This window comes from Loxodonta africana, chromosome 3, assembly GCF_030014295.1.
Source record: "Loxodonta africana isolate mLoxAfr1 chromosome 3, mLoxAfr1.hap2, whole genome shotgun sequence".
NCBI classification, from domain to species: Eukaryota; Metazoa; Chordata; class Mammalia; order Proboscidea; family Elephantidae; genus Loxodonta; species Loxodonta africana.
In genome coordinates this window covers 192,067,789-192,139,877 of record NC_087344.1, presented here as the reverse complement: position 1 = coordinate 192,139,877, position 72,089 = coordinate 192,067,789, and positions in this window count along the sequence as shown.

The window sequence follows — 72,089 nt, the reverse complement described above, 5'->3', positions numbered from 1 at the left end:
TTAAGCACCTGGGATACAAAGATGAATAAAGTACACCCCTGGTTCTCCAGGAACTCATTGTCTAGTGGCAAAGGCTGCCAGATAATTCCAAGAGTTGAGAAGTGCAGAGGTAGAAAAATGCCCATGCCTTTTAAGAATACAGAGTGGGGGTTACTTAACTCAGCTTGGAAGCACCAAAGAAACTTTGTCGAGAGTTGAGTATTGAGAATTAGGATCTCCGGCCAACGCTGGAAGTATGGTTTTAGATAAGACAGTTCCCTTCTTTGAACCTCGGTTTCCTGCCAACTCTGATACCATGGTATTGTGACACTCTGCCTCCAATATGAAGTCAGGGACCATTTCCTAGATATACTACCGTAGGGTCCCATACATAGGGGTGTTCTGTAAATGCTTCCTGTTTGAGAACTGCTTCTTGAAACTCTAGAGCCCATTTCCAGCCAGGATTTCTTCCAAGGCCTAGGGTCGAAGACCTATCTACTAACTCCCATTCCCTACACATGTCATGGTGGCCCTTATTTCACGTGACAACCATGCTCCAAGCCAGTGACACTCCTCCCTGCTCCCACTGGCTTTCCAGCCTCTGTGCCAGGGAATAAGCCTAGCAGCACCTGCCAGGCAGGGCCTGACTGCTGGCTCCAGAGGCATTTCCTAAATGGACAGATGGAGAATGTTGGTTTGATGTCCCTCCAGTGCCTCTGTTCCAACATCCCAGACACAGACAGCAATGAGGCCCTGGCACCCAGTCCCCGCCTTTCAGGCAATGGCAACTTCCCCTCCTCTACCAGCCCCATTCCTAGGTCCTCCAATGTGGAGCCCTAGGGTAAGCTTTGGGAACAGATCCAGGGAAAAGCGAATCTAGAGGAAAAAGTTATCCCTTGCAAAAAAAAAAAAAAAAAAAATCCCAGATCCTTCTTCAGCGACCTACTTTCAAGAATGGCATCACCCACCATCCTGTTGATCAAACCAGACACATCTGGGAGTTTGTACTTGACTGCCCACTCTTCCATTGGCTTCCATTGCCCTTAGGATCAGACACAGAACTCTCCCTTGGCCAGCAGAGCTTGCCTGACAGACTGGCCTTGCCTCCCAGACTCACCGTTCCCTCTTGTCCGTTCTACTCCACCTCTACCAGGCTTCTCTGAGTTCTTGGACCTGGCCACATTTCTCTCATCGTTGGGCTTTGGCACGTGTTGTTCCCTTGCCTGGAAAGTTCTTTTCCACCCCAGGCCCTACCCCTGCCCACCCCTAGACTAAGTCCTACTCATCCCTCAGATCTTATACTAAATACCATTTCTCCCTGAAGCCTTCTATAATTCCTTCAAGTAGGTTACATCACCTGTTATTGCCCTCAAGCACTGTTTCCATCGGCAACATTAATCACACTTGCAATGAGGTATTCACTGCCTGTTTTCCCTGCTGGGTCATAAGCCCTACACAGGCAGAGACTGTGCCAGTGTTGTTCACTGTTGTAACCATGGTGTTTGGCACCCAGTAGGCTCTCAGGACTGAAAAAAGGAGGGAGATGTCCCCAGTTCTGAGTTCTAAAAAAGATTTCTTCAAATAAAGAGGGGCTAGGCTCCATTTTATGGAACCCTGGTGGTGCTTAAGAGCTCGGCTGCTAACCGAAAGTCGGCAGTTCGAATCCATCAGCCACTCCTTAGAAACCCTACACGGCAGTTCTACTCTGTCCTATAGGGCGGCTATGAGTCAGAATCAACTCATCTGCAATGGCTACGGTTTTCTTCTTCTTTTTTTTTTTTTGGTTAGGCTCCATTTTACAGGGTGCAGAGCCAGAGGGCTAGCAATTAGGTTGTAGGAGGAGCTTCTCTGCTAAGTAGGCATTTGATAAGTCCCAGAAAATCATGCTCCAGAGAGACTGGGAAGAACAGAAGTCTTAGGGAAGTTTATTTTTTCTTGTTCAGGGTGAGCGTGTGGGGGGACACACATATTACCTCAAATGTGAAAAAAAAAAAAAAAAACCCAGGGAACAGTGAGCAAGGCTATAAATACAGTCGAGCGTCGGGTGACATCACCTGAGCACAGTGCGGCGATTTATGGCCAAGTCACACGGCCTTAAAGTGTATTTATAACGGTGTAACTCACCAGTACTTCTCCCTGCCCGCCTGCCCTCCCTCATTCCCCTGTTCAGTTGTGGCCACCGTTCCTGTTCTTCTGAGGAAACATTATGGCCGTACGGGCCCCTGCCCTGGATGCCTGAAGAGTGAAGCTGTCACTCCAAAACTATGGGTTCAGAAACCTGCAGTGGTTCCCCGTTTTCTAGTGAATCATGAACACTGAAGCCAGGCATTCAATATGAGCAAGCCTATCCCCTCTAAGGCCTTAGTTTACCTTCCACGTCATGGCCAGCTTTACTGCCTTCAGCTTTATTCACATACCAGACTTGTACCCTGATCTCCAACCTACTAATGTTTGCCCAGATGTTGTTGTTAGATGCCATCAAGTTGTCTCCGACTCATGGCAACCTTATGCATAAGAGAACAAAACGTTGCCCAGTCCTGTGCCATCCTCATGATTGTTGGTATGTTGGAGTCCATTGCCCAAATAGTCCCTAGGATTCTACCCCTTTGCTCATGCTTTTCTCTCCACATAGTGTCTTTCTCGATCATAAATCTCCCACTCAAAATTTCTCTTTCAAGCCCCAACTCAGATGCAATACTTTTCCTAAGATGCCCACCCAGATGACTTGTCTTTTGGTTGCCTTTTTCCAATGCCACTGGCTCTCCATTCTCCACTCATTTGCTTCAAATAACATTAGGGTCCAACTGTTTACTATTTTAGTCACTTGTTTACATGTCTTAGAGTCCCTGGGGGTGCAAACGGTTAAGACATTTGGCTGCTACCCAAGAGGCTGGTGGTGTGAGTTTGCCCAGTGGTGCCTCAGAAGAAAGGCCTGGCAATCTACTTCTGAAAAATCAGCCATTGAAAACACCACGGAGCAAAGTTCTACTCTGACACAAACGGGATTGCCACGAGTAGAAGTCAACTTGATGGCAACTGGCTTTTGGAACATGCCTTGTCTTCTCCTCAAACTGTGAGTGCCTTCCTCACACATCTTTGTTCCTCCCTCAGGGTCTGCTCAGGACCTATCATGTGGAAAAATGTTCGTTGCCCTATCTGTCCCTCTGTGAACCCGCCCCTGTTGAGCACCTGCATGTCCAGCATTATGCTGGATATTTTATAGGCATTACTGTCAGTCAGTCTTCACAACTGCAAGGTAGGCGGTTCCATTCTCATTTCTGTGTAGGGAAACTGAGGAAAAGAGAGGTTAAGTAGCTTTTCCAAAGTCACACAGCATTCAGATTTGAACATAGAAGTCTCACCCAGTATGTCAAACTCTACCATGTATTTCGTATTCTCGGAGACCTTGGGCTGTGTGTTCCACAGCCAAGTTTCTATCTAATATCCTAGGATTTGCATTCTCTTCTCAAAGACCACACAACAGCATATAGCATGCCTCTTCACAGCTGGTTCCAATGTGACTTTTTCAGTCACAGGGGTTATCAAAGTAGAGTTTTCTGAGGAAGAAACTGCTGTCAGAGAACTGCTGCTTGAAAGGAGAAGCCCCAGGCCCTGTCTGCATTCTGGGGGTCTTCTCCTCTCCTGCCTCATTTACACAGTGAAAAAATAGCTCAGAGCCATCAAAAGGAGAGAGACTGTGGGATGAACAGTTACCAGCAACCATCCACTCCTTACACCATTGGCTCTCCTCTTCACTCTCTGCTCCTCTGCTTCTGAATTTCCTTGGGTGATTTTTTTTTTTTTTTTTTCTGTTTAGAGTCTAAAGGGAAAAAGAAGAAAAGGTGAACAGAGGTTCTCCCTCTCACAAACAAACCATCAAATGCTTCCTTCAGGGAAAGTGTGAACCAGAAATACCCAAGACAGGTGGGAGTTGGTACAGTTCAGGTAGGCCAGGACCTGGGCCATGGTCTCCTTCTGTAAGCTGAAGTGGAGGCAGGTGATGAAGGGGAAAGCAATTCAAAGTAAGTTAGAAAAAATGATGTGTCTTGTCAGTTCTTCCTGAGTTAAGTCACCAGCATGTGGCTAAAAGCACCAAATAAAATCCAAAATATTTACCAAGCAAAGTGATTTTCTTGATAATTTGCTATTAATATTATTCATAGTTCTCAGCTCTTCTGTCATTTCCCAGAATTGAAAAGTGACTAACAGATGATGATGGAAAACTACAGGGATTCTCCCCAACTCTGCCTCCCCACATAGTCTACTTGCAACCTAAAATCTGGCTGTAGAACCAGCAACGTCTATTCCCCAAGCAAGTTTGCCTTTTGTGATAAGGTCTTTCCATCTTATATCTTTATTCCACAACCTGAGAGTTCTGTTGCTGCTCTAAACCTTCCCTGAGTTCATACTAAACACACATCCCCCTACCCTCAAAGTATATTTTGAAAGAGGGTTAGGGCCTGGGCTTGGGGCAATGCTTTGTTCAAAAGGTATACATTTCTAACAGTTTAATTACAGACATCTTGATACTTGATGAGGAGGGCTCTTGGGGTGTTTTAGAAAGGGCTTTCAGAACCCCTGAAATAATACCTAGCCAATAGTCCACAACCAGAGGTAGACTTACCATAAAGTTAATGAAATATACTTGCTTAGGGTCCTTCTAAAGCCCTGTGAGGGACCCTGCCAGTGTATCCATGTGGTTATAAGTAAAAGATGCCAGAGTAAGTTACGTTAACCACAACTGTCTTTTCATTATGACTTCCATCTGTGGTGTGACAGACTGCTTTGACATGGCCTTTCTCACCATGGTCTTTTAACTTCCACCAAATAATTGGGTGGAACTATGCAAATACAGTGCTTGTAGCCCACCAAAGGGATTGGACAGCTTGCTAATAATGCAAATAAGGTGCTTGGCAAACTTGTGGGGATAGGGCCATGCAAATAAGGTACATGGAACCCTAAGGAGGGAATTGGTCAGTTTTTCCATCTCTTTCGGCTTAAAATGAGCCATCCCATAGGTGGGAAGGGGGAAACCTCACCATCACCAAGAAGAGATGGGAGCGAAGAAGAGATGGGAGGGGAGCATGTCCTTTGGACTGGGGAATCCCTGCACTAGGAGTCTCTTGGACCCAGGAGACAGAGAGAGAGAGCTGTAACACTGGAGATGGCAAAAGACTGTGAAAAGCAGCAGCAGAGAAACAGCAGCAGCAGAGGCAGAGCTAGGAGACCATCAGGAGACATCGCGGTGGGCTTCCTGATTCATGGATCGGGAGAGTTAAATGCCTTCAGTCAGGAGGTTTACTGGTGGAGCGGGGTGCCTCCAGGCATTTGGTTGAGCTAGGCTTGCCAATCCATGGAGCAGACAAGAGAACTTCAGGCCGAGGCTAGCTGGCAGAGTGGGGTGCCTCTGGGCACTTATTGGTGGAGCTAAAGAGCTTTGTAACACTTGCCAGAGCAGGGCAGAGGCCAAGCTGAGGGGCTGAGGGGCTGAGAGTTCCAGGACCAGAGAGAGGCCTGTCTGTGAGCACGGCTGAGAAGAAGCTGTCCTGACCAAAGAACTGTATCCTGAGTGGTTCCTGATCCTGAATTGTAACCTGTTACTTCCCTAAGAAACCCCATAATCATGAGTATTGTCTGTGAGTTCTGTGTGGCCATTGCAACAAATTATCAAACTGAGCAGAGAAGTAGAGAGTGCTGTGGGAGGGACAGCTGGTGTTAGAATTGGTAAAAAAAAAAAAAAAAAATTGGTGAGAAAAGGTATGTTTGACCTCCATCTCATGTCTCATATGAAGCACCATTGGCCTGTTGATCTTGATTCTCCTTCCCCCTTATGAAGTTAGAGGAAGTCAGAGGCCGCCACCACACCATTTTATACCATCCATCTCACCTCCCCTCATGTCAGGTAGTAGAGAATCTGGCTGAATAGAAATTGAGTGGAGAATATACTTAGTTTGGATGAAAGGGGTATGTTATGTGTTTCACAATTGCTTGCATGTATGGTTGCCGTTCCCTTGGTGTGGGAACAGCTTCCAGGAATACTTCTACGGCTGACTCATGTAGCATCTTGGCATGTAGATGCAAGACCAGAGGGCATGATGATAAGAACATGTCCTCTAGTGCCTGGACCCGGGATTTTGTGGGTCTTGGAGGACAAATGGTTTTTGAAATATATGGAGCCAGAAGCCAGTCAGTGGAAAATTCTAATCACTGGGCACGTAATATTGCAAGTGGTGGATTTGGTTCTCGGTGATGTTTTGTCAAAATAAAAGTTCTTTCCTGTTGGGAATTTGCTCCATAATATAATGTATACAACTATAAAGATGCTATCTAGCAATTCTTGTCATGTATTTTTATATGAAATTATTAGAAAATATTCTTACTTGGAGAAATGAATTGTCACACAAAACTCAGATTACCCCCAAGGTAATATTTCATTAAGAGGAAGAAATAGATTTCAAATAGGCTCTTGGACTGCTTAATAATCCAAGTAATGGGGAGGAGTGACTCATATGAATACTAGTTTTAAATTTCTTAGTAGTTTGATAAAGATAACATAAAACTCACAAGAGGCCATTACAACTAGGATAAACTGGTTAATGAGTGTTGTCTTTTAAAATTATTTACAACAAATATTTAAGGTTAGTTACTACATAAGAAAACTTGAACTATTTCAAGTCTTATAGCTCAGTTATGAAACAAACTTGTATAGTTGGTATTTCCAATAACAATTTTAAAGTTTGAAGTTGAAAGAAACTTTTCTAAACTATCAATAACGAAAAAAACAAATTTTGACCAACCATGCCAGAGGAAAACTGAAAGTGGAAAACTGAATTATCACCGTGCTTTCTCTGTTAAAAAAAAACTGCAAAATCATTATGAAGAATCAATCAAAGAGTGTGCAGTGAAAAAAGAAGAAAAACATTACATAGACATTTTAGGCAGTTAATTAGCAGAAATTATGTAATTTTCCTGGATTTTTTAATGATTGTTGATTTGTCCGGTTTTTAAAATTTTTAACTTGTTAAAATTTTTCTCATTTTTAAAGAAATTTTCACTTCTGAACTTAATTTTGCATTTATAATTTTGTATTTTTTCCTTGAAGGGGCCCACACCCCAAAACTGTATATAAGCTTCAGGTCTATAAAACTGGATTCACCTCTGCTCACTGCATTGGTGTTTTATTAATACCGAATAATAATAACGGCAGCACTTTCCCTCAGAGTTTGCTATGTGAAGTGCTTGAGGTGCGTTTTCTCATTTACACCTCTGGACAACTACGTGAAATAAAACCAGAAAAGCAAACCCATTACCCTCGAGTCCATTCTGACTCATAGCGGCCCTATAGGATTGAGTAGAACTACCCCATAGAGTTTCCAAGGAGCGCCTGGTGGATTCGAACTGCCGACCTTTTGGTCAGCAGCCGTAGCACTTAACCACTAAGCCACCAGGTCTCCCACTACGTGAAATAAGTACCATTATTTCCTCTATTTGCAAATGAAGGAACTAAAGTCTCAGAGATGTTAGGTAACCTAACCAGTTTATTCATCTGGGAGGCAACGAAGCCTGGATACAACACAAAAGCTTGTTTCCTCCCTCTGTTTCTCAGGTTATGTTTGCCCTTTCCCCCACCCTCTCCACTCCCACCCTCCAGAGAGAAGAGCAAAGCCCCCTGACTCCCTACAGCTTGTCTTGCAGAGGGCACAGCAAGATCTCAGAGGAGTTGAGTGGCTGGCTGGAAGACACTCAGCTGGCACACGGCAGACGCAGGGTTAGACTTCCAGGCCACAGGGTTTTTCCTCCCACACACCAAACACTGGCCTGGGCCCAGGCCCCTTCACAGTTGCCCCAGCGGGGTGAGGCCCCGGGGCGGAGGGGACGCTCAGCAGGTGTAAGCCAACGGCCGCCTGGAGGGGGGCGAGGGAAGGGCACCGAAGCGCAGGCTGCAGCCCCAGGGAGGAGATGCCTTCAGAACTCCAGCGTCTCCAGGGGCAGCAGCAATGAGTCAGCCGCCCCCCATTTCATTAACTGGAAAATAAACTGGAGCCACAAAGGGCCGGGGAAAGGGGAGGGCCGGGCCCAGCTGCCACGGGGCGGGGGCGGCGGGAGGAGGCGGCCAGCTGCGGCCGCAGTAAATCCCGGCTGCCCAGCCCCCTGACTCCCGGCCCCCTCCCCACCGTGAAGCCTGGCCCTCTGCTCCCTGTGGCACCGGGGAGGGGGGCCGGGGGAGCCGACTGCCCGGAGCGAGGAGGGAATTTTCCCCTCAGAATCACCCCACCAAGCTCTGTGGGCACAATGGGCCGTCAGATGGTGGGGAGGGGCGGGGACAGCTCCTCACAGTCCCCTCCTCGGAGCCAAACCTTCTGCTCCCCGAGCAGAACAGAGAAACATTTGAGAGTGCGACCCTGGGGAAGGGCTGGCCCGGGGGAAAATGGGATTTTAAAAGAGAAATGAGAGACTTGCTGCCTTCTGCCTCCTGCAGTCCCCCCTCCCCCCAACAGTTCTTCACTTCAATGTCCTAGCTCTTCCCTTTCATCCCAGGATTCCCCAGAGCTGTGCCGCCCCCAGTGCCAGCCCCACCTTGCCCCTGCCCCTGCCCCTTTTCTCCACACTCACCCTTTCCTAGCAAAGCTGTCCTCTCTGCCCTCCAGTCCCCCTTTACATCCAAACCAGCTGGCTACCAAATCCTGCAGATAACAAGGTTACTCTAGGCTTACACTGTGTCACCCACACGGCCCAGCAAACATCCTAATGCCTCCCTCACCCTTCCCTCACACACTGAGGGTGGCTCAGAAGGATCTGACCACACAGGCCCTAATTGCATGACAAATAAAGCCTAACACACAGGGCTACCATCCTCTAGGTTGCAGAAGTAAAGAGGGCCTCTGGCTTCTTTTTCTGTGATTGGAGGGGCTGGCTTTTTGTAGAATCTGGTTGTTCTGTTCCCTTGGTCCTTTAGGAAGCCCCCAACCCTAAATGTTTCACTGCCTTTAAATAATTTATTTTGAATAGGTTCAAAGGTTCAAAAATCAAAATGATATAAAAAAGGAATACATTGAAGAGTCTTGATCCTGTTATTCTCATCAACCCTGTTCCCCCCCCGCCCCGCCGCCCTTTGTAAGGAACTGGTTTAATTAGCTTCTTCTCTATCCTCCCAGTCCTTCTTCATGCAAATACAACAAACCTTAAACCAAACCCATTGTCATCCAGTCTGTTCCCACTCATAGGGACCCTAGAGGACAGAGTAGAACTGCCCCATAGGGCTTCCAAGGCTGTAATCTTTACAGAAGTAGACTGTCACACCTTTGTCTTGACGAGTGGCTGGTAGATTCCAACCACCAAACTTTAGGTGAGCAGCTGAGCCCTTAACCACTGTGCTACCAGGGCTCCTTTATGCAAATACAGGCACATAAAATTCATGTTCTTATAGCCCTCCTTTCCTATACAAAAGATTGTATATTCACTGTTTTATTCGTTGCTTTTCCACTTAACAATATATCCCGGTGACTTTCCCATAGCTATAAAATCATCTCTTTTTTTTTTTAAACAGCTGCGTCATTATGTGGCTATAACATGATTTATTAAACCAATACCCCATAGAGAGACACTTGGGTTGTTTACAAGTACCAGTACCATTCAAGCCTCTTCTCCAAACCCCTTTCCCTGACACAAGCCCTGTACCCAGACCCCATCCCCCTCTCCCTGAACGAAAAGTCTCAGAATACCACTGCCTGGTCAGACCCACATTCTACCATCTCTTAGGAGATCAGATCCAGCCTTCTCAGCCTGTCATTCATGACCTCCATACAACAGCCATTCCAGGCCTCCCAGGCCCACTTCTCAGTCATCCCCTACAGCATAGGCTTTGGACTCACCTTATCACCATATTCCAGCTTCTGTGCCTTTCTGCTGGCCCCACTGCCTGGAATGTCTTTTCGTTTCTCTCCACCAATTCCACTCTTCCATTGCTTACTCTCTCATTTAGCAATTTTTTTTTTTTTTTTTAGAAACACCCATGTGCACTGGGGATGCAAAGATGGAAGGCACTGTCCAGGTCTTCAAGAAGCTTACAGACCAGAGGGAGGGACAGATGAGTAGGCAATTATAAAAACAAAACAAAACCAGTTGCCCTCAAATTGATTCCAACTCATGGTGAGCCCATGTGTGTCAGAGTAGATCTGTGCTCCCTAGGGTTTTCAGTGAGTGATTTTTAGGAAGTAGATCACCGGGCCTTTCTTCTAAGTTTCTCTGTGTGGATTTGAACCATCAGCCTTTGGGTTAGCAGCTAGCACCACCCAGGGACTTCAGGCAATAACAAAGGGTGGTGCTGAGTGCTGTGCTAGAGGCCAGTGAAGAGCATAGTGGGATAATAGAGGGAAAGCAGGAAGCCCAACGTGGGGCTCAGGGAAGGCTTCCTGGAAGAGGTGGCTCTTGAGCCATGTCTTGAAGATTCACTAGCTGTCAGTATAGGTAAGAAGAGGGGTTGGGTGTGCTCTGGAGACAAAAGCATGTGCAGACGCAGATGTGTGAGCATGGAGAACCTCGAGGAAGTTGGCAGGGCTAGAATGCAGCATGAGAAGGGTCTTGACAGGAACTGAGATTAGAGAGGATCTCAGCACCACAGACAGTCATGTCAAGGTGTTTGGATTTTATCTTGAAAGTGAAAACGAGATTGAAAGATAGGAATCAGGTGAATGATCTGTGTGTAATAAGGATATTAAACAGCAGTGTTCCGGACAGTTCACTGGCTGCAGTGGTCAGAGATGAGGCGTAGACAGGAATGGTTAGGATGAAGCCGTAACATCCTTGGCTCCAAGTCTTATCTCCCCCATGAAGACCTCCTGGGTCAGCCCACACTCAAAACAATAGCAATTTAAATTATGTCTATAGATACCCATTGCTGTCCATTGGATTCCAACTCATAGTGACCCTATAGGACGCAGTAGAACTGCCCCATAGGGTTTCCGAGGAGCTGTTGGTGGACTAGAATTGCCAATCTTTTGGTTAGCAGCCTGAGCTCCTAACCACTGCACCACCAGAGATCCATATATATATTATACATATATATATGTATAATAAAAACCCAGTGCCTTAGAGTCGATTCCCACTCATAGTGACCCTATAGGACACAGCAGAACTGCCCCACAGAGTTTCCAAGGAGCTCCTGGCAGATTCAAACTGCTGACCCTTTGGTTAGCAGCTGTAGCACTTAACCACTACGCCACCAGGGTTTCCATGTATGTATAATAATACATATGTAATAGTTCTTTTATATATATATATATATATATATATATATAATGTGTTGTCTGCTTACCTGCACACAGTACCTGGCTCAGTGCCTGCACTCAATAAATGTGAGCTGAATGAGAACTGTGAAGAATATGATCCTTGAGGGATCCTAGATCTTCTCCAGTTCTAATGAATGAATGATGAGGAGTCCACTCCTACCTTCCCCCAGTACCCTGCATGGTGCAGGGCAAAAAACCAAACATTTAGCAAACATTTGTGGAACGTTAGTGGCCTGTGAGGAGCAGAAGAGAAGGCAGGACTCTGTGTAGAGATTCCAGAAAGGGGGAGGAGCTGGGGCCGGGCTGGGGCTGGGCCCAGGGGGAAGGGCCAGCAGGACAGAGAGCCACCCACCATCAGTACCCCAGGCTGAGCAGACTTGGCAGCCAAGTTGAGTCTAAGTAGCACTTTCTGTTAAGTGCTCTTTGGGGAGGTGTAATGTGTCTCTATTTAAAATTAATTTTTTCAGAATTGGAAGCCCCACTCTGAAAGGCAGTGCTCCCCTGGTGGCTTCTGGCAGGATTGGAAAGCTATAACTTTGGAGAGAAACACAATAAACTAGAAATTTCCTCCCAGGTGAGCAAGAAACTGCCTCTCTCCTTCTGAAGAGAGCATTTTCCAGAACTTTGCTCATCAAGTAGCTGGCTTTCAAGTTGTTTCTCCTATTTGTAAGTGAGCCACATTCCAGTCACCTGTCTGTTTTCCTCGCTGATGGATGGGACAGCAGCATAGGCATTCAACACGTAGGGGAGAACACAAAAGTCATTTCTCTTTGGCTCCAGGCTGTGTTTCTGTATTTACATGTGAATCCTGGGACCTAGGATACTTTGAAAATTTGTAGTGCTTCTTGCAACAAGGGAATACCAGTGAATAGTGGACTTTGCAGGGCTTGTTCATTTCAACAAATGTGTACTGAATATCTAGATGCTAAAGGTACAAAGATTCATTCATTCAACCAATGGTTATTGAGCATCTACTATGTGTTAAGTATTATACTAGACACTGGAAACAACAGTGATAAAAGCAGATAAAAAATTCCCTGCATTTATGTAGGGGAAATAGACATATGATATTATGTAAAGTATGTATTAGGTAATGATAAGCAGTAAGAAGATAAATAAAGCAGAAAGGGGGAATAGAAAATAGTGGTGGTTGGATGTTTTATCAGGGAACGAGAAATAGTCAAACCAGTTGCAGTTCAAGTATAGGGTTTTCAGTGACTTTATAGGGTTTTGCTCTATAAGGTTTTCAATGGTTTTTGGAAGTAGATTACCAAGCCTTTTTTCCAAGGTGTCTCTGGGTGGATTCAAACCCCCAACTTTTCAGTTAACAGCCAAGCACATTAATCATTTGTACCACCCAGGAACTCCTGGTGTCTTAGGCAAATCAGTAAAGCATATATATATATATAAACCCTGGGGGCCTAGTGGTTAAGTGCTACGGCTGCTAACCAAAAGGTCGGCAGTTCGAATCCACCAGGCACTCCTTGGAAACTCTATGGGACAGTTCTACTCTGTCCTATAGGGTTGCTCTCTCTCTATACATATATATATATACATGTCCCCCACGTGTCTGTCAGTTTGTTGTACCATGGGGGCTTGTGTGTTGCTGTGATGCCGGAAGCCATGCCACCAGTATTCAGATACCAGCAGGTTCACTCATGGAGGACACGTTTCAGCTGAGCTTCCAGACTAGGACAGACTAGGAAGAAGGACCTGGCAGTCTACTTCTGAAAAGAATTAACCACTGAAAACCTAATGAATAGCAGCGGGACATTGTCTGATATAGTGCTGGAAGATGAGCCCCCCAGGTTGGAAGATACTCAAAAGATGACTGGGGAAGAGCTGCCTCCTCAAAGTAGAGTCAACCTTAATGACGTGGATGGAATAAAGCTTTCGGGACCTTCATTTGCTGATGTGGCACGACTCAAAATGAGAAGAAATAGCTGCAAACATCCATTAATAATTGGAACCTGGAATGTACAAAGTATGAATCCAGGAAAATTGGAAATCGTCAAAAATGAAATGGAACGCATAAACATCGATATCCTAGGCATTAATGAGCCGAAATGGACTGGTATTGGCCATTTTGAATTGGACAATCATATAGTCTACTATGCTGGGAATGACAACTCGAAGAGGAATGGTGTCACATTCATCATGAAAAAGAACGTTTCAAGATCTATCCTGAAGTACAACGGTGTCAATGATAGGATAATATCCATACGCCTACAATTTTACAAGGAAGACCAGTTAATACGACTATTATTCAAATTTATGCACCAACCACTAGGGCCAAAGATGAAGAAATAGAAGATTTTTATCAGCTGCTACAGTCTGAAATTGATCAAACATGCAATCAAGATGCATTGATAACTACTGGCGATTGGAATGCAAAAGTTGGAAACAAAGAAGAATGATCAGTAGTTGGAAAGTACGGCCTTGGTGATAGAAACAATGCTGGAGATGGAATGATAGAATTGTGCAAGAACAACAACTTCTTCATTGCAAATACCTTCTTTCACCAACATAAATGGCGACTATACACATGGACCTCGCCAGATGGAACACACAGAAATCAAACTGACTACATCTGTGGAAAGAGACGATGGAAAGGCTCAATATTATCAGTCAGAACAAGGCCAGGGGCCGACTGTGGAACAGACCATCAATTGCTCATCTGCAAGTTCAAGCTGAAACTGAAGAAAATCAGAGCAAGTCCACGAGAGCCAAAATATGACCTTGAGTATATCCCACCTGAATTTAGAGACCATCTCAAGAATAGATTTGATGCATTGAACGCTAGTGACCGAAGACCAGACAAGTTGTGGAATGACATCAAGGACATCATCCATGAAGAAAGCAAGAGGTCACTGAAAAGACAGGAAAGAAAGAAAAGACCAAGATGGATGTCAGAGGAGACTCTGAAACTTGCTCTTGAAAGTCGAGCAGCTAAAGCAGAAGGAAGAATTGATGAAATAAAAGAACTGAACAGAAGATTTCAAAGGGTGTCTCTAGAAGATGAAGCAAAGTATTATAATGGCATGTGCAAAGAGCTGGAGATGGAAAACCAAAAGGGAAGAACACGCTCAGTGTTTCTCAAGCTGAAAGAACTGAAGAAAAAATTCAAGCCTCGAGTTGCAATAGTAAAGGATTCCATGGGGAAAATATTAAACGACGCAGGAAGCATCAAAAGAAGATGGAAGGAATACACAGAGTCATTATACCAAAAGGAATTAGTCGATATTCAACCATTTCAAGAGGTGGCATATGATCAGGAACCGATGGTGCTGAAGGAAGAAGTCTAAGCTGTTCCGAAGGCATTGGTGAAAAACAAGGCTCCAGGAATTGATGGAATATCAATTGAGATGTTTCAACAAACAAATGCAGCTCTGGAGGTGCTCACTTGTCTATGCCAAGAAATATGGAAGACAGCTTCCTGGCCAATTGAGTGCAAGAGATCCATATTTATGCCTATTCCCGGGAAAGGTGATCCAACCAAATCTGGAAATTATAGAACAATATCATTAATATCACACACAAGCAAAATTTTGCTGAAGATCATTCAAAAATGGCTGCAGCAGTATATTGACAGGGAACTGCCAGAAATTCAGGCCGGTTTCAGAAGAGGACATAGAACCAGGGATATCATTGCTGATGTCAGATGGATCCTGGCTGAAAGCAGAGAATACCAGAAGGTTGTTTACCTGTGTTTTATTGACTATGCAAAGGCATTCGACTGTGTGGATCATAACAAACTATGGATAACACTGTGAAGAATGGGAATTCCAGAACACTTAATTGTGCTCATGAGGAACCTTTACATAGATCAAGAGGCAGTTGTTCGGACAGAACAAGTGGATACTGATTGCTTTAAAGTCAGGAAAGGTGTGCGTCAGGGTTGTATTCTTTCACCACACCTATTTAATCTGTACGCTGAACAAATAATACGAGAAGCTGGACTATATGAAGAAGAACGGGGCATCAGGATTGGAGGAAGACTCATTAACAACCTGTGTTATGCAGATGACACAACCTTGCTTGCTGAAAGTGAAGAGGACTTGAAGCACTTACTAATGAAGATCAAAGACCACAGCCTTCAGTATGGATTGCACCTCAACATAAACAAAACAAAAATCCTCACAACTGGACCAACAAGCAACATCATGATAAACGGAAAAAAGATTGAAGTTGTCAAGGATTTCATTTTACTTGGATCCACAATCAACAGCCATGGAAGCAGCAGTCAAGAAATCAAAAGACGCATTGCATTGGGCAAATCTGCTGTAAAGGATCTCTTTAAAGTGTTGAAGAGCAAAGATGTCACCCTGAGGACTAAGGTGCGTCTGACCCAAGCCATGGTATTTTCAATTGCATCATATGCATGTGAAAGCTGGACAATGAAAAGGAAGACCGAAGAAGAGTTGATGCCTTTGAATTGTGATGTTGGAGAAGAATATTGAATATAGCATGGACTGCCAAAAGAACAAACAAATCTGTCTTGGAAGAAGTGCGGCCAGAATGCTCCTTAGAGGCAAGGATGGCAAGACTGCATCTTACATGCTTTGGACATGTTGTCAGGAGGGATCAGTCCCTGGAGAAGGATGTCATGCTTGGCAGAGTACAGGGTCAGCAGAAAAGAGGAAGACCCTCAAGGAGGTGGATTGACACAGTGGCGGCAACAATGACCTCAAGCATAACAAGGATGGTAAGGATGCCTCAGGACCGGCCAGAGTTTTGTTCTGTTGTGCACAGGGTCACTATGAGTCGGAACTGACTTGGCAGCACCTAACAACAACAACATATAATACGTATATATACATACATATAAAACCCAGTGCCGTCGAGTAGATTCCGACTCATAGTGAACTTATTGGACAGAGTAGAACTGCCCTGTAGAGTTTCCAAGGAACGCCTGGCGGATTCAAACTGCCGACCTTTTGGTTAGCAGCCGCAGCACTTAACCACTATGCCACCAGGGTTTCCATATCTATATATCTATATCTCGAGGAAATGGCTCAGGAAATTATAGAGGCCGGAATGTCCCAAGTCCCTGGGTCAGGCTGAAGGCTTGTCCTGATTCATGCAGCCGCAGGGGCTGGCAAACGCAAGATTGGCAGGTCAGAAAGCAGGGCTCCTGCTCACGGGTTGTGAAGATCAATGAATCCCAAGATTTGCAGGTAAACTGCTAGCTCATGTCCCAAAAACCGAAGGTCAGACAAACAGGAGCCAGTTGCAGGATCCAGAATAAGCGAAAACCCAAGTGTCTTGCCAGAAAGTCTGCTTGTGTTCAATGCAGACCACTCCCCCAAGGAAACTCCCTTTTGACTGCTTGGCTACTCACAGCAGATCCCATCATGGAGGTGATCACATTATATCAAATCTCAGGATGGAAGTGATGGCATCATCACACAACTGCCAAACAGCATCATAACTGCCATATCACTGAGAATCATGGCCCAGCCAAAATGACACACAATCTTGATGATCAAGCCTAGACATGTAGTAATTTTTGAGGAGGGAACATTCTAGATTGGGGGGGGCAACAAGTGCACAGGCTACAAGGTGAGAGTGTGCTCTATGTGCTTTGAGGAACGGCAAAGAGGAGAGTGTAATGCTATCAGAGAGAGTCAGGAGAAGAATAGTAAAAGATTGGAAAGGCTGAGTCAGAAAGGTAACTGGGGGCCTTGGAGGCCATTGTAAAGACTCTGGGCTTTAATACCAATAAGACATGATGCCAAATGAAGGGCTTTGAGCAGAGGAATGAAGGTAATATGGACCGGCTTTTGTTTCAACAGGGACATTTTGGCTGCCACGCTAAGAACAGGCTATAAAAGGAAACCAGAAGAAGAAGAGAGGCCAGCTAGGAGGTTATTCAAAAGTCAGGTAAGAGATGATGGTGACTTGGACCAAGGTGAGATCTATGAAGGTGTTGAGGTAGATTTACTTTGAAGGTAAAATGGGAATATTTGATGATAGATTAAATGTGAGTTGTAAAAGAAAGAGCAGAGTCGAGGATGACCCCCAGGGTTTTGGCCTGAGTCCCTGAAAGGATGAAAGAAAGTACTGCCATTTCCTGAGACAGAAAAGAAAGTAGAAGGAGCAGGTCTTGGTGGGTAGGGGAGGCATAAGGGAAGGTCAGGAGCCTGGTTTGGATATGTTTGAGATGTCTACTAGATACCCAAGTGCAGATGTCCAGCAAATAGCTGGCTAAGGCAATTTGGAATTCAGGAAAGAATATTCTGAGCATGAGATATAAATTTGGGAGTCATTAGCATATAGATGATATTTAAAGCCCTGAGACTGGATGAGATCATCTAAGATGTGAGTGAGTGTAGACAAGAAAAGAAAAGAATCCAAGGGTTGAAATTGGGGGGCACTCTAATGCTTAGAGATCAGGGAGACAAGAAGGGACCAGCAAAGGAAACTGAGAAGGAGAGTGAAGAGGAAAACCAGCAGTGGTGTCCTGGAGCCAAGTATGGAGAGAATTTTGAGGAGGAACGAGTGGTTACCTGTGGCAAAGGCGAGAACAAGAGGAGAACAGAATGAGGAGGTCACGGGTGGCCCTTGACATAAACCATTTTGGTGGCTTGGAGAGGTGGGGGCTAAAGCCTGGCTGAAGTGAGTTCAAGAAAGAATGGGAGGAAAGAGATTAGGGACAGTGAATATAGACAATTGTCTGAGAAGTTATGCTGTAACGAGAAGGAAAGACATGGGAGATAGCTGAGGGGGGAGCCGGGTCAAGCTTTTTTCTTTAAGATTGGAGAAATACAAATGATATAAAGGTGTGGTCTGTCCTCAAGTTGCTTTAAGTCTAGGAGGGGAGGTAGACACAGAAGCAGAAGTGATGACCTAGAACTGTTCCACAGCAATCCTCTAGCAAAATTTCTATACTCTAGAAAACCCTAATCTAATTTAGGACACAAAATATTTTGAAAGATAATTCCTGAACCAGGTCTTAAAAGATAAGTGATTTTTATCCAGGGGAAGAAAGAAGTTAGAAGAACGAGCATAAATCTAATCATGGAAGCCTGGAACAGTTTGTGGTATATGTGGTGATCATTAACAGCTCAACATTTCCATTTTAGAGCTGGACTGCCTGGGTGTGAATGAATCCCAGGCTCTGCATGACATGTGACCTTGGGCAAGTTACTAAACCACTCTGTGCATCAGTTTTCTCTGCCATAAGGTGGGGATGCAATAGTATCTACCTCATGGTGTTGTCATGAGGACCAAACAAGTCAATACATGTGACGTGCTTGTAACAGTGTCTGGCACATAGAAGATGCTCAATAAATGTTGACTCTTGTAACTACTGAATGTAGACAATGAGGCAAGAATCAATGATGGAAGATGAGCTTGAAGACATACTTAGCCAGACATAGAAGGACTACTATGTCATAAGAAAGGAGAAGAATCCAAGGGTTGAAATTGGGGCCACTCTAATGTTTAGAGATCAGGGAGACAAGAAGGGGCCAGCAAAGGAGACTGAGAAGGAGAGTGAAGAGGAAAACCAGCAGAGTATGGTGTCCTGGAGCCAAGTAAGGAGAGAATTTTGAGGAGGAATGAGGAGGGTTTTGACTCATTCTGTGGGTGGTATTGTTAGTTGTTGTTAAGCACCATTAAGTTGATTCAGATTCACAGCGACCACATTTGACAGAGTAGAACTGCCCCATAGGGTTTTCTAGGCTGTAATCTTTACAGGAGTAGGTCATCAGGTCTTTTCTCCCAAGGAGCTGCAGGGTGGGTTGGAACTGCTGTTCTTTCGGTTAGTAGCGAAGTGCTCGCGTCACCAGAGCTCCTTCGTTCTGTGGATACTGGGAGCCATTGAAGGGTTTTAGGCTGAGGAAGAACATGGTCTGATTAGTGCTTTAAGAGGCTCCCTATGGCTGCCTAGTGGAGGAGGGCTGTTGGGAGAAAGATTGGAGGTGGGATTCCGAAGACCTGGTTGTGTATTGTCTCAACACTCATCGATGTGTACATCAGTTCCTTTTTTGAGCCTTACTTTGTTCATTCGGACAATAGGGATAATGAAACACTTCCAAAGGCTTACTGTGAGGATTAAATTAAATAACATAATTGAAAGTTCCTAACCCTGTGCCTGGCACATGGTACATATGCAACAAATAATTTGGTTTGATTTTAATAGTAGAAGTATTATGTGGGAAGAGCAAAAAGTTGCTCAGTTTTTCCATCTTTATGCCCTGTCCCAGGTCCTTGGGGGTGCAAATGATTTGTGCTTGACTACTAACCTAAAGGTTGGCTGTTTAAATCCACCCAGGCAGCAGCACTGTGGAAGAAAGGCTTGGCGATCTGTTTCTGTAAAGATTGCAGCCAAGAAGACCCTATGGGGGCAGTTCCACTCTGTAACACCTGGGGTCGCCATGAGTTGGAGTTGACTCAGTGGCAACAGGTTTGTTTTTTTGATGTATACCTGTCCCACTCAGCCCAGCTTGTTCCTGCTTCTGGAAACCCGCAGAGGGACTTGCCTCTCAGACCTACCCGGTGTCGTTCTCGCTTTCTCCTACCCTACTCTTCTTACCTCCATAGCTGTCTGTAGGCCCGCAAAGTGGGTAAGGAAAGCTTCTGATGTCCCAAGCCTTTCCTTTATCTGCTCCTTGTCATCAGAGTGCTGCCATTCTTCCGCTGACCCGTGTGCTCAGCCCATGACACATTTAACATCTTCTGTTCTACATCATCATATCACAACACCTATGTCTTATCTCCCCTAATGGTCTAAAATTTCCGGAAGGCACACACTGCACCGGAGCTACCTCTGAGCACCTGCCTCCGCCTAGCACACAGCCCCTTGCTCCTGGTAGGGATTTGCTGTTGAATGAATTGAACGAAGGGTTGACTGATGTTCATGCGGTGCTGAAAGCCTGCCAAGCTGTGAGTAAGTGTGAGTTGGTTTGATTAGGAAAGATGGGAAATCATGTCTTCTTTTTTAGAGGGGAACATAAAGCCTCCCAGCTGCCTCGGGCTTGCTCAGGCAGAGCAGGGAGCTACGACCTGTGGGCTCAGAATGATATCCTTGATCATCTAAACAGCAATCAGCTCATTAAGCCTCACAGTCCCTCGTGAAAGTTGATGACGGAGAGAGGGAGCCTCGGTGGTCACGGTCAGCTCAGGGCCTTCCTCCCCACAATAGGTTTGTGCCTTTACCAGTCAGCTTAAAACAGCCACAGAAGGCAAACCAGTTTACGTGATCTTCTTCCTCCTGTTCCCTTGGCATGCATTTCGTGCTGACGTGACGGCCACAGGAACTGATGTCTCCCTGGCCCCTGGGAAGGCAGAGGAAACTCAAACCACATCTGATGCTCTTCTCTTTCTTCCTGGGCTGCTGGAAACCCAGGTCTGAGTCCTGCAGGATGAGCTCAGAGGGATGGTCCAGGAAGGCTGCAAGGCTCTGGGAGAGTGGGGGTCATGAAGGGTGGAGAGGAGAATCAAAATCATTAGCATGGAAGGAGAAGTCAGAGGTTATCTGGCCCAGCTCTCTGGCCTTTAGATGGTGTTACTGCTCCGGTTTTGCAGGTAAAGTAGGTGACTGAGGCCCAGAGTGGACGAGGGACCAACATGAGGATGGAAAGCAGTTCTAGCTCAGACTTGTTGTACCTTCTGTCACAGCTGTCTGCCTCTGGCTGAAGCTGCTGTTGGTGGTGATGGCTAGTGGATGTTGTCACCTCAGAACAAGTTAATCTGTGAAAGTGAGTGTGTTTATGAGTTTACGTGTGTGTGTGTGGGTATACCCCGTTCTTAATACCCAGCTTCACATCTCCATTTCTACTATGATACTACTATTACTAATAGTAATGATAATGCTAAAAACATAGTAGTTATTATTATTACCCATTTCATAGCTGAAGAAATTGAAAGATCATGAAGCTTAGGAACCTGCCCATGGCTACATAGCTAGTAAGTTCATAGAACCTGAATTTGCAACTGGGGTAGTCATTAAGGCTGTTCACAAGTATTTGTGTCTCTTTCTGTCTTTCTGGGTAGAGGGTAGAATTTTCTGTCTCAATTGATCTCTGTTCTTGGGCACCACTACATGACTTGCTTTGATTAATGAAACGTGAGCAGACGTGTCACTTCCGGTCAGAAGTTTTAGGAGGCATCGTGTGCATGCTCTTTTCCCTCAGCCACAGTGACTGGTAATGGTCCAGGTGTTGCTGTGAGGTCAGCACGGGATGACGGTGGGGTGGAGTAGAACCCCAGCTGACCCACTGCTCAGTCATCTAATGCTGCTATAACAGAAATACCACAAGTGGATGGCTTTAACAAAGAGAAGTTTATTCTCTCATGGTTGAGTAGGCTACAAGTCCAAAATCAGGGAGTCAGCTCCAGGGGAAGACTTTATCTCTCTGTCGGCTCTGGAGGAAGGTCCTTGTGATGCATCAGTCTTCCCTTGATCTGGGAGTATCTCAGTGCAGGAACTTCAGGTCCAAAGCGCTCTGTTCCTGGCTCTGCTTTCGAGGTGGTATGAGGTCCCCCCCACCCCATCTCTCTGTTCTCTTCTCTTTTTTATATCTCAAAGAGATTCGGTTAAGACACTCTCTAATCTCGTAGATCTCATCAATATAACTGCCACTAATCCATCTCATTTCATCATAGTGATAGGATTTACAACACACAGCGAAATCACATAAAATGGCAGACAATCACACAGTACTGGGACTCGTGGCCCAGCTAAGTTGATAGACATTTTGGGGGGACACAGTTCAATCCATGACACCCATCATGTAGTGTGAGTTATAAATAAGCTTTTGTGGTCGTAAGCTAATGAGATTTTAGGGCTGTTTGTTTTCATATCAGTACAACCCAGCTGGTCTTAGCTGATTTGGAACCCAAGCCTCTCTGGCACAGAGTGTATGCTCTTAAACCCCACACTCTGCCATTTCTCCAATTTCTCCAGCCGAGATAGACATTCCGTCTGATGGGCTCACTAGTGTGGCGATGTTCCCATTGTATGTCCATCGTTAGACTGGGCTCAGGGAGGCACTCTGTGTTGAGCTCATCTTTGGCTTCCCAAGTTCTACCACAGAGCCTGGGACCCAAGAGGTGCTGGCTACATGTTTGCTGAATGAATGCCTGTGGGAAAAGGGCCCTGGGCACTGCAGTGGGATGGACTGGGATTACTCTGCATGACAAACCTCCAGGTGGCCAAGAAGTCCAATCCACCTCTGACCCCACAAGCTGGTAACACAGGACAGTAACTTGTTTCCAGAGCCTCATCCCTGGGGGCCCTGCCAGGTGGCCTGGTACCTGGGGAGTCTGCCCAGCTGGCTGAGCAGAATTTGTCCCACTCTGTTCAGGCCTCAGCAGTAAATCCGCAGGTGTGAGGAATTTACCCCAGAGAGCGATCTGGTAGTGGCATGAATGAGTAATTTACAAAGCCCATTTAGGCGGCATGGAATTACGTATTTATGGGAACTTTTTGACAGATCTGCAGCTTAATCATTTATCCCTCTGAACATTTAGCCAGGGTCATTGGTAAATAATTCACTTAGTACACACTCTGGAGTGGTTTATGGTACTGTGACTTATGATGTCACATGAGTACGCAGCTGGGGAATTGGAATGCAGGCCGGGGAAGGGAGGGAGAGCTAACCTGGGTCTGCTGGATGTAGGAGGAAGGTGTCCAGGCCTCGGGGGGGAGGGCCTTCTGCTCTAAGTCAGACTGTTGGTTTGGAACACGAGGATTTTAGTCCCTGGTCTAATGTCTGGGGAGACAGTGAGGGGAGGAAGGAAGTGTTTAGGGGCAGGTAGAATAGAGACAAAACCCAGCTTCAGCAGCTCTCCAGGGTCTAGTGGGAAACCCACATGCCTCCACCCAACATTCAAAGACCTCCCAGAACTGGCCACAGTCCCTTTCCAGTCTTATCACTCATTAAACCCCCAGTTGCTATGAAGTGTTGATTCTGACTTATGGCGACCCCATGCATGTCAGAGTAGAACTGTGCCCCATAGGGTTTTCAGTGGCTGATTTTTCAGAAGTAGATCACCAGGCCTTTCTTCCAAGGCACTCTGGGTGGACTTGAACCTCCAACCTTCATTTAGCAGCTGAGTGTGTTAACCATTTTGCAGCACCCAGCGACTCATTTCTCTTCTTATCTCTGCTCTAGCCACTTGGGGCCCCAAACATGGTTTGTCTCTTCCACTCTCCATATGTTTGATCACAGCATTCTTCCTGCCTCCTCTTGTCCAACTTCTGTTTTCAGCTCAAAGACCACCTCCTGCATGTTACACATGTCATTATTTAGCCCGTCTCCCTAGCTAGACTAGGTGTCCCCACAGGGCCAGGGTTCAGCCTAATGAACATGGCCCCAGTATAGTGAGCGCAGAGCCTGCCCCACAGTGAGTTCAATACATATTGGCTATTGTTGATGATGGTGATAATAACGAGGCTGTTGATGAAGAGGCTGATGTTGGTTTCCTCAGCATCCCATCACTGCTTCCCTACTCCCTCCACATCTCCCACAGTCCCCAAAGTCCTCGAAAGCCTGTGGTCAAATCTTTAAGGTTCTTTGAGATCCTAGCTGGCAGGAGATACATTGCACCGTAAGTAGATAGAGGAGTTGGGATGGAGAAGGGGGGCTGTGGGTGGGTTCACTGGAGAAGAATCAAGTGGAGGGGAAGGGGGAATTTGAGTGCAAGTTACCAGTTATATACCGTTACTGAGGACTCTTCCGAAGCTATACCCCTCCCATCCATAACCTTCCAGGGAGACCCCCATAGATTCTAAACATGTTTCCCAGGGTGCTGGTCTTAAGGATATTAGCTTGGCCTACTGAGGTTAAGGCCACCTAAGTAAGGTCTCCCCCTTTGTATCAACACCAGCTGGTGCTCAGATGGTATAAAGACCCCTGTTCTTAGATTTCCAGTGGGAAGAGACAGGAGATTAATTCACTGCCTGCCACCTTCTGCCTAATGTCTCTTGCCCACCAGAAAGTCCTTCCTCAAGTCTAGTCTCAAGTAGCCTTGTTACGATGTTGAAGAAGCAGGTCTACGGCATCAAGCAGCTCATCTTCTGGGGAGGGAGAGCCTGGTCTTGCCTGGGATGAGTTAGGAGACAAGAAAGGACAGGAGCACAGTTGTTCCTGAACACTGCTCTATTTCCTCTCTGAGGCCCCTCTGGACCTTGGGGCAGTTGAAACAGGTCACTGCCCAGAGTAGATAGAGCCATATAGTTTGTCATCATGCTCATGTATTGTTCTACTCTGTCCTATAGGGTCACTATGAGGCACTGGGTTTTTTTGCATAACAACCATGTCAAGTGGGTATTCTTGTTAACTTCCCTGAACAGGTAAGGAAATTAAAGCTCGGACACATGAAATGGATTGCCCAAAGTCACACACATAGTAGGAGCCAGCGTCAGAGCTTGAAGATTAGGGCTAGATCATGCTGACTCCATCCTGAAACTAGAACTCTGCTGTCCTTCCTGCTGTGGGTTTGAGGCACAGCTTCTGCCTTTCCTCTTTGCTCTCCAGCCCAAGCCTCATCCCACACTTCTGTTGCCTCCTTTCCTTTCCTTGAGGCCTCCAGCGTCCACACCTCAGGTCTGGTTTTGTGGTGCAGGCTGCCATCTGCTGGCCGGAGCCACTAGTCGCTCCAGCCACCAGAGGAAGGTTTTTCTTTTCTTTCTTGGAGATCCACTCCACCTCTCCCTCCTAATTCCAACCCCTCTCACTCTTTCCTGCAGTCAGGTAGCTAATATGATAGTTTCCTGGCCAAAAAGAGAAAAAATGAAAGCAGATATAGAGAGCTTTCTTCTATTAGGATGATCAATTCCTAAGGGCGAAGTCCCTGCCAGTGTCAAGTTAGCGCCTCCAAGGTCTAGACCAGATTGCTGGGAGAGGCCTTAGGAGGTGGGTATGCCCCTTGGCCCTGACCCCAAACTGGAGCACTGAAGGCCTCTCTTGTGTTCCCTGAGGAGGTGGTCAGGTGCTTCTGAAAGCCCATAGGGAGAGGCTATCAGGAATAAAATACAAAAACAAACAAACAAAAAACCCCGTTTCAGTCGAGTTAGTTCTAACTCATGGTGGTTCCATGTGTGTCAGAGCAGAAATGTGCTCCACAGGGTTTTCAGTGGCTGATTTTTTTGAAGTAGATCACCAGACCTTTCTTTGAAGTTACCTCTGTGTGGACTTAAACCTCCAACCTTTCCGTTAGCTGCTAAGAGCGTTAAACACTTGCATCATCTAGGGACTCCTAGGACTAAAGTACCATCCCTTTATGCCAGGGGATAAAGATGATCTTGTTGACTGGTTTCTGTTAGGCACCCTTATATAGCGGCCTGTGTGGTAAATAACCTCATCCTCATTTGACAGAGGAGGAAACTGAGGCTCAGAGAGGGTTATCAACCACTGGTTTATTAATCCACAGGTCGGTGTAGATAAATGACTTGAAACTATTTTGGGGGGATGGCTGTTGAGCCTGGAATGTAGTTCAAGGTTGCCCAAAAGCTCTAATCCATATGTCAAGGATGTGAAATAGCATTCAAGTCAGTGCTTAGGAAGTATCTGGCTTTATTCTCTATAAAGCTACCCACAAGGAGCCTTGGTATGTGCAACAGGTAAGTACTCAGCTGCTAACTGAAAGGTGGGTGGTTTGAGCCCACTCAATGGCTTTATAGGAGAAAGATCTGGAGATCTGCTGCCATGAAGATTGCAGCCTAGAAAACCCTGTGGGGCAGTTCTACTCTGTCACCTGGGGTCACTATGAGTCAAAATCCACTCAACGGCACCTACCAACAACATAACGTCCCTCAGACATGTCTAGTTTATCTAAGAGGAACGCATTATAGGCATAGTCATAGCCAGCAGCTGGTTACAGACATCCTATGTCACCAAGGCTCAAGGCAAGAGAGCTAGGTTGGCAAATGGGGGTAAAGAGAAAGATCCAGAGAGGAGGAATGGCCAGAGAGAGAGTGAATGCAAAAGGGAGAGAGAAGAGGTGGGATGCTGGGAAAGTGACACAGAAGGGGGGAGAAAAACAGAGGTAAAATACAAACACCGGAAGGCTTTGAGCCTACCATTTCCAACCTGTGCATCTTCAGGTAGGTGTTTCCATCTGTAAAATGGGAATAATATGATTGTATCTATCTTACAGGACTATTTTGCAAATTAAGTGAAACAATGTGGGTGAAACCATGGGCCCCAGAGTTCAGCCGACAGCCAGCCCAATAAGCACTTGTTGAATCAGAACCCATGAAAAGTGGAGAGCTGATTCATTGCCCCTCATGTGCCTTGTATCGTCTGTGGCTATTAACCTATATTAACACTGATTCTTCTGGCAGTCTGTCCTCACCAAGCACCATGACACCTCATGACTAAAAGCTTGCACCTGCCCAGCCCATTGGGGAAGCCCCAAGGTGGCCTTGCTCTCTCCAACTTTGCTCTAGTGAACTTTGCAGAAACAGGCTTTGCCTCTAAATGCATCAGCGTTCGCAGAAGCTGCATCCCGTATACCAGACTGAAGCAGGCGCTACTTAGGAGTCACAGGGAGTAACATGCCTTCAACTGAAAGGAGGTAATTTTGGTAATTTTATTTTTGGGGAAGGGTAACATATTTACATGGATTTGCAAGATGACTCAAGAGCCCTGAATTTAGAGTTAAAAAAAAAAAAAAAAGCAAACCCAGTGCCGTCGAGTCGATTCCGACTAGTAGCGACCCTATAGGACAGAGTAGAACTGCCCCATAGAGTTTCCAAGGAGCGCCTGGCAGATTCGAACTGCCGGCCTCCTGATTAGCAGCGGTAGTAGGCCGCCAGGGTTTCCATTTAGAGTTAGCAATCTGAATTATGGCCCAGGCTTGATCATTACTTGTGTTATCTTTCTTCCATAGGTCGTTGGTTTTTCATCGAAGAACGGAGGGTGTCTATAAGTAGGGTGACAACCTTGTTTGCCTGAGACTGAAGGGGTTCCCAGGATGCAAAACTTCCAGGGCTAGCACCCAGAATATCCCCGGCAAACTGAGTTTCTTGCTCTAAACACCCCATGTTTCAATCACTGGCCTATTCAACTTTACCTGTTGGAAGTGCTTTAGATTGCAAGAAATACGATACTCAGATAACATTGGCTTTCAACGTGAGAGTCTTTATTGTTTACAAACAAGCATTCCAGAGACAGGCAACCTCTATGCTGATATGTAATCTCAACAGCATCATGAAGCACTCAGGTTCCTTTGTTATCTTTAACATCTTGGCTTTTCAAGACTGTTACCTTGCGGTTAGGTAACTCCAGGTTTTACAAAATTATTTGAGGCAGGGAGAAGCAAAGGGGATCACACTAGCTACTCTGCTACTTTCATCAGGAAAGCAAACCAGTTTCCAGGAACTCCCTAGTACATTTCCCTTTGGATCTCACTGGCTGAGACACTAGCTGCAAGAGGATCCTTCTAACTTCCATAAGTGGGAGGCAGCTAGGAAGAACCTAATGTATCTGACACACTGGTGAACTGGTATTTCCAATTGTTGCTTTTCTGAGAGCTCAGATGAGACACTAGTGAGTGACTTTTGATTAAGAGGGAGAAAAAGTCCCTGAAAAGCCTTAGGCATTACCCCTGGAGGTTGGGTAGAGGTGGTTATAATATGAATATCCTGGATACCATGAGGCTCGGAACCCTCAGATCAAGAGTCCTGAAGACAGGTATGTGAAGGCCTTGAAGACAGCAATCTTTTTTGCTTACCTTTGCTAGCCTCAAAACTCAGAGGCGAATCTAGGAGAGATTCTCCAGCTGTTAGGCTAGTGGGAGCATCAGGGGCTCTTAATGTGTACCTGTCCTTCCAACACCTGTGGGAGCAGCAGTCAATAAATCAAATGATGTATCACATTGGGCAAATCTGCTGCAAAAGATCTCTTTAAAATCTTAAAAAGCAAAGATGTCACTTTGATGACTAAGGTGCACCTGACCCAGGTCATGGTATGTTCTTTTTTTTAATTTTTGGTCATGGTATTTTCAGTTGGCTTATATGCATGAGAAACCTGGAGAGTGAAAAAGGAAGACTGAGAAAGAATTGACAACATGTGAATTACAATGTTGGTGAAGAATATTGAATATTCCATGAACTGCCATAAGAATGAACAAATCTGTCCCAGAGGAAGTAAAGTCAGAATGCTCCTTAGAAACAAGGATGGTGAGACTTCATCTCACTTACTTTGGACATGTTATCAGGAGGGACCAGTCCCTGGAGAAGGTCGTCATGCTTGTTAAGTAGAGGGTCAGTGAAAAGGAGGAAGACTCTCAACAAGATGGATTGACACAATGGCTGCAACAATGGGCTCAAACATAGCAATGATTGTGAGAATGGTGTGGAACCAGGCAACGTTTCGTTCTGTTATACACAGGGTTGCTATGAGTCAGAGATGATTTGAGGGCACCTAACAATAGTAACAACATCCTTGCAAGCTCAGGGAAGCCTGATGGGGTTATGCCTTCTTCTTCATTCTCCCAAGAGGCTCCTGAACCTCAGGTGCCTAGACCTGGGCATTGTAGAGATGTTGCTCAGTCCTGATAAGAGACACAGCTCTGCCCCCTTCTAAGAGCTCGACTACTTCCTGACGTCACTGAAATAGCCATATAGCTTCTCCCCATTCCTGAACAACTGTGCCCCTGGGATCTCAATAATAAAGTGGAACCTTGTCTTATTCATAGTAATCCTGGCTATCCTTTATTGAGGGCCTACTTCTGCCTGATACTACACTAAGTTCTTTACATTGCTTATCTCATTTTTATTCTGTGAAGGGAATTTGGCCTTATGCCTTGTTTCAAGGGGAGGACACAGGTTCAGAAATGACCTGCCCAGGGTCACACAATGATAAAGCTGAGATTCAAAACCAGGCCAGTCTGACTCCAGTGGTTTGACCTTTGCTGTTGTAACAGTCTGACTTCTGAGTGGTTTTCCCAGACTTTGTACAATCTCTGGCACCCTGTTGGTACTGGATATGTGTGTGGGATTGCTAATTTCCTCCTCCAGTTCTTCTCCCTTTCCTGCTTTTCGAAGACCTCAACTTCCTGTAAGAAAAGGCTCTGTCCCCAGCACCTTTCAGAATAGAGCCTGACACATTGTAGTATGTATTTGTGGATTGACTGTTCCATAAACAAGGTACTCCTCAGTTCCCCCAGATTTTTAGGTATTTGCACTGATAGAGAAAATGGGTCTGTCAACTTACAGGTCTATCATTCTTAGAGATTATTTGCGTTAATTCTTTCCTTTTGTAAGTGAGAGACCCAGATTTGGAAAGATGAAGTGATGTGTCCAAATCTCACGCAGCTAAATTAGAAAATGCCTCTAGTCTTTTACTCTACCCTGTGAAGCAGATATAGCCTGGTCTAACACTCCTTTCCTGAATGGAAACTAGATGGCAACTAGAGCTGAACAGTTTTGGGTCAGGCTTAAGCATCTACTGGTAGACCCTGACCTACTGTTGAGGGACTCTGCCTCACTCTGCCTCACAGAGTGAAGCTGTGAAGCAATCTGTCTTCCCTGTGGAATAAATCATGGGCTTGGATCCAGTTTTACAAGCAACTAGCTTGATGATCTTGGGCAAGTTGTTTATCTAAGTCTCAGTTTCCTCTGCTGTAAAGTGGAAATAAAAAAAATTCCTATCTTGTACTGTTGCTGTGAAGATTAAATGGGGGCTTCCTACATGGAGTGTTTTAGCACAAAGGAGCCCTGGTGGCACAATGGTTAAGTGCTCAGCTGCTTATCAAAATGTTGGCAGCTCAAACCCACACAGCGGCTGCATAGGAGAAAAGACATGAAAGTCTGCTTTTGTAAAGGTTACAGTCTAGACAACCCTATGGGGCAGTTCTATTTTATCACATTGGGTCACTATGAGTCGAAAATAGACTTGACAGCACCTAAGAATACCAAACATAAACAGGAAGGAGTTCCTGGGTGGTGTTAACAGTTAGGTTCAAGTCCACCCCGAGGCACCTTGGAAGAAAGACCTGGCAATCTACTTCTGAAAAATCAACCACTGAAAACCCTATGGAGTGCAATTCTATTCAGACATGAATGGGATCTCTGTGAATCAGAATCAACTTGATGGCAACTGGCTAGCCTGGCAAACACAGAGTAATCATTTTAATAACTTGTATTTATACCTGTATTTATTAAAAGGGAAACCCTGGTGGCATAGTGGTAAAGCGCTACAGCTGCTAACCAAGAGGTCTGCAGTTCAAATCCACCAGGCGCTCCTTGGAAACTCTACGGGGCAGTTCTACTCTGTCCTATAGGGTCGCTATGAAGCAATGGGTATTTATTAAAAGTTCAGCTTTGTGACTTTCTGATACTTTTCTAATCCTTGGTCTGGGAGGGGCTTTGCAACTGCAAAAGGTCATTGTGGTCTGAGGTTTGGTTTTGCAGCTCCTCTGTCTCTTCCAACACACCCTTCTGCCCATTTCTGCCCTTCTAACCCTCCCAGAACTTTCCACGTGGCCCAAATGAACAGCTTGTCAGGGCCAGAGGGCAGGCCAGCCAGAATGCCCTGACATTCTGCTCTTGAAACTGGTGACCCTTCATTACTCCTGAGCAGAGGCTGGCCTGTAAGTCAGCAGCTGAGTAATTAACAGAGCCTGGAGACGAGCTGCCAGGGAAAGGGCACCAGCCACTGCCTCCCACACGGCCTTTTCTGCTGCCCTGGAGCTGGCTCGAGCCCATCCTTAAATATCCAGGGATTTGGTGAGCCAATTGTTAAGCTGTGATATATCCAGTAATGTTGCGAGTCAGTTGTTAAAGTGCCGGTAGCTTGAAATCAACCATGCTGGGAGTATTTACACCACGGACATCAGCAAACACCACAAATCAGGACATTGCTTTCTCCCCCCGAAGGCTGGTTTACCAGCGCATCCCTGCACAATGCCTTCTTCTCCTAAAACTCACTCGGGGAGGGGGAGAATCCAAGAGACTGGGCTGACATTTTGGTTAACACACCCAGACTTTTAGAAAATTCATTCTTTCTATCATATAAGTGATACAAGCTAGGCATGAAATATTTAAATAATGTGAACGAGTTGCTGTCAGCGTGAGGCCATGTGTGTCAGAGTAGAACTGTGCTCCATAGGGTTTTCAATGGCTGTTTTTTCAGGCCTTTCTTCCAAGGCACCTCTGGGTAGATTCAAACCACCAACCTTTTGGTTAGCAGCCAAGCATGTTAACGGTTTTTACCACCCAGGGACTGTTTAAGTAATATAGGACAGTAAGAACTGAAATGTAAAGTTCTCTCTCCATTTATCCCTTCCAGTTCCAGAGCCATCGAGTTTATTTTCTTTTGTATCTTCCTAGAACTCTTTTGTGGCTGTAGAAAAATAGCTATTATATATATATATATAACATATATATATCCCATACCTGTTGCCGTCAAGTTGATTCCAACTCATAGCGACCCTATAGGTCAGAGTAGAAGTGCCCCATAGAGTTTCCAAGGAGCGCCTGGCAGACTTGAACTGCCAGCCTTTTGGTCAGCAGCCGTTGCACTTAACCACTACACCACCACGGTTTCCTTTATTTATGCATATATATTTATTGAATGGGCTGAACTCGAAACAAGAAACTGCTTCATTTTTCTCTTACCTCTGTTACTGTTGACCATCACGTTACATAGAACCTCTCTTATCTGCCCTTGAAGACTGACTTGGGCAGACATAATTGCTTTCTGGTCACTTTCAGGCATTAAAAAAAATAGTTCAGTCCAGTTCAATTTAAAACTTAAATCTCACTTCCAGTTCAAAGCTACTCTTCTCCCCCAATTTTAGGCCTGACCTGTGGCTCCAAAACCTGCAGAAGAAGGGTCTTTCCTTCTCCTTCTACCCCCTCTCCCTAGGGGCAGACCCTGCTCTTTGTAGCTCTCTTGTGGCAGCAAGTTCTTGGCAGGTCTGTCAGAGGAGGCCTCCCCACTGCTCAGTTTCCTGCTGGCCAACCTCTTAGGACCCTCTCTCAACTGTTCCTAGAGGCATGTCTTAGTCTCCTAGTGCTGCTGTAACAGAAATACCTCAAGTGGGCGGCCTTAAAGAATAGTCATTTAGTTCCTCACAGCTCAGCAGGCGGGAAGTCCAAATTCAGGATGTGGCTCCAGGGGGAGGTCCTTCCTTGTCTTTTCCAGTTCTAGTTGCTGCCAGCAATCCTTGGAGTCCCTGGGCTTGTGGATTCATCTGCCTCTGTTGTCATCAGATAGAGTCTGTCTCCCCCTGTATGTGCTTGCTTCTGCATTTAATCTGCTTTTTTATAACTCAGAAAGGGTTAGGTTTAAGACACACCCTACACTGATATGGCCCCATTAAAATTACAGAGAAAACCCTATTCCCCAAAGGGATCACAACCACAGGTATAGTGGTTAGGCTCTAAAACACATATTTTGGGAAGACACAATTCAATCCATAACATTCCACCCTTCAGCACCCTCAAATTCATACACTTCGATGTGCAAAACACATTCATCTCACCATAAGGTACAATTCACAGCCTTCACCCCAGGAGGCAGCCTTCTCGTCAAAATGGTGCTATTATGGCCACCTTCCCAGTGTCCACTCAGTTCACAGGAAACCCATACATTCTTGTGCACCAGATGGGGGAGGTGCAGCTTGCCCAACTCTTCTTGCCTCCATCATGTCCCGCTTTAACCAATGGCAAGTAGGCAGCAGCCATTTGCCCAAAGCTCTCACCATTGTGCACTATTCCAGTGCACCTGGGAGAGCCTATGAATTGCTTCTAGTTCAGAAAGTAGGTATTCAGCTGGGAAGTAAGCAGCCGGTGTCCTGTTCCTGTAGATACCCCCAATCTTTGTGAATTATTCTCTCGGGACTTTGTTGTCTTTCCTTGGGAGGGGAAGAAAACCATCATAGCACCATTTTTTGCTGCACTTGGTTTCCTGGGTGGTAAAATTCTAAAATATATGTATCAATTTGACTAGGCCATGATTCCCAGTGTTGTGTGATTGTCTACCATTTGGTCATCTGATGTGATTTTCCTATGTGTTGTAAATCCTATCTCTACGGTGTTGATGAGATGGGATTAGTGGCATTTGTGTTAATGAGGCAGGACTCAATCTACAAGATTAGATAGTTGTTTTAAGCCCGTCTCTTTTGAGATATAAAAGAGAGAAGCAAGCAGAGGAACAGGGGGACCTCATACCACCAAGAAACAAGAGCCAGAAGAATAGTACATTCTTTGAGAATCTCCTCGATCAGGGGAAGATTGAGGACAAGGACCTTTCTCCAGAGCCAACGGAGAGTGAAAGCCTTCCCCTGGAGCTGACGCCCTGAATTTGGACTTCTAGCCTACTAGACCGTGAGGGAATAAATTTCTCTTTGTTAAAGCCATGCTCTTGTGGTATTTCTGTTATAGAAGCACTAGATGACTAAGACACTCTCCCTCCATCCCCTCACTATTACAGTTTTTTTCTCACAACCATCAGCACCTTGGAAATTCCAGGGAATAAAATTTCCCATGTCTTTACACTAGAAAACTCATTGCTGTCTAGTTGATTCTGACTCATGACGAACCCATGTGCTGGAGTAGAACAACTCCATGGGGTTTTCTTTATGGAAGCAGATCACCAGGCCTTTCTTGTGTGGTATTACTGGGTGGGTTCAAACTGCCAACCTTTATGTTAGTAGTCGAGCACAAACTCTTTGTACCACCCAGGGACCTTATCTTTACACAATGGACCTAATTAGTGAAAGTAACATCCTTATCGCACATCTCCCTAAGCCTATGTGACAGGCACTCACATTGGTCATTGCCTCTAAATCCTTGTCGTACAAAATCAGAAACACAACCAAGGCAATGGCTTTGAGTATCCTGAAGGCTGGCACTGGTGCCATGATTTCTGGATTCTTGGGAAAGTTCATTTGCATTTCCCTCCCAGGATCAACAGTATTCAGGTCTCTGGTTTTAAATCTTGTGTGGGCCCACTGAATTCCTATTTCCCATCAGCATCATCTTGCCTAGATAACTTGACTCATACTGCAACAATCATCCCAGGTGTCATCTCCTCCTGAAAGACTATCTTGAATATCCAGGTAGAATAATGAGCACTCATCATAGAAGGTGGTAGGGTAGGTCTGTGACGATGATTCAATCCTACCTTCCTCCCTGCCCCTCTGTGATCCACAGCACACCTTTGGAAGGCATCATTCTAGGGCTAGCAGGGCTGCCTGTGGCTCCAGTCTCGTGGGCACTGAGCCTGATCTGCAGGCTGAAGAGGCCAGGGCTCTTTGCTCTTTCCTCATGATGACATTAAAAAAAATAAAGTCTTCTCTTTTTTTTTTTAAAAAAATAATGCTAATTACAGAAATTTGGGGGAAAACTAAAAAGTAAGAGAAAGAAACAGAACACCCTTGCCCCGCAAAGTGAAAACAAGCAACGTAATATTTTAGTATATTTTCTATCACTCTATTCATTGGACATTTTTTTAGATTTATTAAGCATTAAGTCATCATTTGAAGTTCTCATCGGATTTAAACTTTTTTTTTATTATTGTACTTTAGATGAAGGTTAATAGAACAAACAAGCTTTTCATTAAACAATTAGCACACATATTGTTTTGTGACATTGGTTACCAACCCCACGACATGTCAACACTCTCCCTTCTCCATCTTCAGTTTCCTATTACCAGCTTTCCTGTCCCCTTCTGCCCTCGCCCTCTAATCCTTGCCCCTGGGCTGGTGTGCCCCTTTAGTCTTGTTTTGTTTTATTGTTGTTTTTAGGTGCTGTCAAGTCGGTTCTGAATCATAGCGATTCTATGTGCCACAGAATGAAACACTGCCTGGTCCTGCGCCATGCTGACAATTGTTATGCTTGAGCCCATTGTTGCAGCCGCTGTGTCCATCCATCTTGTTGAGGGTCTTCCAATTTTCCACTGACCATGTATTTTACCAACCATGATGTCCTTGTCCAGGGACTGATCCTTTCTGACAACATGTCTGTCTTAGTCATCTAGTGCTGCCATAACAGAAATACCACAAGCGGATGGCTTTAACAAAGAGAAATTAATTTTCTCACAGTCTAGTAGGTTACAAGTCCAAATTCAGGGCATCGGCTCCAGGGGAAGGCTTTCTGTCTCTGTGGGCTCTGGAGGAAGGTCCTTGTCTTCAATCTTCCCATGGTCGAGGAGCTTCTCAGGCGCAGGGACCCAGTGTCTAAAGGACGTGCTCTGCTCCTGGTGCTGCTTTCTTGGTGGTATGAGGTCCCCAACTTTCTGCTTGCTTCCCTTTCCTTTTATCTCTTGAGAGATAAAAGGTGGTGCATGTCACACCCCGGGCAAACTCCCTTTACCTTGGATCAGGGAGGTGGCCTGAGTAAGGGTGGTGCTACAATCCCACCCTAATTCTCTGAACATAAAATTGTAATCACGAAATGGAGGATAACCACACAATACTGGGAATCATGGCCTAACCAAGTTGACACATATTTTTGGGGGGCCGCAATTCAATCCATGACAATGTCCAAAGTATGTAAGACACAGCCTCGCCATCCTTACTTCTAAGGAGCATTCCGGTTGTACTTCTTCCAAGACAGATTTGTTTGTTCTTTGGGCAGTCCATTGTACATTCAATATTCTTCGCCAACACCACAATTCAAAGGCATCAGTTCTTTGGTCTTCCTTCCATATGCTTTCGCATGCATGTGATGTGATTGAAAATACCACGGCTTGGGTCAGAAGCACCTTAGTCTTCAAGTGACATCTTTGCTTTTCAACACTTTAAAGAGGTCCTTTGCAGCAGATTTGCCCAGCGCAATGCGTCTTTCGATTTCTTGACTGCTGCTTCCATGGGTGTTGATTGTGGGTCCAAGTAAAGCAAAATCCTTGACAACTTTGATCTTTTCTCTGTTTATCATGATGTTCTTATTGGTCCAGTTGTGAGGATTTTTATTTTCTTTATGTTGAGGTGTAATCCATACTGAAGGCTGTAGTCTTTGAGCTTCATCAGTAAGAGCTTCAAGTCCTCTTCACTTTCAGCAAGCAAGGTTGTGTCATCTACGTAACGTAGGTTGTTAATGAGTCTTCCTCCAATCCTGATGCCCCGTTCTCCTTCATATAGTCCAGCTTCTGGGATTTTTTGCTCAGCATACAGATTGACTAGGTATGGTGAAAGGAAACAAGCCTGACAGACACTTTTCCTGACTTCAAACCAATTAGTATCCCCTTGTTCTGTCTGAACAACTGCCTCTTCATCTCTGTACAGGTTCCTCATGAGAACAACTGAGGGTTCTGGAATGCCTGTTCTCCACAATGTTATCCATAATTTGTTATGATCCACACAGTTGAATGCCTTTGCATAGTCAATAAAACAGGTAAATGTCCTTCTGGCATTCTCTGCTGTCAGCCAGGATCCATCTGACATCAGCAGTGATGTCCCTGGTCCCACGTCCTCTCCTGAAACCAGCCTGAAGTTCTGGCAGCTCCCAGTCGATATCCTGCTGCAGCTGCTTTTGAGTGACCTTCAGCAACATTTTGCTTGCGTGTGATGTTACTGATAGTGTTTGATAATTTCCACATTTGGTTGGATCACCTTTCTTGGGAATAGACATAAGTATGGGTCTCTTCCATTTGGTCGGCCAGGTAGCTGTCTTCCGAGTTTCTTGGCACAGATAAGTGAGCACTTCCAGAGATGCGTTCGTTTGTTGAACACCTCAACTGATATTCTGTCGATTCCTGGAGCCTCGTTTTTTGCCACTGCCTGCAGTGCAGCTTGGACTTCTTCCTTTAGAACCCTGGGCTCCTGATCATATGCCTCCTCTTGACATGGCTGAACATGAGCCAGTTCTTTTTGGTATAATGGCTCTGTGTATTCCTTCCGTCTTCTTTTGATGCTTCCTGCGTTGTATAATGTTTTTCCCATAGAATACTTCCCTATTGCAATTCGAGGCTTGAATTTTTTCTTCCGTTCTTTCAGCTTGAGGAATGCAGTGTGTTCTTCTCTTTTGGTTTTCTATCTCCAGCTCTTTGCACATGTCATTACAATACTTTGTCTTCTTGAGCTGCCCTTTGAAATCTTCTGTTCAGTTCTTTTATTTCATCATTTCTTCCTTTACTTTAGCTGTTTGATGCTCAAAAGCAAGTTTCAGAGTCTCTTCTGACATCCATTTTGGTCTTTTCTTTCTCTCCTGTCTTTTTAATGACCTCTTGCTTTCTTCATGTATGATGTCCTTAATGTCATTCCACAGCTCGTCTGGTCTACGGTCATTAGTGTTCAACGTGTCAAATCTACTCTTAAGATGGTCTCTAAATTCAGGTGGGATATACTCAAGGTCATATTTTGGCTCTCGTGGACTTGTTCTTATTTTCTTCAGTTTCACCTTGAACTTGCATGTGAGCAATTGATGGTCTGTTCCACAGTCATCCCCTGGCCTTCTTCTGACTGATGATATTGAGCTTTTCCATCGTCTCTTTCCACAGATGTAGTTGATTTGATTCCTGTGTATTCCATCTGGCGAGGTCCATGTGTATAGTGGCTGTTTATGTTGGTGAAAAAAGGTATTTGCAATGAAGAAGTTGTTGGTCTTGTGAAATTTTATCATGCAATCTCCAGTATCATTTCTATCACCAAGGCCATGCTTTCCAAATACCAATCCTTCTTCTTTGGTTCCAACTTTGGCATTCCAATCACCAGTAATTATCAATGCACCCTGACTGCATCTTTGATCAATTTCAGACTGCAGAAACTGGTAAAAACCTTTAACTTCTTCATCTTTGGCCTTAGTGGTTGCTGGGTAAATTTGAATAATAGTTGTATTAACTGGTCTTCCTTGTAGACATATGGATATGATCCTATTACTGAAAGCGTTGTACTGATAGACCTTGAAATGTTCTTTCTGATGATGAATGCAATGCCATTCCTCTTCAAGTTGTCATTCTCAGTACAGCAGACCATATGATTGTCTGATTCAAAATGGGCCACTACTAGTCCATTTCAGCTCACTAATGCCTAGGATATTGATGTTTATGCGTTCCATTTCATTTTTGACAATTTTCCTACATTCATACTTCATACATTTCAGGTTCCAATTATTAATGGATGTTTGCAGCTCTTTCTTCTCATTTTGAGTCATGCCACATCAGCAAATGAAGGTCCTGAAAGCTTTACTCCATCCACGTCATTAAGGTTGACTCTACTTTGAGGAGGCAGCTCTTCCCCAGTCATCTTTTGAGTGCCTTCCAACCTGGGAGGCTCATCTTCCAGCACTATATCAGACAATGTCCGCTGCTATTCATAAGGTTTTCAGTGGCTAATTCTTTTCAGAAGTAGACTGCCAGGTCCTTCTTCCTAGTCTGTCTTAGTCTGGAAGCTCAGCTGAAACCTGTCCTCCAAGGGTGAACCTGCTGGTATCCGAATACCAGTGACATAGTTTCCAGCATCACAGCAACATGCAAGCCCCCACAGTACAACGAAGTGACAGACATGTGGTAATTTCTCTTTTATGTGCCCGTCTAATATTTGGATGAAGGGTGAACCTCAGGAGTGACTTCATTACTGAACTAAAAGGGTGTCCGGAAGGGTTTCTTCAGTTTCTGTTGGGACAGTAAGTCTGGTCTTTTTTGTCAGTTGGAATTTTGTTCTGCATTTGTCTTCAGCTCTGTCTAGCACCCTGTCAGAGCAGTCAGTGGTTGTAGCCGGGCACCCTCTAGCTGTATTGGACTCAGTCTGGTGGAGGCTGTGGTAGCTGCGGTCCATTAGTCCTTCGGACTAATCTTTTCCTTGCGTCTTTGGTTTTCTTCACTCTCCTTTGCTCCAAACAGGTATTGTACAATTTTTTTTAACATAATTGTGATCAACACAAAATTGTACATTTTGACACACACACACACACACACGTATACATGGAGCCCTGGTAGAGCTTGGTTGCTAACTAAAAGGTTGGCAGTTTGAATCCACCATCCATTCCTTGGAAACCCTATAGGGCAGTTTGACTCTGTCCTACAGGGTCGCTGTGAACCAGAATTGACTTGATGGCAATGTGTTGGGGTTTTTTTGGGGGGGTATACATATATATACACACACATATATATACACTGTATTTTTACACAAATAACTCGTGCCTTCAACTTTTATTTGCCTACCATGCTCTCTCCTGTGAAGTGTTTTCATAAGTACCTCTATATCAATTGTTTTTTTTTTAACATGTTGCTGTAAAAAACAGTTGCATAGTGGTCTTACAGAAATACTTCTTGTGGGGAGGGCACAGTTGGCAAACAAACGTAGAAGGTATGCATCATTTGTGTAAAAATACAGTATGTATATCTAGAGGACCCTGGTAGCTCAGTGGTTAAGGTCTTGACTGCTAACCAAAAGGTCGGCCATTCAAACCCACTTTAGGAGAAAGATATGGCAGTCTGCTTCAGTAAAGATTTACAGCCTTGGAAACCCCATGGGGCAGTTCCACCCTGTCCTATAGGGTCACTGTGAGTTGGAATCAACTTGATGGCTATGGGTTTGGTTTTTTGGTATAAATATATATATATATATATATACACACACACACATACATACATATATGTAAAATCATTTTAACCCATGGCAATGCCATGTGTTTCAGAGTAGAACCATACTCCACAGGGTTTTCATGGTTGTGACCTTTTGGAAGATGGCGAGGCCTTTCTTCTAAGGCACCTCTGGGTGGCTTTGAACCATCAACCTTTTGGTTAGTAAGCAAGCACTTAACTGTGCCATCCAGGGACACACATACACATGTACATACACACACATACATTCTCGCTAACTAATACGTGCATATTACTGAAAACGCCTATAAATATAGACCAAATTACAAAGAGGAAAAGACTGGCATTTGAGAATCCCACATGAAGAAATAACCATAATTTACATTTTAGTGTGTTTTCATAAAGACTTAAGAAATTATTCGGTTGCAGACTCTTGTACCATGTGTCTTGAGTTTTAATCACAGATGTCAAAGGGTCATCCATAGAATTTAGTTGGCAGATTTTATGCAAAGTTTTTGGTGACATATTTTCCACCTGGTGGTTTATTTAATTAAAACATGATTCAGCCCATACTGATAGATTTTAAAGATAGAGAAAATCATTAATGATATTCTTTGGCCATTATGTCCTTCTGTGCACTTCTGCTTTTGAGAAATGGAGGAAAGGGAAAAAAATAAAGATTTTTAGCTTGATAATTATCCCAGTTCAGTGTCCCTGCCATATGAATTTGCTTAGCAAAGTAGGAATAGAACAGATACAGTTAGTGTTTTTTTTTTTTTTAAATCAAATTGCCGAGAGATGATCTCTGAACTTTCAGGCTAAAAATGTGTCTTTTCCTGGCATCAGGGGGGGAAAAAAACCCTAAATAAAAGCAAAATAGAATCTGTAAGAAAACAGAAGAATATGTTGGAAAATATGTAGGGCTGGACTTTGATCTCTGGCTGGAAAAGCTACTTGATAGCCTATTGTTCAATTGTTTCTCTTGGTTTAGAGTCCAACTTCAGGTAAGGAAGGTCCATCAGTCTTTTATACAAAGACTTCTCCATTCTTTACTTCTTAATTTTGGTTTGTCTTTATTGGTTGGAGAACATCTTCAAGTGATTTGTTTTAAGATTGGCCCAGAAATGGTAGCTATGTGTTTTTCAGAAGCCTTTCATTATGTATAAATATTATCTTTTCTTTTTCAACTGGTTTCATATGAAGACAGAAATGTGGCTGGGTATTACATTCCAGGGGAAAACTCCTTTCCCACAACACTCTGTAGATCTTGCTTCACTGCTAAGGGCAGAGAAATCTGAAACCAACCTTCAGGAGAGTTCTTTGGGTGAAGAGACTGATGATTTGGGTGTGGGTGGGCATCACTCCCTTCTAAAAGACAGCACCCATGCAATAGAAGGGCAGATGTCCTGGTCTCTATTTTGTATAGATCAGGCGTTTCTAAAATGGGCATGGGAGTGTGGTAGGAGTAGCGCATGGGTAGGAAATGACTTTTTCTATTTGCTTTTAGGCAGGCCACTTGCCCTGTTTTTCCCAACATAGCCAAGGTGCTCCCTCTGTTCTGATGCTTCAATTCTCATGATCTTAAAGCTCATGGAAATTCCTCTGGCCTCCTGGCAGTAGGTTGATTTTTGTTGGTCCTCATTTTTAGTGCTATTATTAGGTTCATCTTTTTCTGGGCTCTTATAGGTATTTATAGGTATTATAGGCTCCTTGGAAGCTCTGGGTTTTTATAGGTATTTAGTGAGAAGAAGGGTCAAGAGTGGCTAGCCAGGTGCTATTTTAAACTAGAAGTCTAGCTATGAAATTTCACAAGGCTTAATCCACTTTGAAGTTATCCCTGAAGTTTTCACAGGGAAGGTGTTATGGATTGAATTGTGTTCCTCAAAAATGTGTGCCAGCTTAGCTGGGTCGAGGTTCCCAGTGTTGTGTGTCCTCCATTTTGTGATCTAATGTAGTTTTCCTGTGTGCTGTAAATCCTAATCTCTGCCTGTGGTTAATGAGGCAAGTTTGGGCTATGTTAATGAGGATTAAGTGGGATGCAACATCCTTCCTCAGGTCACAGCCCTGATCTGATGTAAGGGGAGTTTTCCTGGGGTGTGGCCTGCATCACCTTTTATCTTACAAGAGATAAAAGGAGAGAACAGAAAGAGAGAGGGATCTCATAGCACCAAGAAAAGAGCACTGGGAGTGGAGTGAGTTCTTTAGATCCAGGGTCCCTGCACTGACGACTTCTAGACTAGGGGAAGATTGAGGACAAGGACCTTCCCCCAGAACTGACAGAGAGAGAAAGCCTTCCCTTGGAGCTGGTACCCTAATTTTGGACTTCTAGCCTCCTAGACTGTGAAAGAATAAATTTCTGTTCGTTAAAACCTTCCACTTGTGGTATTTCTGTTACAGCAGCACTAGATACCTAAGACAGAAGGTTATTCAGGGCTATGAAGGGAGGAATGACTTTGAACCATGCAGGAGTAGAGGTAAGCACAGAAGGTGCCTGTTGCTAGGTGAGAAGGAGCCCTGTGGCAGCCATGAAGGTGCCCGGCTCAGATTTCCCTTCAGGAAAGAACCTGCCCTGAGGAGTGCAGTCAGGAGACAGCCACAAACTGCGGCACCTTCAGGACCCACTGTAACATTTGGACAAAAGGTGCATTTTCTGTTGTGTAGCCTTCTCTTTCCTCAGATGGCCTGTTGGGCGGAAACATGAGCAAGACCTCAGCTGATAGAATGATCTTCTCTCTGCCTTCATCCTCAGACAGAAGATGCTTCTATGGTGGTAATTGGGTTCAGCACACAGACCAAGTCAGTGCAAGACCATTAAATCCATGAGGGAAAGGGTATTTGTGTCAGTTCAGGTCCTTTGGGAAGCAGATGTAAAGGATGGAATTAGAAGTGCAAGAATTTTATTGGAGAAAATGCCTGAGATAGAGGAGAGGGAGCAGGAGGAGTTAGGGAAGGTCTCCAGACCACAATGCTGGCCTGACACCTGTGAAATAAGATTGGGAAGGAAGGAGAGTTAGGTAGAAAGAGACTTGGACTGTGGTGCAGCCTGGAGAAAGTCTAGTCCAGGTCAATGGAGGCTCTGGTGTAAACATCGCCTGTACAGGACTCACATACTGGCCAGAAATTGGCATGTTGGGCAGCTGGAACCCTTGCAGTGTCCAGCGGCTAGAGCTGCCTGGGGAGAGTGCAGCTTTGGTCCAAATGCTACAGTGAATCCTGAAGGTGCTGTAGTTTGCGGCTGTCTCCTAACTGCACTCCTCAAGGCAGGTTCTTTCCTGAAGGGAAGTCTGAGCAGGGTACCTACATGGCTGTCACAGGGCTCCTTCTCATGCTCCCCAAGATGGCTCAGGAATGTGGCCTATCCTGGCCTGGATATGATGCACAAAAAAGTTTATTTCCTGTGACTTGGTGAAACCTGATCAGATCCATTCATAGGAGACCCAGCAGCTGCTCTTTGGTGGAGTTGAGTAGGCAACCCTGAGCAGATCACCTCTAGGGACAATGACATTCAGCTTAAAGGTAATCTGATATTTATGCTTAGGTGGGTTCCCAGAGCAGCCCAGCTCTTCCACCAATAATATATATATATATTTTAATATTTTTGGTGAAAATATACACAGCAAAAGGTATACATTTCAACAGTTTTTACATGTGCAATTCAGTGACATTGATTACATTCTTCAAGTTATGCAACCATTCTTGCTACACTTTTCCAAATTATTACACCACTCTCGACATAAGCTTACTGCCCCCTAAGTATCTCATCTAACCTTTCAAGTTGCTGCTGTTAATTTGATCTCACATAGGTAATTTCTGAAAGAGTACAATGCTCAAGGCAGACATGCTTTACCAATTAAGCTAAACTGTTGTTTGGTTCCAAGAAGACTTCAGGGGATAGTTTTAGTTCGAAGTTTAATGTTTAAAGATTATCTCAGGGCAATAGTTTTGGGGATTCTTCCGGCTTCACTGGTTTCATAAAGTCTGGATTTTATTGAGAATTTTAAATTCTGTTCTGCATTTCCCACTTTTTGATCAGGATTCTCCTGGAGAATCCTGATCAAAATGTTTAGTAACGGATATCAGGCACCATCTAATTCTGCTGGTCTCATGGCATAGGAGTCAGTTGTTCATGGAGGCAACCAAACATGCGTTCTATTTCCTTTTCTGGTTTCTAACTCTCTTTCTTCCTTTGCTACACCATCCAGTGACAATTATTGAACAGCTACGATGAGGCAAGCCTTATACAAATTGCGTATGATATACAGAGAAGAAGATGAAGCTTCTGTGCTCAGTTTGCTTATAGTCTAACTCCATCGCTGCCGAGTCGATTCCAACTCATGGTGACCCTATAGGACAGAGTAGAACTGCTCCACAGAGTATCCAAGGAGCACCTGGTAGATTTGAACTGTTGACCTTTTGGTTAGCAGCTGTAGCACTTAACCACTACACCACCAGGGTTTCCAGCCTGTAGTCTAGTCGGGGAGAAATAATATTAAAACTAATAATGATGATAAGTACAACTAGCACTTGTGAACAGCATCAGGTATCAAGTATGAAGGGGGAGTGTAAAGAGGAGAGATAGTCCCCCATACAAACTTTATCTATTTCCTCCTTGAAAACGAAATAAGAAAAGCAGGAACATTGGAGGCTTGGAAAGTCCTGGAGGAGAGTAATCCAGGACCCAGACTCTGGTTTATTCTACTGATGTCAATGAGTATGGAAGTTGGGGAAGAGGGCATCATGATGGGCAGAGGGAGTAGAGGTGACGGGGTGACTGGACCTCTCTCCACTCCATCTTGAATGGAATGCTATAGAAAGGAATGAGACCAATAGAGATATTTATGCAACACATCAGATCTCCTCCACCCAGCTCTTGGCTTTCTCTAACATGGAGCCATTCAGTCTCCCTTTCTTCCACCCTCTAACAAGAATGGTTAGAGCTGCCAGCCAGAGACCATTTCTCCAGTGCCTTTTCAGGGAACCTTCACCTTCTAAAACGACCTACCCCTCCCTTACCTGCCTATTGGTCTGTACTTTCAACAAATAACCTGTTGCCGTCAAGTTGATTCTGACTCAGAGCAACCCTATAGGACAGAGTAGAACTGCCCCATCGGGTTTCCAAGGAGCAGCTGGTGGGTTCAAACTGCTGAACTTTTGGCTAGCAGCTGAGCTCTTAATCACTGTGCCACCAGGGCTTCTTTCAGAAACAGCTCTGCCATATCTAGACCAGGCTGTTAGCAGGTTCTAGTTCATATTTGTCAATCTTTCCTTCCTCTTACCACTGCCCCCTTGACTTCTTTTTTACAGCATCAGAAAAAAAAAAAAAAATTTACAACACTCCTGCAAGAAACCAAAAGAGACCTACATAAGTGGAAAAACATACCTTACTCATGGATAGGAAGACTTAACATTATAAAAATGTCTAGTCTATCAAAAGCAATCTATACATTTAATGCAATTCCGATCCAAATTCCAATGACATTCTATAATGAGATGGAGAAACAAATCACCAACTTCATATGGAAGGGAAAGAGGCCCCGGAGAAGTAGAGCATTACTGAAAAAAAAAGAGCAAAGTGGGAGCCCTTACTCTACCTGATTTTAGAACTTATTGTACTGCCACAGTAGTGAAAACAGCCTGGTACTGGTACAACAACAGATACATAGACCAATGGAACAGAATTGAGAATCCAGGCATAAATCCATCCACATATGAGCAGTTGATATTTGACAAAGGCCCCAAAAGAGTTAAATGGGGAAAAGACAGTCTTTTTAACAAATGGTGCTGGCATAACTGGATATCCATCTGCAAAAAAATGAAACAAGACCCATACCTCACTCCATGCACAAAAATGGACTCAAAGTGGATCAAAGACCTAAATATAAAATCTAAAATGATAAAGATCATGGAAGAAAAAATAGGGACATTAGGAGCCCTAATACATGGCATAAACAGTATACAAAACATTACTAACAATGCAGAAGAAAAACTAGATAACTGGGAGCTCCTAAAAATCAAACACCTATGCTCATCCAAAGACTTCACCAAAAGAGTAAAAACATTACTTACAGACTGGGAAAAAGTTTTTAGCTATGACATTTCTGATCAGCACCTGATCTCTAAAATCTACATGATACTGCAAAAACTCAACTGCAAAAACTCAGCTGCAAAAAGACAAATAACCCAATTAAAAAATGGGCAAAGGATATGAACAGACACTTCACTAAAGAAGACATTCAGGTAGCTAACAGATACATGAGAAAATGTTTATGATCATTAGCCATAGAGAAATGCAGATCAAAACTACAATGAGATTCCATCTCGCTCCAACAAGGCTGGCATTAATTCAAGAAACACAAAATAATAAATGTTGGAGAGGCTGTGGAGAGATTGGAACACTTATACACTGCTGGTGGGAATGTCAAATGGTACAACCACTTTGGAAATTGATTTGGCGCTTCCTTAAAAAGCTGGAAATAGAGCTACCATAGGATCCAGCAATCCCACTCTTTGTAATATATCCTAGAGAAGTAAGAGCCTTTACACAAACAGATATATGCACACCCATGTTCACTGCAGCACTGTTTACAATAGCAAAAAGATGGAAGCAACCAAGGTGTCCATCCATAGATAAATGGATAAATAAATTATGGTATATTCACACAATGGAATATTACACATCGATAAAGAACAGTGAGGAATCTGTAAAACGTTTCATAACATGGAGGAATCTGGAAGGCTTTATGCTGAGTGAAATTATTCAGTTGCAAAAGGACAAATATTGTCTGAGACCACTATAATAAGAACTCGAGAAATAGTTTAAACAGAGAAGAAAATATTCTTTGGTGGTTAGGAGATGGGGGAGGGAGGGGGTGGGAGAGGGATATTCACTAATTAGATAGTAGATAAGAACTACTTTAGGTGACAGGAAAGACAAAACACACAATACAGACGAGGTCAGCACAACTGGACTAAACAAAAAGCAAAGAAGTTTCCAGAATAAACTGAATGCTTCGAAGGCCAGTGTAGCAGGGGCGGGGGTTTGGGGACCATGGTTTCAGGGGACATCTAAGTCAATTGGCATAATAAAATCTATCCAGAAAACATTCTGCATCCCACTTTGAAGAGTGGCATCTCGGGTCTTAAACGCTAGCAAGCGGCCATCTAAGGTGCATCAATTGGTCTCAACCCACCTGGATCAAAGGAGAATGAAGAACACCAAGGACACAAGGTAATTACGAGCCCAAGAGACAGAAACGGCCACATAAACCAGAGTCAACATCAGTCTGAGACCATAAGAGCTAGATGGTGCCTGGCTACAACTGATGACTGATCTGACAGGGAATGCAACAGAGAACCCCTGAGGGAGCAGGAGAGCAGGGGGATGCAGACCCCAAATTCTCGTAAAAAGACCAGACTTAATGGTCTGACTGAGACTAGAAGGGCCCTGGTAGTCATGGCCCCCAGACCTTCTGTTGCCCCAGGACAAGAACCATTCCCGAAACCAACTCTTCAGACAGGGATTGGACTGGACAATGGGTTGGAGAGGGATGCTGGTGAGTGGTGAGCTTCTTGGATCTGGTGGACACTTGAGACTATGTTGGCATCTCCTGCCTGGAGGGGAGATGAGAGGGTGGAGGGGGTTAGAAGCTGGGGAAATGGACAGGAAAAGAGAGAGTGGAGGGAGGGAGCTGGCTGCCTCATTAGGGGGAGAGCAATTGGGAGTATATAGCAAGGTGTGTATAAGTTTTTGTGTGAGAGACTGACTTGAGTTGTAAACTTTCACTTAAAGCACAATAAGAATAAAAAAAAAAATTTACAGAAGGGAAACCAACTCTGATGAGCAACACCAATATAATTTGTTGTCTTTGTTCTTGTGCTGAGAACCTCAGCAGGGGCTGGAGCAGTGAGGATACCCGTCCAAACCTCACCCGGTGGAGTCTTCCGCGTCTCTCCTCCCTCTTGGGCCCTGTCCTGGAGCTTTACCTCAGAGGAAACCATTATTATTGCCACACACTGACCAGGTCAGCTGGGGCCTAGAGCTTAGAGTAGGTGGGACTTTGAGAGTCTGTGACAGCCCGAAAAACATGATATTCCCTTGGAAAGTGAGAATGGGAGAGAGCCGGTGAAAATAGAGGGATAGAAGAGAGGATATCAGAAAAATCAACAGTGAGGAAAACCAAAGGCCCTGTATGGATTATGGAGTGATGATATTTGTGTGGAACCTTTCAAGGTGGACAGTGCGGTGCCGGGGGGATAGGAAGGGGGCACCTCAGCTGAAGGAATAGACAGGCAACCTGACACAGGGCTAAAGGACACGGAACACTCAGAATCCAATTCTCCTTCTGTCTTGGCCTTAAAATTAACCTGGGTACGGCCACGGAAAGTGAAACACCTAGAAAGGTTGGGCTGGGACTGGCTGAGTCTTTCTCACAGCCCATGCTGCAACACAACAACACGGAAGTCTGTCTGCCTTGTCTTAGACTAGGGACCAGCACAACAAGGCCTGTACTTGTCAGCAGAGGGCGCGCTGTCCTAACAGACGGATCTTAGTCTGAAACACTGCCTGGATTAGACTTCTGTGAGATCTGGGCAATTTATTTCCCTTCTCCGGACTTCCTTGTCTTCATCTCTAAGATGGACATGGTGACCGGACCACCATCACAGGGTTACTGTGAGGGTTAAATGAATTAGTAAAAAGTGCTTCGAACACTGCCAGACACATAGTAATAATTAAGCGCTCTTTAAATGCTGGCTATTATCCTCGTTCTCATGGAGCTTACACTCGAGTGAGTCTATAAACAAGTATTTACTGAGCACCCTGTTATATTCCAGGAACTCTACCAGGTGCTGGAGATGATGTGAAGACAGTCGTGACAGTATCTGCATGCAGGTTACAGTTAAGATAGTAAAACAAAGATAATCGAAAGCATTCTCATTGCTGGGAAGAAGTAGGGGGATGGTACAGGAGCTAGTGTTCCCACCAAGCTATGTGACCTTAGGCAAGTCGCTCCGTCTCTCTGGATCTTAGTTTCTTTATCTGGGGAGGGAAGGGATCAGACTTGATCAGGAGGACCCTTGATGGTGGTATTGCAAGCTGGTAGCCATCATGATAATAGCACCATCAGATTCATCTGGTGGTTCAAAGGGTCCATTATGGGGAGATTCTACTATCTCAGAGCCCACTATACATCCTTCTTGTCGCCTCCCTGCACATAGCAACATACCCTTTAGCCTCTTGAGATGCTTTGAAGGTAACCATTGTCATTTTACCTACAAAGGTGGGAACCCTTGATCAAGTTGATCTCTTAAGATTGCATCCAGCTTCGATATTCAGATTCCGTGAACGCTTCTCCCCTTTGGACCTGCTAGTAGGTTTGGAATCCCACTGTTACTTCTCTGTCGAAATCCACTCGATACTTGCATGGGGTATTAGCTCTTGTAGGTAACTTCAGTTGAGCAGATGGGCGTTGCTAGGTCTTGTAACCACAGGAGCTCTTGACAGCGACGGGTACTGGAGAAGGATAATATCATAATAGAAGACCTCTGGGTCCTGGCTTTCAGAGCCTGGCTGAGCGTGACACTGGCTCTGTGCGTTAGTCTGTTTCTGAATGACAGGCGAATGGCAGTTGTGCACAGAAAGACTTGAATGGGCACTGGCAGCCCTGGCTGCTGTTTTCAGCATGTCTGGTTGATCTGACCCTTGGCTGACTTGCAAATCGTGCTCTCTGAATGGTCCTCATGAAGCAGCATGAAGCTCAGCAATAAAATTTGTTGGGAAAAAAAGTAGAGTAGAAAGATGGCCTTGCTGCATCCTGGCAGCTACAGAAAAGGTACCCAGGATCTCCCTTTTGCTCATGAAGGGTGCACGTGAACTTCTGTTAATTGTCTCTTACCAGGTTGTTGAAGCCCTGGTGGCACAGTGGTTAAAAGCTAGGCTGCTGTCTTAGTCACCTAGTGCTGCCGCAACAGAAATACCACAAGTGGATGGCTTTAACAAAGAGAAATTTATTTTCTCACAGTCTAGGAGGTTAAAGTCTAAATTCAGGGTGTCAGCTCCAGGGGAGGCTTTCTCTCTCTGTTGGCTCTGGAGGAAGATTCCTTGTCCTCAAACTTCCCCTCGTTGAGGAGCTTCTCAGGCACAGGGACCCTGTGTCTAAAAGACGCGCTCTGCTCCTGGTGCTGCTTTCTTGGTGGTATGAGGTCCCCAACTTTCTGCTTAGTTCCCTTTCCTTTTATCTCTTGAGAGATAAAAGGTGGTACAGGCCATACCCCAGGGAAACTCCCTTTACCTTGGATCAGGGAGATGACCTGTGTAAGGGTGGTGTTACAATCCCACCCTAATCCTCTGAACATAAAATTACAATCACAAAATTGAGGACAACCACGTATGGCCTAGCCACATATTTTGGGGGGATACAATTCAATCCATGACAGCTGCTAACCAAAAGGCAGGCAGTTCAAATGCATGAGGCACTCCTTGGAAACCCTGTGGAGTAGTTGTACTTTGTCCTATAGGGTCACTGTCTTAGTTATATAGTGCTGCTGTAACAGAGATACTGCAAAGGGATGGCTTTAGCAAACAGAAATTTGTTCTTTCACAGTTTAGGAGGCTAGAAGTCTGGGTCCAGGGAGTTAACTCCATGGGAAGCTTTCTCTCTCTGTCGGCTCTGGGGGAAGGTCTTTGTCATCAATCTTTCCCTGGTCTAGGAGCTTCTCGATGCAGGGAATCTGGGTCCAAATAAAGTGCTCTGCTCCTGGCTCTTCTTGCTTGGCAGTAATGAGGTCCCTCTTCTCTCTGCTGGATTCTCTTTTATATCTCAATAGATTGATCCAAAGATCAACCTAATCCTGTAGATTGAGTCCTGCCTCATTAACATAACTGCCTCTAACTTGCCTCATTAATATCATAAACCAAAAAACAAAAAACCCAGTGCTGTCGAGTCGATTCCGACTCATAGCGACCCTAAAGGACAGAGTAGAACTGCCCCATAGAGTTTCCAAGGAGCGCGTGGTGGATTCGAACTGCCGACCCTTTGGTTAGCAGCCATAACACTTAACCACTACGCCACCAGGGTTTCCCCATTAATATCATAGAGGTTAGGATTTACAACACATAGAATAATCACATCAGATCACAAAATGGTGGACAACCACACAATACTGGGAATCATGGCCTAGCTAAGTTGACATACATTTCTGGGGGACACAATTTAATCCATAATAGTCGCTATGAGTCGAAATCGACTGGACAGCAATGGGTTTGGTTTTTTGGACTTGCCACTTACTGAAATTTTATGTATTCTTCCCAGTTTTAAGGCAACTTTGGGGAGGCCGTAAAGAGCAGTGGTCACCAGTGAAGGAAACAGACCTGAATGTGAACCCAAGCCCCATCATCACTGATTGTGAGCCTTTGAGCAAGTTACTTGTATTTTACTTTATAAAACAGAGAGAAGATTATCTTCCTTGTATGGGTTGTTACAGGGTTGTTCTGAGGATTAAATGGGATAATGCTTGTAAAGTTGCTCAGTTCAGTCTTGGGCACACAGCACCTAAGAGGGCTATTCTTAGTCATTTTATGGAACCTCGAGAAAATTTAGCATGATTATTCTCCTATTGGAGTCCCTGGGCGGTGCAAAGGATTAACATGCTCAGCTGCTAACCCAAAGGTTGGAGGTTCAAATCTACCCAGAGACACGTAAGAAGAAGGACCTGATGATCTATCTACTTCTGAAAAATCAGCCATTGAAAACCCTGTGGAGCACAATTCTACTGTGACGCACTTGTGTCACCATGAGTCAGAATCGACACAACAGCAACTGTTTGGTTATCCTTCTGTTACAGCGCTGGGTTCATTTCTTCAAAGAGATTTTTACCTATATGTGTCTCACACTAGATTTCTGAAATTCTGCAGAGAGAAAGACTACGTCTTAATCATCTTTCTCCCACTATGTCTTATGCCAAACATATTGTATAATAGAAACTCAATAATTTCTCTAAGGGGTTTGCAATAGACGAGTCAATTCTGAATATCCCATTGGCACTGAAAACATTGCTTTCTCTTTGGATATGTATATATTCAGATTCAGCTATACTTTGCTTGCAAAGTAATGAGGAAAAGGATCCGTTTAAGAATACTTTTTTTTTCCCCCTCCTTTTGCGTGGGAAGAGGACAGGTCTGTTGAGAGGGCAGCTCCAACATCTAAGAACAGCAGCCACTGATAGTTACGGTCAACCTGAATCTAAAGGGCAGCTGATCTAATATGACCTTTATAAACACTGAGAAACCAAATGTCCCTGCAAGACAGGTTTCCTCTACTCAGTATTTGGTTGCTTCGTTTTAGCATCCAGGGTTAGGGAAGGGAGAGAGAAGGACAGCAAGAGAGAAGTATTGATTGATTTTTAGATTGATCTTTTCCTTGCCTGGCTCACTGAAACCTATTCTGTGAGAGTGTAAATTCTTAACCTGAAGGAGGTCCACAAGGAGATCGAGGGGAATGGGTTCGCTATCTTATCACTTGGAAGGCAGAGTTTCAATCATTTCCCACCCCAAACACACGTAGTGCTCTTTTCCACGCAGAGTGGGAGTGTTCATGTTTAGGTGGGTGAGCCAAGGGTGGAGGTTCTTGTCACGTGATCCTAGGGACCGTGCTCAACAATTCAGTGGGGCTCGACAGCCCAGACATGCCTCCATTCCTGTGGGGCTCAGAGCTCTTGGGCTCTGAGGTATCAGGGACCACAGATGAACTCTGGTCTCCTGAGAGAGCCTCGGTCTCCACGCTGGTGGGAACACTTTCCTAGGAATGACAATGGTATAGGATAGAGAAGAATGGCAAGAGTCTAGATTAAGGAGATGTGATAAATGCTGTGATACATGTGATAACTGCTGTCCTAACTGATTGGCAACAAGGAAAAAGGGAGAATAAAAATGACTCAGAAACAACAGCTGGGGCAAGTGAGAGAATGTTGAAATCCGTATCAGAAATAGGACATTCAGGAAAGGAAATAAATCTGTGGAAGAAGAGGGTTTTGATTTTAGACGGGTTGAGTTGAGGTGACTGTGGACTGCCTAAGTTGAAATTCTAGGAGTAGAAAAGTCCCTTAAACCTGGAATTCATGAGAGATGTTAAGAGATGCAGATTTTTAAGTTATTTGCATAGAAGTCATAGCTAAAGCTGTGATAGTAATGGGATTCTTGAATAGAAAGGGTAATGGAAAGAGTAAGGTCCTATGAAACAATCAAAGCTAAGGGACAAAGGAGTTAATGAAGAAAGAACAAACATGTGGTCAGAGTGAGATGCTGCAGAGAGGGGAAAGGAGAATGAGGATCCATATGGCACTGTTATAGTTAGACATTCTTGTTGTTGTGTGCCATTGAGTTGATTCCAACTCATAGTGACTCAACAGGACAGAGTATGCTATAATATTTATGCTGTAACATACTCTATAGGACAGAGTATGTCTTTCCTCCCATGGAGCAGCTTGTGGGTTCCAACAGCAGGCCTTTTGGTTAACAGCAGACTGCTTAACCATAGTGTCACCAGGGATCCTTAGGTGGCCATAAGTAAGCTTTATAGTGACCAAAGAAGAAACCAGATATGATTTACCCATCACTCTTTCTCCGGTGTCCAAAGAAAATCAGAATATCAGCAGCAGAGAGGTCAGTCATAATGAAACAGCACATCACACCACCCACTACATAAAATAGGAGTCAATTTTGAACATATTTCTATGAAGGAGGCCAAAACCCCTACCTCTTCATTTAGGAATATGTGTCCTCCAGATGCAGGAGCTCACTTTGGGAACTCAGATTCCCCCAGGAAGGTTAGGATGGGTGACTCAGAAAAGAAACACCATTGGGGACATGCCTGGGACTCATTGCAGAGATATGAGGGATCATACTGGAGAATGTTGACCCTGATTTGAAGGATACCACTGAAGACTACAAATCCTTCTTTCTTCTCATGTTACCAGACAGATATTTCTCAAGTCTGGTAGCTTGCATAACACCTCTCTCTGCTCTAGCCTTTACTGGTCTTTCTTTTCTGTGTTGTTCCAGGTTTGTGAGCTATGGCTTCTAGTTGTTTTTTGGCTGTGTCAGAAAAGATCATTCCTTGTATCCAATCTACTTTCCCAACAGCCTCTGTGGCCAGCTGATGGGCATCCCATAATTACCTAGTAAACACTTGGTAGTTTTCCTGACCGGGAGGAGCAAGAATACAGAGTGGAGACATTGTAAATCTTGAAATTATTGGAAAATCTTGACAACTGATACAGTTTTGTGCACCAATGAGAAATAGAGGGGACCAGGATGGCTGCCAGGTGGCTGCAAGCAGAGCCCAGTTTTCAGGAACAAAACAGAAAAGAAAGGACAAAGTTCTGGCCCCTCTGACACTCACCGTTTACATGAATCTGGAATTTATTACTCCCTTTTCAGACTCTGTGGTCTTTATATTTTCTCCCTAATACCAGTACATCCAGAGACTTTTCTTTTTATTCCCAGAAGGCGAAGCTCTTGGGGCTTGCTTTGGCCTCACCCCAGGGCTCTGCCATTTCTGAAGAAGTTCAAGTGAACCTGGGTCTTTCATATTTGGAAGGATCTGGTTCCTGAACTCTCCTCCATGGGGTACTGATTAAGACCTGACTTTCAAAATAGAAGGTGAGATAAGCTCTAGAGAAGATCTAAACATATTTCCCGGGGCAATGAGGCTCAGCTTACTGGTGACAAGCTTGTAGTGTCCTCAGCACTAGAACACGGAACACACAGGCTATGGGGCAATGACATCACTCCCATCTCCCTATAGGGAAGATCAGCTTGAGAGAGCTCTCTTCGGACAGGGACCCTTCTGCCTTTCTTCTACAAACCTGTCCACCCCTCCCCAACCCATCCCAATCAAGATAGTTAAACCAGAAACCCAGTGCTGTTGAGTTGATTACGACTCATAGTGACCCTCTAGGGCAGAGCAGAACTGCCCCATAGAGTTTCCAAGGAGCACCTGGTGGTTTCGAACTGTCGACCCTTTAGTTAGCAGCCACTGCGCCACCAGGGTTTCCATCAAGAGAGTTAACCTTGCACTAAACTTTGAGTCTCATTGTTTAGAAGGCGCTGAGGTTCTGAGATGCACATCAGTGGTATTTGGGCCTTGCCATTGGAGCCTCTAGTTGACTTGTCAAAGGTTGAGTTTTTATCAAAATGAGGACATGGCTTTCATTCTTTTTTTCCTTACCTAGGCATCACAGAGCTGCAGTGTCCACCTGGCTGACCTTTCTCTGTCTAGGGACAGTGGCTTTTTATGGGACCTCTCAATTCCTATAGATAATTATACTTTTCCCTTTCTAAGTTTACTCATCATTCAGAAGTGGATGTTTTCTTAGACTTGACTCTTCTCTTTGTCTTAGGCTGAGTTCTCCACAGAAGTAAAGTCAGTGAAGTGTATATTTATAAGGAGTCCTGGTGGCACAGTGGTTAAGAGCTACAGCTGCTAACCAAAAGGTCAGAGGTTTGAATCCACCAGCTGCTCCTTGGAAATCCTATGGGGCAGTTCTACTGTGCTCTGTAGGGTTGCTATGAGATGGAATCAACTCAATGGCACATGACAACAACAACAACATATATATGTATGTATGTATTTATCTCAGAGAAATGGCTCAAGTGGTTGTAGGGGCTGGCAAGTCCCAAGTCCATGGATCAAGCATCAGGCTGGAGCCTTCTCCTGACTCGAGTAGCTGCAGGGGCTGATGAACCCAAGAGCAGCAGGTCAGACTGCAGGCTGCAGGCTCACAGGCTGCAAAGGCTGAGGAATCCCAAGAACAGCAGGTAAGCTGCTAGCTCAAGCCCCAATAACCAGAGGTCAGATGATGATGAGCTAGATGCAGGATTCAGAGTGACAGACTTTCTGGAACATCCATTTATATACTGAAGGCAGGCCACACTCAGAAGAAACTCCCTTTCAACCGACTGGCTGCTCAGAGCAGATCTCATTACACCATCTAATTACATCATTATATAACAGCCAAACTACATCATCACTGAGAATCATGGCCCAGCCAAGTTGACACGAAATCTTTTTTTATTAAAATTTTTATTGTGCGTTAAGTGAAAGTTTACAAATCAAGTCAGTCTCTCATACAAAAATTTACATACACCTTGCTATATACTCCTAGTAGCTCTCCCTGTAATGAGACAGCACTCTCCCTCTCTCCACCCTTTATTTTCGTGTCCGTTCAGCCAGTTTCTAACCCCCTCTGCTTTCTTATCTCCCCTCCAGACAGGAGCTGCCCACATAGTCTCATGTGTCTACTTGATTGAAGAAGCTCACTCCTCACCAGTATCATTTTCTATCCTATAGTCAAGTCCAATCCCTATCTGAAGAGTTGGTTTTAGGAATGGTTCCTGTCTTGGGCTAACAGAAGGCCTGGGGACCATGACCTTTGGGGTCCTTCCAGTCTTAGTCAGACCATTAAGTCTGGTCTTTTTATGAGAATTTGGGGTCTGTATCCCGCTGCTATCCTGCTCCCTCAGGGGTTCTCTGTTATGTTTCCTGTCAGGGCGGTCTTTGGTTATAACCAGGCACCATCTAATTTTTCTGGTCTCAGGCTAATTCTGTCTGTGGTTTATGTGGCCCTTTCTGTCTTTTGGGCTCATCATTACCTTGTGTCCTTGGTGTTCTTCATTTTCCTTTGATCCAGGTGGGTTGATACCAATTGATGCATCTTAGATGGCCGCTTGCTAGCTTTTAAGACTCCAGACGCCACTCTCCAAAGAGAGATGCAGACTGTTTTCTTAATAGATTTTATTTGACACACAGTCTTAACCATCACACTCTTTTTTCACCTGGAGACATAGGGGGATTAATCTGTACTTTTTAGTACATCTAACTTGAATCTTATTTGGGAAGAGATTCTTTTTTCCATCATCCCTCACAGGCCTATTACATTCTCCTTGATGAAGGCGAGAGAAAGTCTTTGCATATTGTGCTGACTTTGGGCTTGTTTACTCCATTCCTCACCCTCCCCCTGCTCTGTATCACATGGGATGATAATGGAATGCTGTTCGCATGCCAAAATTTTGGCTTACTGGGTCAGATAACACTCACTTCATTATGGGCAGCTCCAGTCATACGCAACTTGGTGACCCATCATCAATCATTCAGTCTACTAGGGCCCAGTAGCAAGCCAGAACTGATTTTTTAAAATGAGAATTGATATCTGCAGAGGCTGATATAGCTTTCCTCCCAAACTCTAAAACTCTGTGCTGTGTTTAACCTGCAAGGGCCTTCCAAAGGCTCCATGTAGATTCCTTATCTGCCACAGACATCCCAAACACTTAAATGGAAGTCTGGGCCTCTTGAGAGCTTTCTTTTTTATGGGGTTCACTCAAAACTAGCAGTAAATAGGTTGGAGTAACATGTCCAAATGAGGTATATATATTTTGATATGCCCAAGAGTGCTCCAAGCCAAAAACCAAACTCATTGCCATCTAGTTGATTCCAACTCATAGCAACTCAATAGGACAGAGTAGAGCTGCCCTTTACGGTTTCCAAGGTTGTAAATCTTATGGAAGCAGACTACCGTATCTTTCTCCTCCTGAGCAACTGGTGTGTTCTAACTGCTGACCTTTTCATTAGTAGCTGAGCTCTTAACCATTGCACTACCAGAGCTCCTCCCAGACCAGCAAACCAAAAAAAACCAAACCCATTGCTGTCGAGTTGATTCTGACTCATAGCGACCCTATAGAACAGAGTAGAACTGCCCCATAGAGTTTCCAAGGAGCACCTGGCGGATTTGAACCACAGACCTTTCGGTTAGCAGCACATAGCTCTTAACCACTACGCCACCAGGGTTTCCCCCAGACCACTAGACCCCTAAAAATGTCACCAACGTGGGACTTACTTATCACCCCCGGCACGCATGTGTCCTACCCATGCATCTGGAGTTGCTACCTTCTGTCTAGCTGATTTAATCACCATGGTGTCATTAATATAGTGGACCAGTGTGATGACCTGTGGAATGGAGACAGTGACCAAGGTCTCTGTAAGTATAAAACAGAGGACTAGAGAATTGACATAGCTCTAAGGCAGACAGTGAAAGTGTGTTTCAAAATCCTTCTGGTGTTCTCCATCAACAGGAATGGAGGGGAAAAAAAGCACTTGCCTGATGAAAAGCTATATGACAAGTGCCAAGGGTAAATTGATCTGCTCTCTGATACCAAACCACCCCTGGAGCAGTGGTTACAACTGGAGTTACCACCTGGTTAAGTTTATAAAATCCACTATCATTCTCCAAGACACATCTGTCTTTCACAGAGGCCAAATAAGTGCTTTGAATGGGGGATTTGGTAGCAATAGGCACCCCTGAATCTCTCTAATCTAAAAATTCAATAAAATCCCAATAAAAATTCCTTCTGGATTTTTTTTAAGGAACTCAATAGATTTATTTTAAAAATTTTATGAGCTATTTTAAGTTCATAAAAATCCAGATTACCTTTAATAAAGAAAAACAAAGAGGGGCCTTATACCACCAGATATTAACCTATAGTAGAAGGCCAGAACAATAAAAATAATGTAACAGAAATAAAACATAAGCAGACCCTGTGCACATATGAAAAGTTAAAATTGACAGCACAAAATATTTCATAAGGAATGGCCTGTTTAGCATATGGTATTAGGAAGACAGAACTACTCTATAGAAAAAAGAAATTTTTATCTATACTTAAATATCAAAGTAAATGTAGGTACTGAATGGTTTACATATTTATCTGTAAAAAATAAAACTATATAATTAAGGGAAGATAATCTTAGGAGGATATCATTGTGGCTTTGAGGCGGGAAGTGCTTAAACAAAACTCCAAAAGCACAAATTAAAAGACAAAGAAATTAATTAGTTTGATTATATAAAAATCAAAGATTTCTGCTGAACAAAGATCATACGGACCAAGTTGACAGATAACAAAGTGGGGAATGACGTTTATGACGTCTAAAACAAGCAAACGACTTGTTTAGAAAGAATGGGAGCTCCTGTATATCGACAAGGAAAAGACAAGGACTCTGTTAACAAAATGAGCAAAGGACACAAAACAGTTATTTCGTAGAAGAGGAAACCCCAAAGCTAAATAGCACATGCAAAGATATTTACAGTTATTGATAATTATAAAATCAGAAATAAAAACATTTGATTGGCAACAATTAGGAAGCTGAATAATGCTAATGGTTGACTGGGATGTGGGGAAAGGGGACACTCATGTACTGCTGGGCCTGTAGAAAAGTGTAGGAATTTGGGCGAGCCCCTGGCATTACTTGTGCCATCAATCTCACCCTTGGGGCTGTATCCAGAGAAATCCTCACACTGGCCTATGACAAGACATCAAAGAGGAAGTCTGTCAGGGTTTACAGTAGCAGCAAGTTGGGGATAATCTAGGTGTCCATCACTGGGGGATTGAATAAGAAAAGCGTAGTGGAATAATATGCAGAAGTTAGGAGTAATAGACTAGATGAACACACAATAACACTGAGAGATTAAAAAAAAATAGTGCCAAGTGAAAAATAGCGCAAAACCATATGTAAATAAAACATTTAGATTCACAAAAAATAATACATATAAATGAAGGCAACACATCAAACACATTAGAATTATTGGGAGGCTGGGTGTCTTAGTTATCCATTACTGCTGTAATAGAAATACCATGAGTGGATGGCTTTAACAAAGAGAAATTTATTATCTCAGTCTAGGAGGCTAGATGTCTGAATTCAGGGTGCCAACTCCAGGGAAAGGCTTTCTGTCTCTGTCGGCTCTAGGGGAAGGCCCTTGTCATCAATCTTCCCCAATGGAGGAGCTCCTCAGGCAGAGGCCTGGGGTCCAAAGGACATGTTATTCTTCTGGCTCTTGTTTCTTGGTGGTAGGAAGTCCCCCTGTCTCTCTGCTCACTTCTCTCTTTTATATTTCAAAAGAGATTGACTCAAGATACAATCTAATCTTGTAGACTGAGTCCTGCCTCAGTAACAAAACTGCCTCTAATCCCACCTCCTTAACATTATAGAGGTAGGATTGACAACACATAGGAAAACCACATCAGATCACAAAATGGTGAACAACCACACAATACTGGGAATCTTGGCCTAGACAAGTTGACTCATGTTTTTGGGGGAACACAATTCAACCCATGACACTGGGAAATGGGGATTTCAACCAAAGGTAAAAAGAAAGAAATCAAGACAACCAGAGAGAAAACTGGTATGGACCAGCAAAGGGTAGCGAGGCAGGAATTGAGGAGTATAATGAACCCTGCACGTGGGGTTCAAAAATGAAGGGGAAAAACAAAACCAAACCAAAGAAACAAAAAATAAAGGCTATATTGCATAGATAAAAAGGCCAACGCACTTAACAAAATAAGAAGAATTTCAGTTTCAGTACAGAACCGAAACCCAGCTATACATTATATGCAATGGACATATCTAAAAGGAAGTCATTCAGAAAAGTTAAAGGTAAAAGAATGGACAAAGAGATGTCAAGGCAGAAAGCACTGAATGAAAGAAACGGAGAAGGCTAAAATATATGAGAAGGCTCATGAAGCTCATAAATCTTTGGCACCGAATATCATGGCGTCAAAATAGATAACAAGGAGAAGGACGGAGAAATAAACTCAGGTTCAGTGACAACAACAAATGACCCCTGTGGACTCACAGAAGCGCAAGTGGGTAAAAAATAAGGTAGCATCTGATTTGATTCATATGATTAATATGGAATTCCTGACAGATACATATTGAACTCTGGACCCTGGTAGCAGAGAATAAACTTTCTTCCAAGTCCTCATGGAAAATCTACAAAAACTGACCATATATTAGGTCACAAAAAAGGCCTTTATGAAATTACAATGCAATACAATGAGGGTATTTCCAAAAATCCACAAAATTAGGGAAAAAATCCTATTGTCAAGTAATTAAAAATTTCCCTTTTTTAATCAACCTTGAGGCCAAAGAAGAAAATAAAATTGATACTGCAGACTTAAATCAAAACATTATATATCCAAACTTGAGATATGAGTGAAATTGTTCCCAGAAAATTTTATTAAACACTTGGAAAGAGTATCAATAAGAAAGAATGGAAATAAAGAGAAAATTATCAGGGAGCCACACCTTCAAACATATCAGGCCAGATGGTTTCACAGTGACTTTTCTCACATCTTCTAGGACAAGATGATTTTAGTAGTATTTAAGATTATTTTGAGCATAGAAGAATAAACTTTCCAAAATAATAAAAAAAACAATACAGTGTTGATATAAAAACTTTCAAAGGAAGCATAAAAACAACAGACAAATCCTTACTGTGAATATCTGTGCAAAAGCCTGAAGATATTAGGATTCAGAAGGATATTAATATACATCATAACCAAGTAGGGTTGCAAGAATAATTCATTATTGGGAAATCTGTTAATAAAGTCATCATACTAAGTTAAAGGGGAGCAAACATAACTCCAGAAAAATGTTTTAAAGATTCAACATTTACTGCTGATTATACATTAAATAAAATTCATATGAATTTTAGAAAGTAGGCAATTTCTTGATGTTATAAACATATATCTTAAAAGCCAGAATTATGGTGAAATGATGGTGAAACACAAAATAGCGTTCCTATTAAATTTGGGAACAAAACAAGATGCTTAGTATCCTCCCAGTTATTTAATATTGTTCCGGAAAGGCCAGACGATGCATTTAGAAAGAGAAAGAGGCATGAGATCTACTTATTCTAGAAGGAAGCAGACATATCTGTCGATACGATTGTACACCTAGAAAACTTAGGAGAATTAACTGAAAAAGTTGGAAATGATATGAGAATTCTGTGCAATAGTTGGGTCCAAAATCCTTGGGTGAAACCTAATATTTATACTTTGTACTAAAATAATCCTCTAGAAAATGGAATAAAAATCCCATACAATAACGTCAAGAGTATTAAAAGTCTAAAAATAAAAATTAAAAATAAATGGGTAGAGCTTAAGAAAGAAAAAAAAAATTTTTTTTTTCTTACATGAGAGATCAAAAACTACTGAGAGATCAAAACTACTGAGAGATCAAAACGAAGACAGAATTAGAAGAATGGGTGACGTCAGTTTCTTCTCATATTAACTTATGATTTCAATACAGCCCTAATTCCATTCCAATTAAAATACCAAAAATAGTTTTTGGAGCTTCACTAACCATGTAAAGAGCTAACACATAAAAGCTGGCCCATAATATGTGCTTAATAAATTATCTATTGATAGAGATATCTAGTCTGGAATATATATATATAATTTGAGTTTACTTTTTCCCATATCCAGCTAGATTCAAAATTTAGTCACTAACTTCTCAAAGAAATCATCCACTAAATATTTTTTGAGACTTAGATGTTACTCAAGTTTTGGGGGCTCACAGAATGGATATAGATATACAAATACAGATATATACATGTGTGTATATGTGTGTGTGTGTATTTTCTCTATATATGGACTCTCTGCCAGCATTGTATTGTTAAATTTAAAAAGCAGTATAAAAAGGACATGTAGTTTACAGCACAATAGATGCAAATATATATTCACTCACATATATTTATATATTCATAAAAACATTTTAGAACTATTAGAATATTAACAGCAATTACTGCTGGATGTTAGAATTTTGGCTGATTTTTATGTTCATTTTTGAATACCACTCTTTTCCTAGTGTGTTTTATATTTGTAATTTAAGAAAAATTTAAAGAAAGACATTTTTTAGAAGCTAGTTTCTTCCCTAGTCACTTAGAAATGAAATGAAATACCCACAGTTTCATTTTGGCCCATTTATATGCCCACATTTCTACCAGATGTAGGGTCCGTCTCAGTTTATCCTTTGCTTGTTCCACCTCAAGAGCAGCTACCTCTGCCCAAGTAGACAGTATCCGGGTCCTCAGGCAGTTGTGGAAGAGACTGGGAAAGTCCAGGCCTGGGCCAACATGTCAGTATGGGGGAAGAATTTCACAAGGCTTTGCTTCTTTGGGAGATAAGTTCGCCCCTAATGCAGGCAGGGTTGAGGCTTTGGCTCAGGAGACCAGGGGAATGAGGAGACGACAGGCAAAGGGGAGACGTGAAGATGATGGGACCACAGGCAAAATCTTAAGGCCCATTAGGAACTATGGGAATCATCCAGGCCTGTGAGGCCAAAAAGGAGAAAATACGAGGCCCGCTGGGCTTCAGTCCCTAAATCTTCAAAAAGAACTAGGCAAGAATGCTGTAGAGAAAAGCAGAAAAGTGTTAAGAACAGAATGATCCAGGAAGGGGTTGTCTAGACAAACTCACACGATCTCCTGAGGAGAAGTGAGACCCAGAATGAAGAAGAGGGCTATCCTGGAGTTGAGGACACACTCTCCTTATTGAGACCATCCTTAAGTGGGAACCTGGAGCAGGTCCCTGGGACTTCTTCCAGGCTTTTTTCTTCACAAAAGGCGGTTATGAATGTGTTTTCTCTGATACTGTCCTAACGCTGAGGAAGTTGGGCCAGGTATTATCCCACTTTCCTGACAAAGGTAATGAGCTTTAGAGAATTTTAGTCTTATATCGCTGGTAGTGGATGTACCATTGACTCCAAATCCTGGATGTTTTCCAGTGCCCAATACTGAGTCCATTACCCTGAATGAATCACAGGCCTTTGCATGCCCCTAAAACTGGGCATTGACCCAGCCAGTACTTCTAAAGTCCCATCTCCTCACCATGGACCTTTCAATGTTACTACTGCATTCCCTGGCCCATGCGGCTGGAGTGCTCGCCAGAGGCTGGGGCAGGGGCTTGAGGGAGCAGTCTCCTGGCTTCTGCCCCAGTCATGGACTCTATGAAGGTCTTAGGACCTACTCTGGGCTGTCTTTATTCCACCTCCACATTCAGGGGGGTCTGTCCTTTGCGGCCTGTCTTCCTTGACAGACCAGAGTCTTTCCAACAGTGTTCCTACCCCCAAGTTCTCTCCCATTAAAATCCAGAGACAGCAAGAGAAACTAGATCTTCCCACCCCAACACTCTTCCATATTTTGGAATTTGTTTTGATGAGTGGAGTTGTACAGGGGAGAGAGCTCAGAACTGAAGAGGTTATAGAACAATACAAGCAATGCAACCTTGATTAAGATCACTCAAATTGTGTAATTTTATGGTTTCCTAATTATTTTCCTGGTTTTATGTCCCAACTCACAGCCATGAAAATACCTATGTTTTATCTTTTGAGGTAGAAGATAAGGGGTAATAATATGAGCATACAAGACAGGCCTTTATTACCCTGGACCAACCTAATGCGACTACTAATAATATTGTCCTGACCACCTTCTGCTGCAGAATGGGTGAGCAGCTCTGAAGGAGAAAGGGGCAATGGTGAGTAGTAAAGTGAACTGGAGGTGGCAGCATAGGGAAGGGCCTTGGGCTTAGTTAGCCTGTGATTCCCACCCTGCCATTACTCACTTTCACTTAGTACCCCTGCATCGTCATCATGCCCACAGTCAAAGGTCTCAACCTGCTCACACTCAGCCAGTGTCTGTTCTGTCCAGTTGCACAGGGCTACCTGAACGAACACAGGCTGGACCTCTTCTGCCAGTGGCCCATACAACATGCCTGCAGGTGTGTGCTTAGCTGCCCCACAGCCCAGCTTCCAGCACAACACAGCCATGTCCTTCATGTCCCAGCCATCATCACACATGGTGCCCCATTGACCTTGCTCTACCTCCACCTTCCCTTCGCAGCGGTGGGGGTCATTCATCAAAAGAACTTTGAGTAGGAGCTCTGTAAACAGAAAAGATTAGAGCACATTCAGGAATGTACCCTTAGCATAGTGGTCACCATTATGAGACATTTGATGGCGGTGGTGTAGTGTTTGGGGGTAGGAGACTTGCTGAAGTAGGGAATCACAGAGCTTGGACTTTTCCCTATGCCTATTACCATCTCTTAAGATCATCCTGGGAACCGTGGTGGTTCAGTGGTAGAATTCTCACCTTCTATGCAGGAGACCCAGGTTTAATTCCCAGCCGATGCACCTGAAGCACAGCCACCACTTGTCTGTCAGCAGGGGCTTGTCTGTTGCTATGACGCTGAACAGGTTTCAGCAGAGCTTCTAGACTAAGACTAGTCAGAGAGGCCTGGTGATCTACTTCCAAAAACCAGCCAGTGAAAATCCTATGGATCACAATGATCAGATCCTGTTGTGCATGGGGTCACCTTGAGTTGGTGGCCAACTGGACAACAGCTAACACCACCCCCAACAAGATCATTCCACTCCACTAATGGCTCCACTCGATGACACCCTGGAAAAGAGTCCTCGCTTTTACTCTGAAAATAAAAAGATGTGGAGACGTAGAAACTTGTGGTTTGTTTCTCATGAGCTTGGAAAGAACTTAGAAGCAGAGAAGGCTAGAAGTAGATCTTTCCTGGAGATGAAGACTGAGGTCTAGAATAGGAAAAGTCTAAGGTAACCTAAGTTATTCATTTTCCTTTTGAAAATTGCTCCACACCTTGCTGATGCGTTCACAATCACAGGTCCATTTACTCTGCAGGGTAGGAAGGGGAGAGGGGGAATGGATATATTGCACAGATTGGTTCATCTCTCACTCATGGCTGTTTTTGTTTGTTTGTTTGTTTGTTTGTTTTTAAAGAAAACTGGAGTTATTTGGAAAGAGACTCTTTCTCTAGGATTTCTAACAGAAAGGAGTAATGTCAGCCTAGAACTGTCAGCAGCCATCTTTGCCTGCCTGAGAATGAACATAACGGAGGAATGCAGAGCAAAGAGGGGAGAGAAAGACAGAGCCCTTCTTGGATCCAGCCACACAGTAAGCTACGTTTATTCTGATCCCTCCTACCAACTTCCTTTTTATTTTTTTGCCCAAGCCACTTTGAATGAGATTTCTGTCATTTGCAACCAAAATGCTTCATCTCACATAGTCAGTTACTAAGTTCATGGTTTTAAAAAAAGGAAAAGCAAAAACAGTTGTCATAGAGTCGATTCTGAATCATGGCAACACTATGTGTTTCAGGGTAGAACTGAAATAGGGTTTTCTATGGCTGTGACCTTTTGGAAATAGATCATCAGGCCTTTCCTCCCGGGTGCCTCTGGGTAGATTCAAACCGCCAACCTTTCAGTTAACAGCCAAGTGTTTAACCATCGGTGCCACCTAAGGACTCCAATTTGACAGCAAAGGCCCTGCAAAAAGGTAGACTTAGCAGAATTAAAGGTAAAAATATGGATATGCTCTTCAACAACTAGTAGATTAAAGAGACCAAAAATATGTAAGGCTCTGTAAAGACTATTATAGTGTTGGTGAAGAATATTGAATACACCAGGGACTGCCAAAAGAACAAACAAATCTGTCTTGGAAGAAGTACAGCCAGAATGCTCCTTAGAAGCAAAGATGGTGAGACTTTATCTCACATACTTTGGATATACTATCAGGAGGGATCAGTCCCTGGAGAAAGATGTCACTCTTGGTAAAGTGGAGGGTCAGTGAAAAAGGGGAAGACCCTCAATGAGATGGATTGACATAGTGGCTGCAACGATGGGCTCAAGCATAAAAACGATTGTGAGGATGGTGCAGGATCAGGCAACGTTTCTTTCTGTTGTACGTGGGGTCGCTATGAGTCGGAACTGACTTGAATAAATCAAGTAACTAGCGTAATTTAAGAGAAAAATAAATGCTGACCTTTGCATACCTAAGCAGAAAATTTGCATTCTTTTCAAATTCCACATTGAACATTTAGAAAAATTGAATGTGTGTTAGGACATAAAGAAATTCTTAATAAATTCCCAAAAGTAAAAATTACGTAGTTCATATTCTTTGACGGATGTTAACCACAAGGGTAATAAATAAATCTATGAGATTTATTTCTCTAAGAAATTAATGAAACAAAGGATAAAAATAAATATATTCATAAGAAATTGTAGATTTCAGGTTATAAAAGAAATAAAAATTCTCATTATACATATTTTGGAAATTAAACAAATGAAAACCTTATATGTTAATGGTACTTAGAGGAAAACATGTATTTTTAAAAACATTCATTATAAAACAAGTAAAGACGAAAAATGAATAAGCATTTTACTTAAGAAATTAAAGAACAACATAAAATAAACCTAAAACAAAAAAGAAAAAGAATATACCAAAAGTAAGGGAGAAATAAATAAATTAGAAAACCAAAAAATATGTATTTTTGAATTGTAAAGCCGATGCTTTGAAAAGAGCAATAAAATTGACAAACCTCTAGCAAATCTGATTAAGAAAAAAGAGATCACACAGACATAATTAGCAACAGGAAGAGAGCGTAATCACAAACATGAAGGCTATTTAAAAATTATATGAAAATACATAGTCAACATGATGTGATAAATTTGAAAGTGTACATAAAATGCCCGACCATTTAGGTAAAAGCATCCAAATTGTTTAAAAATAGATTGGAAATCTGAAAAGATTAATAAAAAAGAAGATTTGACATTGAAGATAAAAGTCTACCAAGCTCAGAGGGTTGTTTGGGCTAGCTGCAAAGACTCTTCAGGTAACAGGTAACTCTAACATTGTTTTAAACTTCTGCAGGTCATAGAAAATGTAGAAAGCTTCTTTATTATTTTCATGAGGCTAAATGATCCCTGAAACCAAAACTAAAAAGAAAGAAGATTTCTTTTCTTTTTTTTAAACTAAAAAAAAAAAAAAGATGGGTATAATTCAAAAAAAGAAAACTCATTAAAAAAGGATACAAAAATTTGAAATAAAAAATGAGCAAATTCTATGTAGCTTTCTATTACACTAATTAAACATCATGACTAAGAAGGGTTTATTGCAGAAATTCAGTGATGTAATCTAGTGATGTAATTCACCACAAAAATAGATTTAAGGGAAAATATCATATAACCGTCATGACATATTAACACGACGGCAAAAAGCAGAATCCCTCTGATACTAATGGCCTTGACCTAAAGTCCCAGCTTTGTACCTATAAGTTGTTTGACTTTGGGCAAATAATTTAATCTAAGCTTCATTTCCTCATTTGTAAAATGAGGGCTGTAGAGACTAAATGAGATAATATTACTAGAATCTGTCACACAATATGTGCTCAGAAAAATGTGGGCACGTGTTTTTCCTCAGTCCAAATATATCCCTGCTTTCTCTTACCTCTACTATGCTTATAATTAGCTTTGTTCAAGGTTCTTCTACATTTTCCTTAATTGTTTGCAAGGGTTAGTTTGTGTCTGCCCACTCAGTGCCAGCTCTGAGTGGGCAATGCTCTTTCCTTATTTATCTTAGGGCATCTCCCTCCTCTCACCTACCCTACTCCCAACACTGGCTTGGCTTCTTCACAGTGTTCTACTAATGCTTCTATTCCAATATAAACCCCCCCCCCAAAAAAAAACCAAACCCAGTGCCATCGAGTCTATTCCAACTCATAGCGACCCTATAGGACAGAGTAGAACTGCCCCATAGAGTTTCCAAGGAGCGCCTGGTGGATTTGAACTGCTGACCCTTTGGTTAGCAGCCGTAGCACTTAACCACTACACCACCAGAGTTTCCCTATTCCAATATATTTAATTAAAAAGTCAAAAGGAAACAGGAAGGGGAGGTGGTAGGCCAGTGACATTGTTAAGACCAGTGAAAAGAAGTGCCTGGGAGATTTGACAAGCTCTCTTTTAGAACTCAGATTGCCTGAGGGACAGAAAAATCCAATGCAAGGGAAGCCCAAGCCATTGCTGGGCATTATTGTAATTGGTCCTCTGGAAGGAGACATTAGACATGTCCTACCTGTGACATTGAGTGCCACCACCTCACTGTCCTGGGCCCTCAGGCCATTGTCGGCCTCACAGGAGTAGTTCCCAGAATGCTCTTCGGTCGAGAGAGGCTGAAGGACGCTCCTCCTTCAGAGGGGGCTGAGCTGTTACCCTGGACAACATCCTTGTGATAGAACCGATACAAAGTGAGGGGAGATGCTCTCTCATCCCCAGTGAAGCTCTACCATAACCCCAGTGAAGGGCTGGGCCCCAGGAATGCTGAAGTTGAGGAGGGACTGTGACACTGGAACTGAGAGAGGGAGTAGGGTCCATCAGAGAGTCTCTCCTGCTGGTTCAGAATTTTAACCCGCTCTATCCTCACCTAAGGGTCCTCACAGTAAACCTCCAGGACCTCTAATTCGTTCTCGTTGTTACCTCAGAGACGGCTCCCACAGTGCTCTGATGAGCCGTGATGAGGTATTCAGGGTGTACACCTCTGCCATGCCCCATAATCTGCCTGGAGTTTCCACCTTGTCACCCTCCTTTAGCTTCTCTGCCACTGTTACTGTTGCTGCCGCCACTACCGCCACCACCGTTGTAACAACAATCCTACCATTTCAATCGGTTTCTTAACCTCGTCATAGCCCTGGTCCTTGTGATCTCCTTGGAATATCCTCACAGCTGCAAAGGAAACTGGCCCCAGCTGGGAACCGCTGCTAGCTGACTGTTATTTCTCACCATGATGTTCACGACCTCGCTCTGGATGGAGCTGTAGTCACTGTCAGCTGTACAGTAATGTTCCCCAGCATCACTCTCCCTAATAACAGAGAGCTCCAGCTCCGCTCTCTGGGAATGCCAAGATGTCCGCCCCACTCTGTCCTTCACGCTCTCCCTGTGCCAGGAGAAAATGTTGCCTCCGGTGCCTCTAGCCACAGAGCAGAGAAGGACCAGCTTCCTCCGCTCAAGCCACCTGCCCCACCCCCGGGGGGGGGGGCCGGGTCTCCATGAGCACTCCAAACATAGGGATTCCTGTGTGAACAGGAGACGACAGGTGAGGGCCAGCTGTGGGGGAGGACAGGGCTGGGGTGGTTAAGCTGGTAACCCCTGTTAAGCATTATAGCATGTGGAGTTGGTGGAATTAAATGTTTTGACAGAGGAGTGTCTACCTCACTTGCCTGAGGGCTTCTTAGTGGGGAAGGAGCATGCTGAGGGGTCTTATGCAAGGCCACAGGGCCCACCCTGCAACTTGGTGTTAGATAAAGGTCCTACCTCACACTTCCTCCACATTCTTTAGTTCTCTCTACCAACCACAATCCACAGCGATCTCACCCTCCGCCATCCCCTGCTGGACTTGGGGCAGAAGGGGTGACGGGGAAAGCCCAGGATGGGGAGTCAGACAGACCTGAGTTCCAACTCCGCTCTGCCACTTATTCGTTTCTTGATCTTGGTAAATCAATTTGTCTCTAATTCTGTTTTCTCACATATAAAATGTGGAAAATCATACCAACCTCACATGGTTCTCATGAAGATTAAACGAGATACATTTATAAAACACCTATCGCTTTGGAGGGACCCTGGTGGCACAGTGGTAAAGCGTTTGACAGCTATCCAAAATGTCTGCAGTTCAAATCCACCACATGCTCCCTGGAAGCCCTATGGAGCAGTTCTACCCTGTCCCATAGGGTAGCTATGAGTCGGAATTAGTTCAATGGCAAGTATTGTCTTTTTTTTTTTTTTAATCACATTGAAGGTATTCAGCCAATGGTACCTTTATGGGTACCACCCTTTCCTAGTATGGTTGAGGTAGGAAGTGTAGCAAAGTGGTTAAAAGCAAATACACTAGAGCTAGATAGAGTACTTGGGTTCAAATTCCAGCTCTGCCACTTACTAGCCGGATTTCCTTGGGCAAGTTACTTAACAGTTCTGTACTTTCAGTTTCCTCATCTGTAAAATGGGCATGGTGATGGTACCTACTTTGCAAGCACTCTTCACATTACTACTTCACCAGGTAATTGGAAGGATTAAATGTAAAAGTCCTCAGAATAGTGCCTTGCACGTGGTGAATATTATGTAAGTCTTTTCCTCTCCAGATAGCTCTGAGTGCCAGAAAGGCTTTTTCTAGACCTGACCACAACAGCTTGGGTTCAGGTCTGGCGTTTAGTAAGCCTTTCATCAGTGCTATCTAGGGCCCCTGGGTGGTGCATATGGTTTTCTTTCACTTGACTACTAACCTAAAGATTGGCAGTTCAAACCCACTCAGTGATGCCACGGAAGAAAAGCCTGGCAGTCTGCTTCCATTAAGTTTGCAGCCAAGAAAACCCTATGTAGCAGTTCTAGTCTGTAACACATGGGGTTGCCATGAGTAGGAATCGACTTGACGGCAACAGGTTTTATAAGTGCTGGAAATCGTTATTGTTATTTCTGTTATTATTACTTTCTTCCTTTGTTGTTCCACCTGGGTTAAGTGTCCCTACTAATTGGGAGGTAGCTTTTGCAGGCAGAAACCATGACTTATTGATTTCTTGGTTTGCTGAGCATACCTCAGTGCCAGCCACAAAGTAAATGCTCCAAGAGAGAGTTAGTATGATTATTTTTCTGATAGAAAGAGCAAAGTTATTGGGAAATGATGCTTCTGTAGAAATGAGTAGAGAAGAGCCCAGTTTGGTCCTTGTAGCTCTCACACCCATGGGGATCGGGGAAACACAAAAGAAGAGAAAGACCAAAGATCTGGCCCAGTGCCACCGTCCTGCCCTGCCCAGCCCAGCCCTGGCAGCCCAGCCTATTGATACTCACTCTGCATGTGTGTATAGGATTGGTGACTCCGCTTCCAGACACTGTGAGAGGCCGTCATTGCCTCAAACCAGAAATACCCTGTCTTCTTTCCATACTCCTGAGATCCAAAATTCTTAAGAGCTCCAGCCTGACGTCAGGGTGCAGCCATCTCTGAAGAAGGAGAAGCTAAGCTGGGTCCAAGGCCTATCTGAAAGGAGACAGACATCAGAGGACAGGGTCACTGAGCTCCCCTCTGTGGGATCGGAGGCCCTGGCTGTCAGCCCAGGAGATGGAAACAGCTCTGGAGGAAAAAAATTAAACAGAAACCACCAGGCAGTGAGGTGTAGCATTCCTATTGAGAAGTGCCTTGTCTTCTTTCTCAGCCCCAGTGTGCCTCACCCACAGATACAGGTTCAGGGATGCACAGCTTCTCTGCCAGGTCTCTCTCCTGTGGCCACTCTGAGCAGTCTCCTCTGCCCTGTACCCTGGTCCTCCCACACAGGCCATACTCCTGCCCAGACTGACCCACTGAGGAGTGAGGTCCTCAGGCAGTGAGTACTTGAATATTCAGTCCTGTCTACAAATGAGGAAAATCTCCCATCCGAAACACAGCTATAGGAGTCGCTGTCACTGAATCTTGTGTTTTGGACGGCATAGTTTGAGGCACTATGGCGAGGGGCTATCTGATTTCCATCCTTGTAGTACATCAGTCTCTTTATCTTAATATTTTCTTTCCCATAGCAGCTTATAACCACCTGGCCCCCTTCGTAGGCATAGTGTGGCATGTTGATGCTCAGCCAGTCTGCAAAAGATGCAGATACCTGTGGTGTTAATACTGCCCTGTCCTGCCACCCTCCGCCCCCCAGCTCTAACTTCTGTCG